At 39.0% G+C, this 70,388-nt stretch overlaps 7 protein-coding genes across 11 annotated transcripts; 5 read left to right on the top strand and 2 right to left on the bottom strand.

The window, feature by feature from the left end:
• Nucleotides 1-136: 136 nt before the first annotated feature.
• LOC137738234 (Protein phosphatase 2C family protein) lies at nt 137-4,770 on the bottom strand. Its single transcript, XM_068477866.2, has 6 exons — nt 4,340-4,770; nt 4,067-4,228; nt 3,634-3,804; nt 3,369-3,548; nt 2,489-3,038; nt 137-1,173 (listed from the first exon to the last, which is right to left on the bottom strand). The coding sequence occupies exons 1-6, from the start codon at nt 4,634-4,636 to the stop codon at nt 263-265; spliced, it is 2,271 nt and encodes a 756-aa protein (XP_068333967.2). The 5' UTR covers nt 4,637-4,770; the 3' UTR covers nt 137-262.
• Nucleotides 4,771-9,795: 5,025 nt separating this feature from the next.
• LOC137736278 (putative general negative regulator of transcription C16C9.04c) lies at nt 9,796-10,431 on the top strand. Its single transcript, XM_068475575.2, has one exon. The coding sequence runs from the start codon at nt 9,796-9,798 to the stop codon at nt 10,429-10,431; it is 636 nt and encodes a 211-aa protein (XP_068331676.2).
• A 926-nt stretch (nt 10,432-11,357) lies between these two features.
• CSK (chloroplast sensor kinase) lies at nt 11,358-15,015 on the top strand. Of its 2 annotated transcripts, XM_068476999.2 has the most exons (9): nt 11,358-12,003; nt 12,152-12,313; nt 12,406-12,735; nt 12,858-12,923; nt 13,021-13,089; nt 13,185-13,277; nt 13,597-13,805; nt 13,984-14,257; nt 14,406-15,015. In XM_068476999.2, exons 1-9 carry the CDS (start codon nt 11,566-11,568, stop codon nt 14,658-14,660), a joined length of 1,896 nt encoding a protein of 631 aa, XP_068333100.2. In that variant the 5' UTR covers nt 11,358-11,565; the 3' UTR covers nt 14,661-15,015. The 2 variants fall into 2 exon arrangements, with proteins under 2 accessions (XP_068333100.2, XP_088539183.1); XM_088683057.1 differs by lacking the exon at nt 12,152-12,313 and having other exon boundaries at nt 11,432-12,003.
• A 3,571-nt stretch (nt 15,016-18,586) lies between these two features.
• LOC137736786 (uncharacterized) lies at nt 18,587-23,551 on the top strand. Of its 3 annotated transcripts, none has more exons than XM_068476051.2 (15): nt 18,606-18,985; nt 19,960-20,044; nt 20,158-20,269; nt 20,361-20,513; nt 20,766-20,870; nt 21,311-21,394; nt 21,501-21,616; nt 21,699-21,800; nt 21,891-22,004; nt 22,104-22,160; nt 22,256-22,322; nt 22,407-22,460; nt 22,579-22,653; nt 22,754-22,789; nt 23,105-23,551. In XM_068476051.2, the coding sequence occupies exons 2-15, from the start codon at nt 19,998-20,000 to the stop codon at nt 23,216-23,218; spliced, it is 1,236 nt and encodes a 411-aa protein (XP_068332152.2). In that variant the 5' UTR covers nt 18,606-18,985; nt 19,960-19,997; the 3' UTR covers nt 23,219-23,551. The 3 variants fall into 3 exon arrangements, with proteins under 3 accessions (XP_068332154.2, XP_068332152.2, XP_088539072.1); XM_088682946.1 differs by lacking the exon at nt 18,606-18,985 and adding an exon at nt 19,642-19,749; XM_068476053.2 differs by lacking the exon at nt 19,960-20,044 and having other exon boundaries at nt 18,587-18,985.
• Nucleotides 23,552-26,775: 3,224 nt separating this feature from the next.
• Nucleotides 26,776-35,657, top strand: LOC137736499 (putative E3 ubiquitin-protein ligase XERICO). Of its 2 annotated transcripts, XR_015954749.1 has the most exons (3): nt 26,776-27,317; nt 34,573-34,639; nt 35,450-35,657. XR_015954749.1 is itself a non-coding variant. In XM_088682480.1 (2 exons), the coding sequence occupies exon 1, from the start codon at nt 26,904-26,906 to the stop codon at nt 27,288-27,290; it is 387 nt and encodes a 128-aa protein (XP_088538606.1). In that variant the 5' UTR covers nt 26,776-26,903; the 3' UTR covers nt 27,291-27,317; nt 35,450-35,657. The 2 variants fall into 2 exon arrangements, 1 of the variants encoding a protein (XP_088538606.1); XM_088682480.1 differs by lacking the exon at nt 34,573-34,639.
• Nucleotides 35,658-40,926: 5,269 nt separating this feature from the next.
• LOC148692004 (uncharacterized) lies at nt 40,927-41,922 on the top strand. The gene has a single exon (XM_088683466.1). It carries the CDS (start codon nt 40,927-40,929, stop codon nt 41,920-41,922), a length of 996 nt encoding a protein of 331 aa, XP_088539592.1.
• A 5,956-nt stretch (nt 41,923-47,878) lies between these two features.
• On the bottom strand, nt 47,879-50,879 carry LOC137737020 (uncharacterized). Its single transcript, XM_068476363.2, has 2 exons — nt 50,309-50,879; nt 47,879-49,584 (listed from the first exon to the last, which is right to left on the bottom strand). The coding sequence occupies exons 1-2, from the start codon at nt 50,387-50,389 to the stop codon at nt 48,487-48,489; spliced, it is 1,179 nt and encodes a 392-aa protein (XP_068332464.2). The 5' UTR covers nt 50,390-50,879; the 3' UTR covers nt 47,879-48,486.
• Nucleotides 50,880-70,388: the final 19,509 nt, after the last annotated feature.

Genomic DNA, 70,388 nt, shown 5'->3' with positions numbered 1-70,388 from the left:
AAATTCGACTATTACACAACCTATCATAGACAATTCTACTAAATATCCAATAAAAAAACAAATATACGATCCAAATATCTAGATAAATTATAAACTCAAAGTAGGCAGTAAGATAAGTAGGATTTGGAGGATTATAGGACATGTTAATGTGATTCAATCTGTCCTTGTCTAATCATGTTCCTAATCAACGTTGGACCCTAATCACCTCCATTTATCCCTAATCACTTTGCTTTAACTTAATCCAATCATGCCGCTAATCACCTCATTCCACCTTCCAAGCATAAACGAACAAGGAAAACAGAGAGGATGTGCCACCTGCGTTATCCTGCTCTACTGCCACAGCAGAACACACCTCTTCAGTCAAAGATTGGCCAACGGTCGAAAGCGACGGTTGCTCCGCCGATACCGGCGTAAATATGAACATTCCGTGCCTCGGACCAGAGCAAAACAGCCAGTCATGAACATCCCAAAAAACTTCAACTCTGTTTCTGTTCACATCAACACAATCATTCCCTCTGAACTTCCAATGAAGCCGCTTCACACGAACGGCCTGGATCCCATCAATCTTTATCTCCAACTCCGGATCAGACCCATCTGAGCCGTTGCTGCACTCGATCAAAATCTCATGGAAATTCTCCTTCTCGTGAAACTTGATTCGTGTCGAAAACTTCCTCTTCCCGAACAAATGCTCCCTCCTCGAAACCAAGATTGGTTCAATGAGCGACGGCCGGCAGCCAGTTTTTCTGAATGCGTCTTTCTTCAGATCACCAACGAGCAAAATCACCTCGTCTTCGCAGACAATGGCGACGTAGTAGTCCGATTGTGGCTCCGTTTCGCCGTTGAATTTCGCGGCTTTGAGGTCCCAGACGACATCCACGGCGTTGCCGTCCACAGTGAATTGCTTGGAGCCTTGCTTGCGCCAGAAGTACCACGGCTTGAGCTCGATTTTGCATCGATACTCTTCGTCTCTGTTTTGGCCTTGCACTGAAACAGAGAGGCCGTGGAGTAACAGATTCTTGCGCCAGGTGATGGTGATCAGCCGGCATTGGCCGGCTATCTTCGTTCTGTACACTGACATGAACATGCTCTGCCCCGACCTGATCACGCCGGATGGGGTGGGATGAGTGCCGGCTGAGAAGCAGGGCGGAATTCCAATTGAATCGTGCATGGTTACTCAACGAAATGTAAGAAAACCAATTGATTTAACGAACGAAATAGGAATACGTTCGATTAGCTAAGATCCTGCACGAAAGATTTGAAAGAGAGGTTTTCTTGCAGCATGGCATCCAAATGATTAAATTCCCAAACTGGCAGACTTAGAGGGAGAGAGAAGCGACGACGAGAGTAAAACAGTTTATATTATGATAGTACAAGCGATAGTTTGCACTAAACTTAAATTTAAGAGAGTAACGCGTTTACGTTTAATGTAAACTGTGCGAGCCTTTTTCCAATCTGTTATTGGGTTTCCGTTTTTAACAACACCTACTTTATTTCGTCTTGGAAGTGGTTTGGGTTTGGAGAATAAGTTTGACCCCAATAAAATCTATCGTTTTCTTGCATGGAAAAAAGCAAACGAGCTCCTTTTCCATCACATAAGAAGTTCATGTGACAGTGTACCAGAAATTAAACAACTCAAAAAGGTTAATGTTAGGGAGGGTAAAGGGAATTAATTTGGATTAAATATTAAATAATTTGGATTTACGATGTGGGTAAATCATGATTCCACGTGGTTTACGTGTTTTAAGCAGATTTCTACTGTGTTAACAGGTATTTTTAACTCCTGGACTGAACAGTACGAAGTAAGTTGTGTGTGGGGAAGTGAGTAGAAAACAGGAATCCTGGGTGGCAGGTGCAGAAAGATAGGAGGAATCTGCTCTGCTCCAACTCAGAGTCTTCACTAGTCTCGAAGACGCTTTGGTGACAGTGAAATGGTTACTGAACGAGCCCTAAGGGATTATGGTGGAAGACCTGCAGGTGGAATGGAAACAATAGCACTTCCACATTGCAACTAAGATGATGAAACAAATTAAATGAATCGACCTTTACCTTTCTCAAGAGTCAGAGTGATTGCTGAAGTTGCAGAACAGTTGAGCGGCGTTGTCTTTCTGAACAAGAATTAAAACTTCATTCATAGACATACCAACATAAAGAAATTCATGAGCAGGCTACTGAAGCTTCATTTATCACAAATTATAGTCAGTAGGGCAATTACAATCGCACATTCGCGCGCACAAGATATAGATACATCAGAGGTGATCACAACGTGAGGAAGAAGCACTAACGAAAGAATGGTGGTCCACGAGCACTATCATTGAGCTTTTGAAAAGAGAGAAAGCGACTTCCTGTTACTTGCAGTTAAAGAATCTATCATATCGCTATGGTACCTGCACAGCTTTCTCTATAGCTTTCTGGAAGGTTACCCTTTACTACAGGAGGGGGGCCTACAGCAAGAGTACAAATGCGAATCAATTGAGCTGGGCGAATCCACTGTTGCATCTGAAGTGATTGAGATCAACTATCATTACAGTGATGTCATCCAAACTACCCCTACTCGTGGCAAGTCTCACAAGCTCCTTACAAGCAGCCACCAGTCCACCCGAAGAGGTAGGTTGAATCTTCGTGCTTACTCGCTCTACCACTGATATTCTTCTCGACTTTGATGGAGGCCTTTCATTTTCATTCGGAAATTCATTCTCGCTATCTTTCCAGATATCTGGAGATTGAGTCTCTTTTTTGGTTGATTCCATCTTCATGTTTAATCGCTTTACCAAGGATATTCTTCTCGACTTTGATGGAGGGCTTTCATTTTCACTTGCAAAGTCATTCTCACTATCTTGCCAGCTATTGACCGCCTTCTTAAAGCCTGGGGATTGCATCCCTTTTACTTGCTTAACCAGCGAAACCCTTCGCAACTTTGATGAAGGGCTCACACTGACACAGCCATGGCCATCATCATTCAGAAGATCTCCTGAGGGTGCCGATTTCTTCTGAATTGAACATAATCGTTTCACAGTATCGATGGCTTCTTGGTTGTCAACCTAGGTGAAACAGTTCAACATCAGAGTTAGAAAGAACTGACTTTCATTATTCTCGGCAGGGATGTGGACTCAGATATCCATTCATGCACCAAGAAAGACTTTAACAATTAGCAGAAAAAGCAAATGGGAGATATAGTTTAAACAAAAACAAAGGTTCTGCAAAAATGTGTGCTGTCACAGTGCCTAACAATCGTAGAGATTTATCCATGCAAAAGGCAAGTCAATACAAGCAATGAGATGTCAGCAAAAGCATTAATGACTGCATTTCCAGTTTTTACAACACTTCCGAATAATAAGATAGATATTTCACGCATCAAAGGTTCTGTTTACCTCTCCCCATAGTCCATCCGAAGCCAATACAAGAAATTCCATATCTGGAGTCAGCTGCAGTATCTTTGTTTCAGGCTCGGCCACCACCCAGTTTTTCAGATGAGCATCTCCAATGCTTCTAGAAACAGAAAGAACCCCATGAACTCTCCATGCTCCTCGGTGGAACTCTACATAACCTCCCTAATCACAATACCAACAATTATCATCAAAATATTTCCAATATATGTCAGTACTATGTATTTGTGACAATGATTATGTTAAATACCTCATGCTCTATTCTTTTGCGTTCGTCCTCCTGTTCTGCCTTATGATCCTTTGTAAGAGCTTCCGCCACTCCACCTCTACAAAGAACAGCCCGGCAATCTCCCAAGTTTGAAATAACAACCTCCTGCCCTTCGATTAAGGCTGTGACACAGCAGGTTCCGCTGCCTAAACCCTGCATTCACCCGAAATCATCAATAAACCTTTACTAATACAGACCATGTTCTTAGTCATAACTAACAAGATTACCCTCCACAATTCAGTTGAGCTGAACAACATTTTCATGTATCGAGGCTAATAATCAATGAAGTTTTCTAAGCAAATTGGATGGAATTCATCATTTTTTTCGCTTCCAAATGTCACGTTTACACCTCACACCTCTAACATGTAATCAGTCAAGAGAATTAAGGATACAGAGAAACCAGAATTGCAATTACCTGTTCCAAGAACTCCTGGTCTGTCTTCAGATACCCAGCTTTAACTGCCTCTTCAGTTTCCGTATGCATTTCCATCATTTCGACAATATTATTGTGCAAATTCTCAGCAACAAAGTCTGCGGCCCTCTTCCCACCATGCCCATCATACACCCCAAAAAACGCCTACAAATTGAAGAAAAAAAAAATTAAATTAGAAAAGCCAACAAAGAAAGTACTAAAAAAAAAAAAAGGATTCCAGCAAACCCCATAAATGATTAGAGCAAATTTGCTTACTTTCTTTGATTTCTGTCCCTGTAAGCAAGAAACAATCTTGTGGGTATCTTCCATAAACTTCTTCTTGCCTTTGGAGGCGGAGACCCCAACTCCAATCCCGTTAAAGCAGACGGCGCCGTTCTGCGGGGTGAAATCCCGGAGCTTCTCGGTTTTAATTTCTTGCAGGACGTTCGGGATCGCAATCATCGGGGGTCTCTTCCGCTTCAGAGAAGAAGATGAAGCGGCAACCGCATCAAGCACGGCGGCGGTAGAGCATAACGAATCGGAATGCGAAACGGGGAGTTCTGAGCTCGCCATTGCTGCAGAAAACGTAGAGAGAGAGAGAGAGAGAGGCGCCAACGGCTAGAAAGAAAGAAAATGTGAGAGAAATTGATGGGGGAGGAGTGAAGTAGTAAAGCAGAGGATTGGAAGGGGCAGAGAGAAGTTAGGGTTCTCGTGGGGTCAAAACTAGGAGCCGTTAGGAATGCGGTCAAAACTTTGAAATAAACTTGGTTCCAGAAACTTTCCCGGATAAATTTAACTGAAAAAATAACAGAAATTTCAAGATTTCAGTCTAACGACTATATACAGTTGTAACAACAATTTTGACTTTTTCGAGCCAAAAAGTTGGATTTGACCCAGTTGGGTTAGGACTTAGGATTGATCAATTCGTCTGTGTTAATCGAAAGAATTGAATCGATTGATCTAGTAATTGTTAAAATAAGTTTAGCATGAAACTCTTCAGACTTGTTTTGTTTTTGCTGCTATTTTGTAGTTTACTCTTTCGGTTGTATTTTCCGTTTTTCCCATAAAAAAATACTATTTTGTAGTTTATTCTTTCGCTTGTATTTTGTTTTATGCTCTTCTTATTTGAACAATGTAACGTCAATTGGGACGGAGTCCTTGATCCAAATAAAGAAAGATTAGGATTCAACAGCGGGAATGGTATTTTGTAAATTCAATTCTATATGGTATGTTTTTGTATTATAACCATAAAATTCTTGCTCTATAATTAGCTAAATTATTCGGTCAAGTATCTTCAAGTTACGTTAGGCCCTTTTGAATTAGTGAAAAGTGTTCTAAAAAACGCCTAGGCGGTCGCCTAGGCATTCGGCGGTGGTCTTCCGATGCGATTTGGGGAAAATCGTTACAAAAATCGGTGGGTATCTAGGCGGCTGCGTAGGCGCTCGCTAGGCACTCAAGGCGGTGCTAGGCGATGCTCAAGGCGGTTTGAAATTCTTGCTAGCGTTAATCTACAACTTTTGCCATCTCGAACTCTCATCGAATCTGCAACTCTAACTCTCACATCTGCATCGAAACTCCCATCTACGTCCGCATCTGAATATAGCCATTGCTTTGCTAAAGGTTTTTGGAAAAATAATGAGAGAGAGAGATATAGCCATGGAGGTTGCTTCGCGAGAGGCTTTTGGAAAAAAAGAGAGAGAGAGCCATGGAGGTTGCTTTGTGAGAGGTTTCTAGAGAGAGAGAGATTTCTGGGATTTTGTGATATGGTTCACGAGAAATTTTTCCAAGTGACGGGAACACCATGACACATGGTGTTCCCTCACACATTAGGATTTGACATCTTGGATATCCTTCAATTTTATATTTCAATAAATATAAAAAACTAAATCCTAATGTGTGAAAGAACATCATGTGTCATGGGTGTTCCCGTCACTTAGAAAAATTTCTCATGGTTCACGGGTTGATAAGAAATAAAGTGGGAAGAGAGATCAGATTCCTGGGATTTTGTGATATGGTTCACGGGTAGATAAGAAATAAAGTGGAAGAGAGTTGTGGGAAGAGAGATGTGGCTGTTTGCCACATCTATGTCAATTTTTTTTTCTTTTTTTATTATTTTTTGTCTGCCATTAGGGAATAAAAAAATTATTTTTATATAAAATAAACAATGTTGTTTATTAAATGAGAAGCAAAGCCTAATAATAATTAAAATATGTGGGCTGAGTAAATGTTATAAAACTAACATAAAAAACCCTAAAATTTTACAAATATACTCATACTTTATAATATATATAATAAATATACATAAATCCGCCTAGGCTCCTCTGCCTAGCCGTATAGGCGCTAGGCGCCTATCCGCCGCCCGACTAGCGCCTAGCTTTTTTTAGAACCTTAGTGAAAATGGATTGGATTAGAGGTTTTAATAGCAGCAGAAAATTAAACCTAACAATATTTATAGAGGTTGGGTAACGTGCCTACGTCCTCTTTGGCGGACTAGGATCCTCGCCGGATCCATTATATTCGGATTCTCCGGATCACCCAATCTCAGCCGTCCGTAATAGAATCGTGTGGTTGAAAACGAACTATCTCTTTAACTCATCTTCCCCACTCTCCTCTGCAATTACCAAAGCACATTGACATCACCCCATCCAAGCTCATTCCTTAGCCGCTGCGAGAAAATCCTGCAAGCGTCCATCCTCAAATCAACAACTGCAGCCAACACGACGAAAGCCCTTGCATCCTCCGTGCAGTTCTCGTGTTGCACGCTCACCTCCACCGCATTTGCAGCGGCGCGTTTATGTTTGTTTGCAGCAGTGATGGTGATTGTTGCAGAGGAGAGGGGAACGAGAATATGGGTGATTCAGAGGATTTGGCCAGAATCCTAATCCCTCTTCGGCGATCCCATGAGAAATTTCACTACAAGAAAGTACAAATTTTGTTCAAGAAAACAACCCCTCCTTTCTTAGTCTAAGGTCATAAACTATTTCTCACCCCTTAAATTAACTCTTTTGGTGGCTCACTTGTATTCTCATATGCTTTCTCACATAGTAATGATTTGCAAACTAAGTGATGTGTTACCAATAAGAAATAAAAACATTAATCAACACGTAAGTAATAATCCAATTGTTAACTTCCATGTCATTTGACTTACAAAATTTGGTCTTCCTAGCATTACCCTTTTGCATAAGCCGTAAAATCAGCTTTTTTTTTGTTTTTTTTAGCAAACAAAATATTATCTACGCTAAGATGGTGATGGAGTGAGCTAAGTCTCATAAGAACTAACAATATTGTGGTTCAAATTCGCCTTTGGTGAGAATCGAATCTAAGACTTCTTACTTACAGGTGAAAAAGAATATCACTAGATCGTACAACTAAATGACACCCGTAAAATCAACTTTAGATTACAATAGAAATTCAAAAAGAAAAACAAGTATGTCGCAGTCCGCTTGAGCGTCAGTAGTCCGCATGAGCGCCTTTCGTGTCTAATACCGAATGCCTCCTGACTGTTTTTGTTCTCAAACCCTTTTGAATCTTCGATCCCGATTCCATCCCAACATGATCAGTGTAAGTGTTATCACCAAATTCTAAGCCAGTGTCATGGAAATAATTACGAAAAATCTATTAAAACATGAAACAGAAGCAATTACCAAAAAGGTTTACTAACATAATTGCAGATAAGACTACAGGACTACAATCCATCGCCATGTTCAAGGTGGGAAGACCAATGGTCAAGAAAATTCTGGTATTCGTTGGCAAGCTCAGCTGGATTAGGGGTCCTAGCAAGTCTTGAGAAAATTCCTAAAACACCATCCTCCCTAGCCAGTGAAACAAATAAGGAAGAAATGAGTGCAATAACCACTGTTTTGTTGATAAAATGATTTGGGCTAATCTGAAGGATGTGCATGCATGCATGATAGTATATCCAGGCCGGCCTTGAGATTTCAGGAACCTTGTGCGAAAGTAAGTCGAAACCTTGAGAAATACTAAAATTGTAATTGGTTTTCAATTGCAGATCTATAAATTGTAATAGGACGAGGAATTTTATAAACACCACTAGTGGAGCCGTGTATTAGTGTTTTCCATTGATTTTAAGAGGTACAAGTTCAAACCTTTGTGTCATTTTTTTGTGAAAATTGATGCATTTAACTTATAGAAAATTGAAAAAAAAAAGAAAAGAAAAAGAAAAGAAATCGGATATAAAATAGCCCAAAGACCACCAGCGCTAAGAAATCATGTTTGTTAACTACCTACACATTTAGGTATATATAGATAGGAAGCTTTTAAGAGCAGCTTCACCGTTGTGGATAGTCGAGTGGATCGTGGAGGTTTTCAATCCAATTGCCTCTCCTCCGTACTCCAGCCTATATAGGCGATTGGGTTGGGGGGGGGGGGGAACGAGTGAGAGGGCGGGCTCGAATCGCAGGCCCAAGTGCCTTAGGGCAAGCTGACGTCAGCTACATTATAAAATTAAAATAAAAAAATGTAAACAATTAATAAAAAATCCAAAAAAATTAAAAAAAAAAAAGATTTAATTTTTCTATAAATATCTTATCATTATCTTCCACCTTACACCACAATTTTATGTTTTCTCAAATACTTTGGGTTGTAATTTCTTATTTAATGAAATGTGGTACAGCGAGACCGATTAAAAATCATATTTGAAATAAAATTATTTTTTATTATTTTATAAAATTAAAAATACTAATATTTTATTGCATATTGCCATGGCTATTCAGTTTAGGGGTGGAGATGTAAAAGGCAATTACTGTTCATTAAATGCAATTACTATTCACTGGAGGGGATTCAATAGGCAGTTGCATTGGGAGACCTTTCCTACACTGGAGCTACTGCTCTAAGGAAAGAGATTTCCATTTTTTTATTTTTTTATTTTTATAAAAATGGGAATTAGTTATGGGGTTCATACCACATCGAACTTTAACGATCCAGACCGTCTATTTTTCAAGTTACATCTCATAGATCATTCTTGCAAAATATTAGCCAAATTAGAAATATTTAAGACGTCTAATTGGGTTTAAAAAATTGAATACTTTGTTATATAAAAAACAATAAAATTTTATCTTGATAATTAAATAGACAAATGGTTTCGGATTTAATTGAATTTTTATAAGGATGATCTATGAATCAAGACTTATAAAATAGGCGTTCAGATTGTTGAAGTTTGACATGGAGTGGGCCCACACATAATCCTCATTTTTAAAAAAAAAAATAAGAATCCCTTTGCATAAAAAACCTGTATATAGATATATACATGCAAAAATGAAAAAGCGGGCCCTCGCAATTTGGGGCCTTGTAGTGGTGATTCGGAGTATATTATATATACATAAGCTCTATCTCCTTTGAAGACTAAAATTTTTGGCATGTTCCCGATCTATTTTTTCTTGCATCCTCAATAAATAAACATGAATAATGATATAAATCTGGTAAATTATGTTGTCCCAAAAATACGTACAATATCTAGGTATATAAATACTTTTCCCACCGACAACAAATATTTTTCCCACGTAAAATAGGGAAATTTTGGGTACCCTCCAAGCAACCTAATTCTATATATAAGGGGTGTGGTTCAATAAGACGGAAATATACCTACACCAATCTCTCTCTCTCGCTCTCTATCTCTTTGTTTTGGAACACAATCGACCTAGGATTATCACAATCTCATCCTCTTCCTGTCGATCCCCAACTGGTAAATTCGTAATTATATACAATTATATGTCATGAGTGATCCGCAGGAAGAAAAGCCTTGTTGTCCGCTCTGCGCGGAGGAGATGGATTTGACAGATAAGCAATTGCACCCGTGCGAGTGCGGTTACGAGATATGCCTTTGGTGTTGGCACCAAATAATGGACATGGCCGAGAAGGACGAGAGGGAAGGGCGATGCCCTGCGTGCCGTGCACCTTACGACAAGGAGAATATCGTAGGGTCGACGGGCCAAAGGTATGAGAGACTGGCGGCTGAACTGAAAAAGATGAAGATTGACATGGAAGCGCGTCGCCGGAAGCAGCAGCTCAGTGGCGTGCGGGTGGTTCAACGGAACCTTGTTCACATAGTAGGGTTGCCGCTTAATCTGGCGGACGAACACCTTTTGCGGCGGAGAAAATATTTCGGGCAGTATGGGAAGGTTGTGAATGTTTTCATCCGGCAATTTACAGACAATACGTGTAGTAATGTATATATTACTTACTCGAAAGAGGTGGAAGCGATTCGTTGTGTTCAAAGAGTCGATGGCCGGACGTTCCTCTGGTCGGATGGTAGAGCTTTGAGGGTATGCTCTGGTAACGAGAAGGTATCGTCACGCATGCCTAGAAAGTGTGCCTTGCAACAATCCTCGTTGTATGTTTCTGCACGATGAGGCCAAGTCTCGGATTCTCAAGACAGGAATAGTTTAGGGTTTAATTCTTCCCTAAAGTTGTAATTATCAATTTGTCATGATTCCTAAATTTTATATTCAGACGTATACGATACTTTACGTTGGAAAAATTATAAGTAAATTATAATATTCTTCTAAGAAGCTCTTAGACAATTAAGCTGAGATGCGTGCATCTCATTCTCTTTAAGAAGATTCAAACCCACTGCGGTTATAAAGTCTACAAATCGGTTGACTTGTCCTCTCGAAGATACATGCACCAACACTTTGTACTTGCATCACAAAAATCTAAGGTCTTGTTCGATTATGTTTTACAAATGAAACTGTTTTGTGAACCCGAAAAAGAAAAACATGACTTTACATTTTGAATATGAGATGGTAGCCAATATTTAAAAATTAACAAAATTCGATGGTTGCCAATATCATGGTGGTGAGTGTGGCGGTAAGAGGTTAGATTCTATCTTTTGAAAAAAGAGATTCAAACTTAAGTGCTCATGAGTGAACACCAAATCAATTTTGTTAAGCCCAAATGTGCTATTTTAATCTATATAGCTTTAAACAATGTTCGATTCTTGAACAATAATGTTTCAAGAAAATCTTGTTCATGATTAATTTTGCTTAACTATAATTTCATTCATCGTCATTGTTGATTAACCAATTCAGGACTTATTTGCGATTGATATTATATTTAAACAATCTATCATGTCAATTAATCAAATCAAAACACAAGAAAATAAGTAGAAAGATTTTATCAATTAGACAATTAAATCTCGTTTTGTCTCCGAAATAAATTCAAAAAAGAATTGTTGCTGTTATTTCGATTCGAAAATAAAAAAATAAAAAAAATAATTGTTATTCACACTATAGCAACATAAATTAAATAAATAACCAATGAAAAAGGCAAAATTTTTGGCGCCCAAACGACGTCGGACAACTGAAATGGCATTCAGTAATTTTAGAGGTTTGTACTACTGTCGGTTAGTCCTTCTAAGCTCAGCCTGCAACAGAAAATCAGTCAGCGTTTTATCGGCAGATTGACTTGTACCTCCGTCCACTCACTCTGACTCGCTCGATTCAACTCACCACCACAACCTCCTCCTCCCCCTCCTCCGTCTCCAAATGCTTCTTCTCTCTGCAACCACCCACCAGCACCCGTCAATTTCCACTTCTACCCTCCTCTTTCCCCCTATTTCCCACAAACTCCCCGCCTCCCTCAAACCCAACGCCACCTCCACTCCCCGACCCCATGACCTCCTCACCATCAACGCCTTCTCCCCCTCCTCCCTCCAAAACCCTAACCCTAGCTCCCCCCAGACCATCCGCCACGTCACTCACTCCGCTTCCGATGGCGACCCCGACTCCAATTCCATGGTCCCCTCCGCCTCCGCCGTCGCCGCCGCCATCCGCAGAGCCTCCACTTCCCCCGTCGACTTCATGCAGAGGATCGAGAAGGACCAGAAGAGCGGCATCGTGCTTCCCAGCCCCGACTTTCAAAGACTCTGCATTCAGCAGTTGGACCTCTTTCGCCGAATCGTCGACCCCGGTGCTCTCCTCTCGGTCAGTTTAGGCAAAATAATATCTTACTATCTATTAATCACATTGCTAATTTTGTTTCTGTATGATTAATTATGGATTACATTTGTGTACGTTCATGTATGTATAGTATATGTATTGGATTCATACGTATATATGTGTGTATGCATAGGTGTATGTAAGACCAGCTGGTAGTTATGTGATGGACCGATTAGAGCTTCGTAGGGTAACTTGCCATCCAGGAGTGAAGGCATCAGACATTGTGATATTAGTCGGAAGTTTTAGTGTTGCTGCCGGTTTTCGTGCCGCGGAAGCCGTGCTCTCCAATCACAAAGTAGATACTGAATTTGAAGTATTAGTGTTTAGTCTTAGTTGTGGATTGATATATTGTGACTGAATACATTCAGTTGGGAATTGAATTTGTAGGTGGAAGTTGTAGCTGAGTGTAAAGCTGTGGTTTTTCCGATGGTGAAGCACCCTTTTGTGGTAGGCTTCTTGGTTGCTGAACTTCCCGGGATGGAAATGCCTCCGCCACCCGGGAGTGTTCAGGGTGAGGGTCGTGATTTGGTTTGCCGCCCGACTTCTGAGGAAGCCTATGCTTTGCCTCCAAGCTCCAATGTCAAATCTTGGGGTACTCCTTGCAGTCTGGATGATCACGCTGAACCATCATTAAGAGTTTACAAGTTTAGTGCTGAGCAGATATCAAATGCTATCAACATTTCTCGGTCTATAGCTTTGGCGTATGTTATGGATCAGGTACTAACAGTAAAATAATAATAGTAATTTTTACTTATGGTGTGTGGCAGCCATGACTATATTTGTGTCTTTTAAAGTCCATTCGTCTTAATTGCTGATAAAAAAAATGCGTACTTCCGCAGAAGGCAATGCTACTCCAGCAGTCATCATGGCAGAATAATGTCAGGATGGGTAGTCTGGTTGAACAAGTAAGACAACTGTTATTGCATTTGTGATTTGGCTTTGCATTTTCTTAATATGGAAGTGTTTATTTTTTAATTTTGCTCACGCTATGTATTCTTCCAGATTCGTGGTCCTCTTTCTAGCCTTCGAACCTTAAGTAAAATGTTATCCATGCATATGAAGAGGAGTGAGGTTTGTCTTTGTATATGACCTTTTTTTTATAATTTTTGTCTTAAATATATTCATTTTATGTCCTGTATTTACACTGGCATGGTGTACTTATGTAGATTTCTTATGACATTGTTGAAAATATACGGGTGCAAGGCGATCATATGAAAGATACCCTTCAGCAACTCCAGGATGCTGTTTACTTGACCAAGGCACTTAGTCTCTCTCCCTCTCTCTCTCTGACACGTTTTAATCATATACATTCCGTTGTCATTGAGGCTTCTTATACTGTGTTCAAGGAGTCAATCTGTTTATCAGCAGTTTCCTAGTCATTTTTGGCAATCTGTTCCCATTGTTGTATGTACTTTCAAATTTTTCTGAGATATGCATGCTCAAGATATTTTTCAGTCATACCTGTGTGTGTAGTTGGAACTTACAAATTTTCTCTGAGACTTAAAAAAATTTGAAGTTCTGTCTATATTATTATCGCTATGGGTCAGACACACTGACCTTTCCATCTGATTTTTCTAGGCTAATATCATGCGCTCTGGTGAACATGATTCAACATATTCCTATCCTGACTCAGCGAGGTCTCGGTTACTGAATAACCTTCCAAGGGATAGTTCCAGCATTAAGATGCAAGTTCCAAGCGAACAACATTCTCTAACTGCCGCAACCAAAGATACGGAGATGCCCATGCCACCCCTAGCCCTTGCTCCTTTACAGCAAAATGGGATTAGGTAGGCTATAAATTCTGAGATCATCACTTCAGATTCCAAAGAATATGGAAAAGAAAAACAAAATTGAGTATATCACTATTGTTTTCACTAGTGCATAGAGCTGGATACTTGAAATTAATGCCCCTCTTATAACATAGAACGTATCATTTTGCTAATGCTTGTCGATTATGTCAGGAAGACCTTGCAATGTTTCTGATATACTCGTAGATTTGGTTGAAGCTGTAAGACCTCTGGCTAAAAACCAGCAGCGCGTGGTAGAACTGAATGAACTTGAAAACTCTTTGCAAGTTGCTGTAGAAGAACCTGCTTTGCGACAGGCTCTGAGCAATTTAATCGAGAGTGCATTACTGCGTACGCACAGTGGGGGAAAGGTAGAAATTGTGTCTACTGGAGCACCAGCAGGTGGTGCTCTTGTAGTAATTGATGACGATGGGCCTGATATGCACTATATGGTAATAGTTGCAGACTTTGAACTCTGCTAACTTGATCTTCTATTAACAATTAGAGATTTAACTTTTCTTTTATTAGTCGATTGTAACTCACCATCACTGCATACGGTTCGTCATGGATTAACTTTAGTGTTGGATTATTTGTCTTCAGACACAAATGCATTCTCTCACTCCTTTTGGAGCCGATCTCTTCTCAGAAAATATGGTTGAAGACAACATGACCTGGAACTTTGTGGCCGGGCTGACAGTTGCTCGTGAGATCCTCGAAAGTTATGGCTGTGTTGTCCGTGTCATATCACCCCGAATCACAGATGCTGAACTTGGAGCAGGTGGAACTCGAGTAGAACTGTGGCTGCCTTCTCTCATGGAAATATCCGATATTGATGGCCCTGCTCAGGGGGCGTAGAAAGAATTGAAGCTTTCATCGGTAAGATTGTTCAAAGACCAGAGAATTAATCCTGCCTCTATCTGATGATTTGCGAGAATGAGGTGGTAGAATTCGGAAATTGTTTCCTTGATGATGCGTCTAAACCTAATACTTGCAATTTGGTGGAAGTTCTGTATAGTTTTTCCCCCGTTCCACGCCATGCATACTCTTGTACATAAATAAGGACAAATAGGGCGCTATCGGAATCCGCATGCGTATATGCATCATGTGTAGTTTCCTGTTTGAAGATTCATCACTCGTATGTAAAAGTTGTCTGTAAAGCTTACAAACTTAAAAGAGTATAAAACACCTAGCAAACTTGATTTCTTGAGTACGTTAGATTTCATGTGGCCCTCCCTTGTTTTTGGGCCCTGCTTTGTTTTGTGCCTTTTGGGCTTTTACAAAAATTATACTGTCCAAAACTAGGGGATTAAAACAATAACAACAAAATCTTTTTTCACTACGTCTGGTCGGCTATATGATTGAATATTCTAAGATTTCATAAATTATTAATGACAAAAGATGTAACCAAACAAGAGTTGAAAAACCGACAAGACCCGACCCCCCGTTGGTGCATGCTGCGCAACATATTAGTGCGTCAAAGCCATACTCATAGCTTGAGTTTGGGAGATTTGGTTTGTTGCTTTTTTTATGTCGGAATTATAATAATTCAAGTTTGTCACTCTTGACTACCGGATAAGAGAGATAGAGCGGAGCTGCATGAAACCGTAATACCAAAGTTTTTTCTCGTGCAACTTTTGACCCAAATATACTTAAGGCTGGTGATGAAAATGTTTTTTAAATCAGTCATTTTTTAAAAATCAAGTGGATTTTTAAAAATCAAGTGGATTTTAAGGCTGGTGATGAAAATGTTTTTGACCCAAACATCACTTGAAGTGCTTTCTGCAAAAAACAAATCTAGTTCTTCTTCTAAAAAGCACTTCAAAAACATCTTCGGTTATTTTAAAAGCATTTTCACACAAGCTCTTAACCATAGCCTTACCCTCGTGTTTCCTAAATAACTATCTTGTGATTGGCTTTACACCATTTTTAGTGTACTAATTTCACTCCTAAAACAACCTCAAATAACATTTGTGAAAGGGTATAGGCAACGATGTCACGATCGTATAGTTGGCCACTCAAATCCCCCCTTTTCTTATCTCAATTTTAATGAATAAGACCTCTCATAACATCGTTTTTGACGCATTAATATTTGTCCACTTGCAAAGCAAGAGCATAGCGGAAGCATGGCACTGTATTTTTCGCATTAACTTTGTTTATATCCACACAGTTAATAGTACCAAACCGGAACATCCTTTGGCACTATCGATTGCCCAAAGTTTGATGACTGGTCTACACGTTTATACGACATGTCGGCCCAACAATCTGGCCAATCGATTTGGGAACATGTAGTTGTGTGTCCCACCTACTTAGTATTATGGCACCACGTGGAAGCACCACGATGGTTCGAGATTATGCGGCCCTTCCGGACCGGCCAACCGCCCACTGCCCACTGCCCCGCTCAACGTTAATATGCGGGGACGTACAGCTCTTATTATTGATTCCGGATCCTTGTTAGATTGTTTTTTGTGGAGATTTCGAAGATTAGTGAAATTATTTTAAATATTTTTATTTAAAATTAAATATAAATATTATATGATAAAAATTGAACGTACGATGTACGATGAATAAATACGATTTACAAATCTCTAGAATTCTCACCAAAATGATTATGAGAGAATTCCGTTGGCCTATTATTGGCCGGGTCAAACTTCAGTTTAGGGTCAACCCAAAGGATGGTCAGTGATTGCTTCCTATGCTTCGTCGAATCTTCTCTACCGTCCGATGAAAGTCAGTGCCAGAATAGTCAATGATTTAGCCAGCCTCATAAAAATCGCCTTTGACAAGTGTATCTTCGAAAGAATGTATTAATTGTTGTCTTATGAATCGGTTTATAAATAATTAAAAGAAAAATAATTTCTCATTATGAATTGGGGGAAAAGAAAAGGTGGAAACGAAATGCTTATTTTTTATCTTTTGTGGAACGCCACTATAAGTTCGTAATGTCTAAAAGAAAGTCAATTATACAAACTTTCTTTCGTTTGTTTAAAATATATATATATATATATATATAAATATTTTTTCTTCAACAAAAAGCTTGTAGTTAAGTTAATTACGAACGTCATTCAATATTACAATTTGATGGTATTCTTCTTCACTGACAAGTGAGAGATCTTAAATTCGAATCTCGTAGATAACAAATTAAATACCAAATTAGGTTACCCATTTTATGACTTAACCGAGTTCCCCTCCCCTTGGTGTAAAAATATATCATTATAATAATAAAAAATTAATTACAAACATTCACAACTGCAATCAGATAATTTGTTGTTGCATACTTCTTATGGTATTAAATGCTTAATATTCAGCATGGACATCATTAATTTTGGTATGGCCTCAAAATAAGCATCTTTAAGTTAGATATTGTTTTTAGGCTTTTATCCAAAATGGTTACTGTGATTGACATAACTCCTCACTTTGGTTATTAAGATTGTGCACTGTTAATCATTTTGGTGATTATACCAGAAATCTCCATTAAATTGAGGGTATTTTTGTCAAATCAACTCATCTCCTTGAACTAGTGGTTTTTTTAATTTAATAGAGATTTTTTCACAAAAGAATTTAAATGATTGACGGTGGACAATCTCATGACCACTTTTATTGATTTGAAATCTTATGGACCAAAGTAAAGAGTTATGATAATCAGGAACCATTTTGGTTAAAACCTTGTTTTTATTATTTTCTTTAATTACTTTGTAACAGAAAAAATGTTGTACAATTTTCTTTAGGAATTGTTATTGGTACTCTAAAAATCTCATTCTACACTCTAAACTTTTTTGATATTTGGAAAGACAAATACACTTGTGAGGAGTGTAGAATGAGATTTTTGGAGTGCCAATAACACTTCCTAAAGAAAATTGTACAACATTTTTTCTGTTACAATTTTGTACAAAAATTTACCTTGTAATAGTTTTTTTTTAAAATAATTTGTATAGAAAAATTTCTATCAAATTATGCAAAAAAAAAAAAGTGTTTTTCCTTTTAAAATCGTAGTAATATATTTTATTTGGCCGGCTTCAATGATACAAGCGCAATTGGTAATTGACTTTGACATCCTTCCCACACATTTCTCCATAAATCCAAAATATGAAACAAGGAACCAATAAAACCAGCATTAAGCCAAAAACAAGAAGAAAAGGTTTATGTGGTTTGAAAAACACATTGCTCGAATGGGAATCGGTAATAATCAACAGCTTATGTGGTTTGAAGAACCTCCTGACTTGCTTAGGGATATTTTGTTCGAAGATATTGAGTAAATTGCTTATGTATTGTCATTTGAGGATAGGTTTTTTTGTTTGTGCGGGACACTCTTTTCCTTTCGACCGGATTAAAAGTACTGGCAAGATTTTATCAAGATTCATTATGCACATTATCCTTAATTTTTATATATTTTGATTTATTTTCAATGAATATCGTACGTTCAATTAAAAAAAGAAAAGAAGAAAAGTCGAAAAGCAAAAGCACTAAAATGCTGTTACATTTTTCTTATGGAAATCCAATATAATAATAGAAAGAATGTAAGTGGCTTACCTATTAAGGACTCAGCAGTCTGATCATGGTCAAAATTCTAATTAAAGTCGCATTTGGAATATAAATTGGTTACTAATCCTACTAATTAGTATTTTAATTAAATTGTTTTACTGAGATCTCACGCAAATAATAACTTGTTTGAAAATACTATAAATAAATGCAAGTTAATTTTAGAAAAATATTTTATTTCATTATATAAAAATCAACAAAAAAAAATTACACTTTATATGATTTTAAAATTTACAAATATTTCATTTAAACATACTTTCAATTATTTCGAAAACACTTACAAACAAACTGAAAATAAAAACAAAATATATAAAACCCCTTTATTGTCACTTCTCCTTGTGTTTCCCTCCCGAGTCTAGACAAAGTCGTCCTCCACCATCACCTCCACCGCCCCCTCAATTCAAATCAATTCCGACCGAATCGTTACGGCCGAAGTACCTGCAGCCAACCGCCGAAAAAACACGTGAGCCTCAAAACCTCGGAAATATCAGGAATTATAGTATTCTTTTCTCTCACGCTATTTGAACCCCAAGATCACACCTGAGCTCGGCAAAAGCTTGGATTCGCAGAAGGCGCTTTTCCGCGTGATTCCCAGCTCCTGAACGGCTTTTCCCTCCAGCAGATCTTGCTCAGGGCTATATGAGGTCGGTTATTTTCTCTCTCGATTCACTCGTTTCGTTTTCTGTTTGGTTACCGAGAAAATTAGGTAGAGTTCTGCTCAGCTCAACTCGATTAAGTTATTATCTAGCTTCGAATATCGTTTTTCATTTTTGTTTTAATTTTTATTTGGTTTCACTATTTACGAAGTTGCTAGATCCTTGTACTACTCGCCTGCGATTTTGTTCGTGGATTTTAATGTTTTGATTTTTGAAGTTAATAGAGATGTTTGATCGGGAAATGTTCAATGACATGAGCTAACTTAGTAATTGGATTTATGTTTTTGTTTTCCTGGTCGTTTTGTTCGTTGTCTTTGAAATTAAGCAAGAACAGCTGTTATTATGTCGTAATTTAAGGTAGTGGGGAAGAAGTGGTCTTTGTTACTTAGTGTTTAATTCAAAGGGAGCACGTGGAGCATTTCAATGAATGGGTGTTTGATTTTGTGACTTTGTGTTAGCTGCTCATTGTCAAATGGAAGCACATGATCGCTTCGTTTCTCCGTATGTAGACGGGGATCGAGGAACGGGCACATGACTTCTTGCTTGTTGCTTCTTTATATTGTGTTTGAAGAATCCTGCTTGGTAGGTTAGGGGTATAGGTATGCGGTTTCTGCCTTTAAATGGTCAATGTATTCTCTGAATTCGATTTGAAATGCGGTGGAAAGTGAGATGTTGTTATTGAGAGAGATAAAGCGTTTCCATCTTACAGCAGCTTTGGGTTGTGAGTCAAGTGCTACCCATCTATTAATATGGTTTGTTCATCTATTTATAAAAATGGTCGGGTCATTTTCGTAGTTGTATATTCTTGTATTACTGAGTCATAGAGTCTTGCTTGAATTCCTGAAGTAGTGTGCTCAAACTTATTTTCCTGTGTATACGATAAACTAGGTTTTGCGTTCCTCCATGAGGGTTGTCGTTTCTTTTAAAGGAATTCACAACTGAAAACCTGTTAAATAATGCAGATCAGCTATCGCTTTGCAGTTCATTTTTCCGTGATTGTATGTATAGTCAGAAGCTTGTAAATAACATGAGAATCCTTTCGCGCAGGTTAAATTTTGTTACAGTCTATTTCCATTGGAAGAAGTCAACTTTTGTTGCTCTTTAAGTTTATTATGGAGATCTGATCATCACTAATTACGTTTGCATGTTGTTGGCTGCAGTTCGGGTGGTAAAAAACCAAATGAGAACATGAGGCTTATTGTGACAACTTTTGTAGGTGTAGCTTTTGGATTCTTGATAGGTGTGTCCTTTCCAACATTGTCACTAACAAAGGTACACAATTTTTTTGGGTATCTGTTACACTCCTTTCGGTTGCTTACCTAGATGGCGAAACATATTTACTGTGTGTGCAATTTTGTGACAGCTGAATCTCTCATCCAGCCTTCTTCCAACTGTTGATCTTTCATACACTGAGGACAAGAAATCAGACATCTCCAGCCAATCACAAAGTTCTTGGCCTTCTGAAAGGAGTAAAAATAGCTCAAGTCAAGATCAGAGTTCGAATGGCAAATCGAGGGTATACTTTCTCTCCCTGACATTAGCAGTAGTACAAGTTCGGAAATGACTGGTTTTACATCAGTATGAAAGTTTTTATGTAATGAGGGGTGTATTGAATCTTGGCTACTTGTAATACAAATGTCCAAACTGGTCTATAGTTGCAAAAAATCTGAGTGTCCTTTCCGATATAGTTGACAGCTTCTTGTTCTACCATGTAAATCCTCATTATATAGGCATTACTTATCTAGATTAACACTTACATTCCCTGCAGATTTGGGTGCCATCAAATCCTAGAGGTGCAGAAATGCTACCACCAGGAATTGTTGCAGCCGAGTCAGACTTCTACTTGCGCAGATTATGGGGCAAGCCTAGTGAGGTGTGTATTATATTGTTTCTTATACAAGCAAAATAGTTTTAGACTCTCCGCAATGCCTAGAATGGTACAGTGGAAACTGAAGATAATGCAGAATAGTTACAGTTTCTCGGATGTCTTGAATTAATGCGTATGGGATGATGAAATATTGGTATATGGCTGTTGCAAATAAAGCTGGAAGTGGAATCTTCTGTGTTACGCATTTGATTTGTCTAGGAATTCATATCAAAGAAAATAGTCGCTTTAGTATATGTATTCGTTGCCTATGACAAGAATTTGTTTTTTTTTTTTTTTTTTTTTTTTTTTTAGTTTATTGAATTCTCTCTAGTCCAAGTGAGGATGCAAAGTTAAATCCTTTGTTTTCTGCGGCACACAATACCTCTGATTTTGATGTTTCGTTGTTAGTCACAGTGCAAGTCTTTTGATTAAGCTGACAATTGCAGGACTTGACCATCAAACCAAGGTACCTAGTGACATTCACTGTGGGTTTGAATCAGAAAAAGAATATTGATGCAGCAGTGAAAAAGGTTTCCATCTCTCTCTCTCTCTCTCTCTCTCTCTCTCTCTCTCTCTCTCTCTTTCGCTCTCCCTCTCTCTGGTGGATGTGTGTGACTAAATATATTTCTCTCACAGTTTTCAGAGAACTTTACAATTCTCCTTTTTCATTACGATGGCCAAACAACTGAGTGGGATGACTTAGAGTGGTCTAAGCGTGCTATACATATTAGTGCTCGTAAGCAGACTAAATGGTATGAACAATTGTCAACTCCTACTTTTACTTCAATAATGAATAGTTTCTCTGGTTTTTTACTTTTAAGTATTTTGTCAAAGGTGGTATGCCAAGCGGTTTTTGCATCCTGACATTGTGGCGCCATACGACTACATATTTATCTGGGATGAAGACCTGGGAGTAGAGCATTTTAATGCAGAAGTGTGAGTTTCATTATGAAGTAATTCTTTTAGGTTGAGCTTGTTAGTCTACTAAATTAATCTCTTATGCCTTCCTTTTCAATCCAACTTCAGATACCTAAGACTAGTGAAGAAGCATGGTTTGGAGATTTCACAGCCTGGTTTGGAACCCAACAAAGGTTTAACATGGCAGATGACAAAGAGGAGGGGCGATCGTGAAGTTCATAAGTAAAATCATGGAACCTATACTGAAATATATTTATTTGTTTCGGGTTTAGTTTATGAACTATGAAGTAATCCTGTAATCCTTGTCTCGAATTGTTCCAGACAAACAGAGGAAAAACCGGGCTGGTGCACTGACCCACTTCTGCCTCCATGTGCAGCGTAAGACATTAAGAAATTGTAGAGGACATTTTAGTGCTGTTGTTTGTCTCCCCTTCTATCTGACATTTGTGTTTAATAAATTTTTCTTGATTCAGCTTTATTGAAATCATGGCTCCAGTATTTTCTCGAAGTGCCTGGCGCTGTGTGTGGCATATGATTCAGGTATTAAGGATCGCCTTTATAGCACTTGATTAAATTTGCCGTCTTGTTACTTAATTCTGTGATTGCTACACTTGGTGTTTGCAGAATGACTTGGTCCACGGCTGGGGTCTTGATTTTGCCCTGAGAAAATGTGTAGAGGTTGGTGACCCACTTCCTAACCTCCCTAACGTTTCTGTTTTGTTCTTTATTTCGTAATCTGCAGATGGCCGGATTTGTATGGAACTCCTAATTAAACACATTTTTTCTTTGCAAACAGCCTGCGCACGAGAAGATTGGCGTTGTAGATTCTCAGTGGATCGTTCATCAAACTGTTCCTTCATTGGGGAGCCAGGTAATTATCACTTTTTAGCAGCTGTCATCATCTCGTTTCCTTAATAAACATATTTTAGATATTGGTACGAAAAGCTTAGTTTTTTTTCGGCTTTCTGTAGGGTGAATCGCAAAATGGAAAGGCGCCATGGCAAGGGGTATGCAAGAACACTTATTCCAATGAGTCATTGTTTCGAATTTTTATCTTATAAACAGCAACTACTCACACAAAAGTATCTTAAAAACAACAAAAACGCGCAATTTTTTTAAAGGAAAACTAATGAAAAGGATTTAAAAACTTTGAGTTTTAACGACAAGGACAAAATAAATGATAAAGTGAATAGTACCAGGATTGACTTTTTAGGGTAAAAATGTGGTTTTTCGTTAAAATGAACAGTACCGTGAGCTTTTCGTTAAAACTCCCTTTTTTTAATGAAGTTTGCTGATATCGCTATTGTCTGTACTGATTCCAGGTAAGGGAAAGGTGTAGAAAGGAATGGACGATGTTTCAGATGCGGGTAGCAAACGCAGAAAATGCGTATTTTAAGGCTATTGGTGTAGATCCTTCAAATTCGACAGCCCATTAGGGCAAACAGCAGCGATGACAGAGGTACTGTACTCAAATCTACGAGTCAGGACCACCATCTTGATTAGAGTTCTGTAAAATCCGTTATAATTTGTGATATTCATTAATTGACCAAATCTCAGAGTTCGGGCCTTGAGTAAAAACGCCAGCGTCGATTAAATCATCCCTTAGAATTTCAGTGTTTTAGTGACAACTCGTTTGAATCGGTGTAACATATTCTTATTAGGATTCATATCATTACTCCTGTATCAGATATTGTGCTTGTTAAACATATACCAGAGACTAATAAATCGAAATTTTGAAGAGGCGATCGATTTTGCCATTGCCGGAAGCATATGAATCTTGTTTCACCTGGTTTTATGTTACTTAAAACGATGTGAACAACTCTGTTCGTATCATCGTATCACGGTCGTGTGAAAGTGCAGGAAAAATTCTTAGGAGATTATGAGTCAGTCACATGTTTCAGATGGAAGATTACTTGAATTTTTGATAAGGAATCATTGAATAACTGCACTGGATAGAGCTTACCTCCGGCACCTGGCTTTCTCTGGTGCATGTTACCTTAGCTGCGGTTAATGCCCGTCCCAGTTTTATTATCCCGACTCTATATCACGCGAGGAGAGCGATGCAGAAGGAGATAGGGAACACAGATGGAAATGTTTTTCCCGACTTGGTCACTTTCAAAAACTTGGGATTTCATATTCACATCATTAGGCCTGTTTGGTGGGCTGGATGGATTGGATCTTAGGAATATGATTGGATTGGTAGGAACATGTAAGACAAATTTGTAACCCATACAATTATAGATTAGATGTGTTGAAATGTCTCATATTGACCATATCAATGAGAAAAGAAGAGTTTAAATATCATAACCTCACTCCAACTAATACCGAGGTATTTTGTGATAAAACTCCACACCTAACAGATTGTATAGGTGGTAATTACCAAGTTGAGAACAATATCAGGGTTGTTGGAAGTGGGCCGTATGACCCATCTCTCTGATAATTCTACAAGATAACCCACTTTATTATGGATTCATAACTCATCATGTCCAGTCATGTCCATCTCACATTTTGACACAACAAATAACGGATTGAACTAAAGTCTATTTTCTTTGGTCACAACTTATCCCAACCAGCCCACCAAACATTGTTTGGTGGTCTGGATAAGATTGGGCCTTAGGGATAGGAATGGATTGGCAAAGACTTGTAAGACATGATTTGTAATCTATATATAAGGATAAGTTTGATAATCTACATTATTGTGGATTCATAACCTATCATGTCCACTGCTCATCTCACATTTTGACACAACAAATAATGGATTAAACTCAAATCCATTTTAATTAATCAGTCGTCCAGCCTATCAAATGGGCTTAATATTTAAGCCGGCGATGGATCCCGCCATTGCCGGGAAAACATGAATCATACTGTTGTGTTTGTTAGTTTAACCTAGAGCTGGATTGTTGTAGATTTGTCGACCACCTCATTTCACGTGACTTTGTGTTTCATGAGGAGCCAAGATCTGCGACGAAATTTGCTGGTATCGTGGTCATCAAAAGTGCAGGAAATTCTTAGTATCTCGCAAAAGGAGATAAAAAGTCGCACGTACCGATTTCCTCTGATTAATATCACGTATCAATTTGTATCAATGGTCGTACAAAGTGCACGAATATATTCCTAGTATAACAGGCTACATGTTTAAGATGAAATCCCTTTAAATAGGAGAAAAATTATCTAAAATTAATCAAGTGACGAGTGAGATAAAAAGAGATGACTCTAGTTCTTTATTTCTTCTTCAAAGTGGGATTTCAACCCTAAACCCTAAATTGGAGGAAACTTTGCCTACGATGGGTTTATGTAACCTCTCTTTCCATCTTAGTTGAGAGTATTGGATAATTTAAAGACCTTGCAAGTGCTTATGAGGAGTGATGCTATTCTTTGTATTGTCATAAGTTTATAGTAAAATTTTAACTTGTTTATGGTATTAGAAGAGGTTAATTCAACATTCCAGAAGTGTATTGTGTCTCTGTCTCTCCGATTAGAAATATGAAAACGGTTACATGAATCTGGTTTCTCCAAGTTAGGCACATTTCTCTAAATAGTAGGCATCTAGCAAGCATCGAAGTGAGGAACATCTCTGGATCGCCAACAATCTTTGAAAACATGTTGCAATAACGTCAAATATCCTGATATTTTTTATATTCTGGTGGTTTTCAATTCATCTTTTTGCCGAGAATCCTGCAGCTGATGAATGTGATGTCTCACTGCAACTGCACAAACAATTAGAAACATACAGTGCCAACTGCCTGTGTGGAAGCAAGCAGCCATACCTGTGGCGGTATTAATCGAACCAAGTTTTGTTTTCTGGTTTTGGGAAGATGATTTTTGAGTCACAAAAAGGTGGACCACTTGCTTGTTCCTAGAGAGAGAAAGCTAGATATCAATCACTCAGTCATCAGAATCACACCATTACTATTTATTACGTTACATGTGCATCAAACTTATCATAAATACCGACACAACCCTCGCTTTTCAGAGTGATTATCACCTCATCGAGCTCTGTTATACGTAGTAGGATTATCTCATCTCCCAAATTTTCTTTCTTTCTGTCACTTTCTCTCAAACTTTCATCTTTGTCTTTTATTTTTTTAATTTTAAAAATTTTAATATATAAAGAAATCAATAAAAGATATAGATGTGACTTAGCTGTTCAAATAGAAAGGAACTGACGGGATGGATAATTAGAAGAGAGAGAATCCTATAGGAGAGTTGTCGGACAAGGCGCAACGAGATCTTCCTAATTCCATATCATTATATAAATATTTTTCTTTAATAGTAAAATTAGAAAAAATTTCAATCTAATCTACTAACAATCTCTAAAATAGTAAAAACTTGAGGACATTATATTAGATTTAGGAAAATCCTTTTCCTTTTATTTTGTTAGAAAACAATGAATTAGACTTGAAAATAAACTATACGAAAAATAAAGTATTTAAAACTAACAAAAAAATTAGCGTAAAAACGAGTGAAGTTATATTGTAGGATTCATGCAAGCGATATTTTTTTAATATGATAATTTTGTTGTTGTACATACGTAACATAAAAGATATGAGAAAACATGCGGCTTGAATCAGTTTGACTGAATGCACATGCCTAGTTTGCATTGCCTATGAGCTGGCTTTGCGTGCTACCGCCATATTATTTCAGCTCCTCCTCCGGGAATCAAGAAACTTCCAGTTCTCACACACACACACAAGAACTGAAAGGTCTCCAAATCTGCCACGGCGCACAAGACACCACCACCTTATTGGCTCTCACAGAACCTCCCGCCGACTCGTTGCTACGTCAAATTTACCCTTTTTGTGCCAGTGAAAATGTCAGTTCTCTCTTCCCCTTGCTGTTTTCACCCTTGTATATCAACCAAGTCACTGTCTCTCCCAAAACCCTACACGTGTCGCCACGTTTGCATCCGTGGCCACCGAACCGTGGTTAAAACTGAACACACCCCCATCTAACCACGGTTAACAATGTTAAGTGCCCATGTGTATTTATCAACAGCAAAGCCCAACCTAAAACGTAAGCCCATGGTTAAAACCATTCCCAGCTTTTAGTTTTTGGCTTTTGGCTTCTGGCTTCTGTGTTCTCTCTTCCTCTCTTAAGAAAATAGCAGAAGCACTGTCTCAAATGGGGCTCTCGAATTTCCCAAGTGCAGCAGAGGGCGTGCTGCCATTGCTAGTAATGAACACAGTTTTTTCCGTGGCTCTGCTAAAAAACATGGCAAGATCTGTGCTTCAAGTGATGCGTGCCAATATCAATTCCCACACTTTCGACGAGAACTCAGATGGGTGTCCTGAGGAAATTTCTAGAGAGAGAAGAATCTCCATAACACAGTTCAAATCTTTCTGCAGAAACGGGGGAAAAACACAGTGCTGTGTCTGTCTCTGTGGGTTCGAAGCAGAGCAAGAAGTGAGTGAGTTGTCCTGCAAGCACTTCTTCCACAAAGGTTGTCTGGAAAAGTGGTTCGACCACAACCACCGTACAACTTGCCCTCTTTGCCGCTCCATTGACTGAAAAGATGAGGGTTTTTTGGTTTTTGAGGTTTGTGTGTTATGGAGTTTTGGGTTCATCAGCTGTACTTTTTTTTTTTTTGCTTATATTATCTTGTTATTTTTAGCACAAATTAGAGAAAGTGTTCGCCTTTTGGTTTATTTGTGTGTGCGTCGAAGTAACAAGAGGATTAAAAGATAAAAAATAAAGGAAGGAATTGGAGCATCCATTTTTTTAGGGTTTTGGTTTAGGGATACTTTGGATGTGGTTCCTAATCCTTAATATTCCTTAATTAAAACTTTAATAATAATTAAAGTTTGATCAAGATCCCTTGACTTTGTACACCTCATTATATTACTATTAATATTTATATTTTTATAGTTTTGACATTAATTGTTTGATATTTTATTAGATTTATAATCCTATAAATTTTAAATCCCTCATTATAATAGTATTAGAAACGGTTACAATAAAAAAATTCAAACATTTTGATTGAATAAATGGATAAAAACTATGTAAAAATAAGAAATAATAAATGGCAACACAATGTATCCATAGTGTTAAAAAAATTGGTACATTTCACATATAACAAAGTGGTACATTAATAAAGAAGAATGGGTACATTATAAATAAATTAGGGTACATATAAAAGATTAAAAATTATGAGTACAAATGAATTTTTAAAAATATAGGCGCTAAAAGAAATTAATACATGGATATAAAATAAAACTAAAAAGAAAATACTACAAATTAAAAAAAAAAAAATTGCAAATTAAAAGTGGGTACAAACTAAAAATATAAATATATGATACAAAGTTTAGGCATAAAACATAAATATATCATATGTAATTTTTCTATCATTGATTAAATATACAATGTCACGTGAAGGTATATACATGGGTACAAACATAAATAAAACTTTAAAAAATATGGGCACAATAAGAAACTAATATATGGGTGCAAATTAAAAATGAAAAGAAAATTGGTACAAATTAAAAAAATATTTGCAAATTAAAATTGTGACATCCCACATCGCCCAGGGGGTGATCCTTAAATGTATATTCACATCCTTACCTAGCACGAGGCCTTTTGGGAGCTCACTGGCTTCGGGTTCCGTAGGAACTCCGAAGTTAAGCGAGAAGGGGGCTAGAGCAATCCCATGATGGGTGACCCACTGGGAAGTTGCTCGTGAGTTCCCAAAAACAAAACCGTGAGGGAATGGTAAGCCCAAAGCGGACAATATCGTGCTACGGTAGTGGAGTTGGGCCCGGGAAGTGGTCCCGCCCGGGTCGGGATGTGACAATTTGGTATCAGAGCTTAGGTTTGGCAGTCCTGTGTCCTTGTGAGTATTCTAATAACTTTGGTGTCTTCTGTCAGAACTATGCCGCCACGTCGGGAACCCCGTCGCTCTTCCGAGCCTATTTTCCCCGATATTACTCAGTTGGGGGAAGCTTTTGCTACAGCCCTTCAGGCAGTGATGCGCCCTCCCCAGAGGACTCCTCTGGAGACTATGTACAACTTGAAGCTGGATAAGTTTAAGGGCAGTGAGGGACCCGAGAGTGCAGAGCGCTGGCTAGAACACATAGAGAAGACTTTCCGGGTGCTACATAATCAGGGGAACTTGCCTATGGAGAGGTGGGTCGAGACGACCGCTTGGTTTCTAGATACGGAGTCGGCAGCTTGGTGGGAGCAGGAGCTCCGTAGGTTGACTCCGGATCAGAGGATTGATTGGAACGTGTTTACGGGGTTGTTTAGGAGAAGATATGTACCCCCTGAGTACATTGACCGCAAGAAACAGGAGTTTTCCGAACTGAAACAGCGGAAGATGTCAGCGAATGAGTACTACCGTAAGTTTACGGACTTGTCCCGTTATCACCCTGATGTCGCTGGTAATCCGGCGGAGATGCTCCGTCTTTTCCGTCTGGGCACCAGGAAGAAGTGGCGTTCTATGGCGTCTACGGTCCACAGCGAGACTTATCGGGACTTCTATGAGATACTGTTGAGGATCGAGGATTCTGAGAATATGTCGAGCGATACGGATGAAGAGAAGGACGGCAACCAGAAGAAAGATGACAAAGGCAAAGGTCAGGCATCGCTCGGGCCCCGACAGACTCAGAACTTCAAGAGAGGTGGAGCTAGTTCTAGTTCTTCGAGTGGTGGCTTCAGTGCCACTGGGCAGGGTCGTGGAGGTAGATTTTCTGGTGGCGCTAGAGGCCAGAGGCAGGGCGATGGTGGGCGAGGCAGAGCCCCTATTTGCCGCAGGTGTAACAACCGACATTTCGGTGAGTGTAGACGTGGTAGCAACGGTTGTTTCACATGTGGACAGGTGGGACATAGAGCGGCAAATTGTCCCCAGGGTCAGCAGCAGCAGAAACCACAGCAGACCTTTATGCCACCGCCTGCACCACTCCAGCAGATCCAGGGTCCTAGTAGTTACGGCCAGACGGGTCGAGGTGGTGCTTACCACTATCAGGGTGATGCTGTCCCTTATGCTCCGGGGCAGTATCAGTACCCTCAGGATCCCTATTCCCAGGGTGGCTATCCCCAGTATTCGGGCGGCTATATGCCGTATCCTCCAGCCCCAGCGGGTGGTTCACAATGGTATCAGGGAGGACAGTATCAGCAGGGGGAGATTGCCACTAGCAGTGCAGGATCTTCGAGACAGTCAGGCCAGCCCAGTCAGGGGCGTGGTGCTCAGGGACGCGGTGTTCAGGCGAGCCGAGGCCGCGGTGGGCGTCAGCAGGGACAGGGGCGTCTTCACAATATTTCTCTGCAGGACGCCCAGAACAACCCAGACTTGATTATGGGTACGTTGAACATTCTTGGTTGTTTTGCTAGAGTCTTAATTGATTGTGGAGCTACACATTCCGTAATTTCTCATACATTTGCTCAAGCGACGCAACCTCGCCCCACACCCCTAGGGTATGATTTAGAGTTTGTTATGCCTAGGGGAGAGAGTTGCGTTGTAGATTGTGTGTACCCGGGGTGTCCAGTGATCGTAGAGGGTGTTGCTTTGTCAGCCGATCTTATCCCGTTAGATATTGTGGACTTTGATGTGATTCTGGGCACGGACTGGTTGCACTTCTATCGTGCCAACATTGACTGTTACGGGAAAGTAGTTACGTTTCACCGACCTGGACTACCTGTGGTTACTTTCGTGGGTGAGCAGAGTGGGGTGAGATATGGCGTTATTTCGGCGCTACGAGCGAAAAAGTTGTTAACTAAGGGTTGTCAGGGGTATCTGGCTCATGTGGTGCTGGATGAGGTTGTTACTAGCAGAATAGAGGATGTGAAAGTGGTCAGACACTTCCCTGATGTATTTCCCGAGGATTTACCTGGGTTACCCCCAGATCGAGACGTAGAGTTCACCATTGAGTTGATTCCAGGTACAAATCCTATTTCTTTAACTCCTTATCGTATGGCTCCTGCGGAGTTAAGGGAATTGAAAGTTCAGCTGCAAGAGTTAGTAGATAAGGGATTTATCCAGCCTAGTACTTCGCCTTGGGGTGCTCCAGTGTTGTTTGTGAGAAAGAAGGATGGAACTTTGAGACTGTGCATCGACTACAGGCAACTCAATCGGGTGACGATTAAAAACCGTTATCCATTGCCTCGTATCGATGATTTGTTTGATCAGCTGAGAGGTGCTTGTGTGTTCTCTAAAATAGACTTGAGGTCTGGTTACTATCAGCTGAAGATCAGTAGGGATGATGTCCCTAAGACGGCGTTCAGGACTCGTTACGGTCATTACGAGTTTCTGGTTATGCCATTTGGATTGACGAATGCACCAGCCGCCTTTATGGATTTGATGAACCGAGTATTCCAGCCTTACTTGGATAGATTTGTCATTGTCTTCATCGACGATATTCTGGTGTATTCTAAGTCGAAATCGGAGCATGTTCGACATCTTACTTTGGTGTTGAAAAGGTTGAGGGAACACCAGTTATATGCTAAGTTTAGCAAGTGCCAGTTCTGGTTAGACCAAGTTGCGTTCTTGGGGCACGTCATTTCTGCTCAGGGTATTTTGGTTGACCCTCAGAAGGTTGCAGCGGTAGAGAGTTGGGAGCAACCGCGAACCGTCACCGAAGTGAGAAGTTTCCTTGGTTTGGCAGGGTATTATCGGAGATTCGTTAAGGATTTTTCGGTGATTGCCTTACCACTGACGAGGTTAACGAGGAAGGATGTTAAATTTGAGTGGGATGATAAGTGTGAGCAGAGTTTCCAACGGTTGAAGCATTGTCTCACTCATGCACCTGTTTTGGCACTCCCAGACGATAGTGGTGATTTCGAGGTTTATAGCGATGCTTCCTTGAATGGTCTGGGATGTGTATTGATGCAGCATGGTAGGGTGATTGCTTATGCTTCGCGGCAGTTGAAACCCCATGAGATGAATTACCCTACACATGATTTGGAGTTGGCTGCTATCATTTTTGCGTTGAAGTTGTGGAGGCACTATCTTTACGGAGAAAAGTGCAGGATCTTTACGGATCACAAGAGTCTCCAGTATCTCTTTACTCAGAAGGAACTCAATCTTCGTCAGCGGAGGTGGTTGGAGTTGCTCAGCGATTACGATTGCACGATTGATTATCATCCTGGTCGTGCGAACGTAGTGGCTGATGCACTTAGCAGGAAGTCACAGGGCCGTATTAATGCGTTGTACGCTAGTCGTGCTCCTCTTTTGGTGGACTTGCGTACTACGGGGGTAAGGCTAGAAGCCGAAGATCGAGATGTGGCATTACTTGCTAATTTCCAAGTTAGGCCGATACTTGTTGATCGGGTGCTTGAAGCCCAAGTAACTGACCAGGAGACTCAAGAACTTATTCAAGCTCGAGAGCAAGGAAGGAGGCGGGACCTCAGAGTTCGGGATTCGGATGGCATGTTGATGCTAGAAGGTAGAATGTTTGTGCCTAAGAGTGTGGAGTTGAAGAAAGAAATTCTCGATGAAGCACATATCTCGGCTTATGCCATGCACCCAGGAGCTACTAAAATGTATCATACCGTTCGACCGTTTTATTATTGGCCGGGTATGAAGAGGGAGATAGCCGAGTATGTGAGCAGGTGTGCTGTTTGTCAACAAGTTAAAGCAGAAAGGAAGAAGCCGTTTGGGTTGTTGCAGCCGCTTCCCGTCCCAGAGTGGAAATGGGAAAATATCACCATGGATTTTGTGTACAAGCTCCCACGTACACATAATGGCTTTGACGGCATTTGGGTGATCGTCGATCGACTCACTAAGTCGGCTCATTTTATTCCTGTGAGAGAGAAGTATTCTCTGAGCCGTTTAGCGGAGTTATTCATTTCGAAGGTTGTAAAGTACCACGGTGTCCCAGTGAGTATTGTTTCGGATCGAGATCCACGATTTACGTCGAAGTTTTGGGTAGCTTTCCAGGAAGCTTTGGGCACGAGGTTACTTTACAGCACGGCATATCATCCACAGACCGACGGGCAGTCAGAGAGAACTATTCAGACCTTGGAGGATATGCTGCGAGCTTCGGTGTTGCAGTTTGGTGACGCTTGGCACCAAAGATTGGATTTGATGGAATTTGCTTACAACAACAGTTTTCATTCGAGCATTGGCATGGCGCCATTTGAGGCCTTGTATGGCAGAGCTTGTCGCACACCGTTATGTTGGTCAGAGGTTGGAGAAAGAGTTTTAGTGGGTCCAGAGATTGTCGAGGAGACTACTCAGAACGTTCAGGTGATTAAGTCTAACCTGAAAGCAGCTCAGGACAGGCAGAAGAGTCTAGCGGATCGGCATGCTACGGACAGAACATATGAGGTCGGAGATTGGGTATTTCTGAAGCTTTCACCGTGGAGAGGTGTTGTGCGGTTCGGAAAGAAAGGGAAGTTGAGTCCCAGGTACATCGGACCATACGTGGTCACCGAACGAGTTGGTGAGGTAGCTTACAGGTTGGAGTTGCCTCCGGAGTTGGCTAGAGTGCATAATGTTTTTCACGTGTCTATGCTCCGACACTATGTTGCTGATCCATCTCACGTGATACCTCCTCAACCGCTTGAGATTAACCCAGATCTGACGTATGATGAGGAACCGGTGACGATCATTGATTGGAAAGAGAAGGTTTTGAGGAACAAGACAGTGAATTTAGTGAAGGTTTTGTGGAGGAACCATTCAGTTGAGGAAGCTACGTGGGAGACAGAAGATCGGATGAGGGATTTGTACCCTCGATTGTTCTTTGACTGCTAGGGGGTTGATGCGTTGTTGTTTTGAATTTCGGGACGAAATTCTATTAAGGTGGGAAGGTTGTGACATCCCGTCCCGGGATTATTAAACGCACGTGTGAAATTACAATTTTGCCCCTAGTTCGATTTTGTCACGTTGTGGGTTGTTTTGTGTGTTGGGGTATGTGTTTGGAACCTTACACACTCCCACACACACACACACTGACACTGCTCTCTCTCCCTCTGTCTTCTCCCTGTCTCCCTCTCCCCCGAGCTCCCTTTTGCCACTGTACATGTACGGACACACACCAAGAACCATTATCCCGTAGCAGATCGAGGAAACCAAGGGTGGATTTGTGATCGTGAGGTCGAGGGGAGCACGAATATACCCTTTTCAGGTAAGAACATCGATGTTTTCACGTCGATTTCTTAAACTCCGTTTTGGGTACTGTTCATGCAAAGCTTGTACATTAAGTTTTTGGGTTTTCTGAGCTCGTGGTTGTGTTTGTGAGGTTCCCAGGAGCGTCGGAGTAGCTCGTTGGACGACTTTGGACGTCGGGAGGGCCTGGTTCGAGGTTGGCCGAGCTTGGAGTTTTTGGACAGGTATAATCTCGTGGTTTTAGCCCTTAAAACTTGTTGGGACATGTTCTACTAGCTTAGGGCTTTAATTTGGTGCAAGAAACGTGGAAAAAGGTGGAGAAACGAGAGAGTTATAGCGATTTGCAGGTTTTCCGGCGACGGTGCCGGCGACGGCGACGGCGCCGGCGTCGGGGGCTGGCCGGAGAAGAAGCAGGAATATTCCGTTAAGTTTAACGGAATATTCCTGACGGCAGGGGTTAAGTCTAACGGAATATTCCGTTAGTTGACGGAATATTCCTGACGGCGTCAACTGACGCCGTCAGTGTGCTGTGCACGTGGCCGCGCGTGGGGGCGCGTAGGTCCGTGCCTGTGCTGGCGCGTGGGGGCGCGTGCGGGGTCCAAAATTTTTTCTAAAAATATGGTTGTGACCCTGAGGTTGTGTAGAGCACGTTGGTATATTCATTTGTCCATTTTGAGCAATGTATGAGAAGTTATTACGAGAAACGGGTTATGTGCTTTAAAGTTAACGTTTTTATAGTTGTTTCGCATTTAGGTGACACGTACCCAGAGGACGAGCGTGCACACGCGAGACAGGGGGGCTACGACCCTTCTACATACCAGTGAGTGGGCTTTTGTTTTCCGTATATACCTATATACATTTATATTCCCAGAAATTGATTTAAAAGGGTTATTTGCCTTATGCCATGTATGTTATTATTAACGTTTATGCATCATCACATTCATTAGTAGTAGCATGCATATACATATTTATATGTGGGTGCTGTGGAGGCATAGGTAAGTGCCAGGTAAGCGTTATTTAACGATTGCATTAAATAGTGGATAGAGATGCTTAGAGAGCTCATAACCTGTACCCCCGTGTTAGTGCTCCCGCCCTGAGCAGGGCACAGGCCTTCACGTGATGTTCACCTCCCGCACCTTAGGCTCAGCTTGGATCCAAGCTAGGTGCACAGGCCTGTCGTACAGACCACATTAGGTGGTTCCGACTTGTAGGTGACCCGCGATTATTCGCCCAGGCTTCACGTGATCGTAGCACTTATTTACACCCAGTCCTATCGTACAGACCACTTTAGGTGGTTCCGACTCGTGGGCAGGTTTAGATATTGAGATTGAGATTTGAGCTCTAGATGTAGCCGTACAGGTCACGTAGGTGACTCCGGCTGCCTGATTACATGATATTGATTATGATTATACCTGGGCACTTGCATATCACTTTGAGATTTTGGCATGGCATATCTTGAGCATGATTGGTATACCCTTGAGCATGTTTTGCATGTTTACACATACGTACATATGTTTATTTTCTGGGAAGTATACAGGTTTTACGGCGAGGGGTTAGAAAGTATTTTATGAAATGGTTTTCAAAGAGCTTTGTTTTTGCCCACTCACGTTTTTGTTTTGCGCCCCTCCAGGTTCTAGTTGCTTAGCCGTTGCGGTGGTTTCCCTTGAGAGCTTTTCGGCGTTCTGACAGACACTCCCCATTGTAGGGTCGCCTTCGGGCGTACTACTGTTGTTGTTTTATTTGGACTGCTATAGACCTGCTCTGAATTTGTATCGCACTAACTAGCACTCATTCTAGTACTTGCTTGCTAGTTTTTAATTATTCGTACTTTCATATTACTACTTTAGCTTCCGCACGTGCACATGGCTACGTCACCTTTGTGTGACGGCCAGCACGCTCCGATCTCGGTCGGGGTGTGTCAGTTTGGTATCAGAGCCTAACCCTGGCAGTGGTGTGTCGACGAGGACGTCGGGCCCCTAAGGGGGGTGGATTGTGACATCCCACATCGCCCAGGGGGTGATCCTTAAATGTATATTCACATCCTTACCTAGCACGAGGCCTTTTGGGAGCTCACTGGCTTCGGGTTCCGTAGGAACTCCGAAGTTAAGCGAGAAGGGGGCTAGAGCAATCCCATGATGGGTGACCCACTGGGAAGTTGCTCGTGAGTTCCCAAAAACAAAACCGTGAGGGAATGGTAAGCCCAAAGCGGACAATATCGTGCTACGGTAGTGGAGTTGGGCCCGGGAAGTGGTCCCGCCCGGGTCGGGATGTGACAAAAAATAGGTACAAACTAAAAATAAAAATATATGATAAAAAATTTAGCCATAAATATAAATATACTAATTGTAACATTTTTAACACTAAAAGAATATATTTAAAAATAAAAATATTTTATTATTTAAATAATTAATGATGTTATTAATACCCAAGGACCCTTGATCAAAAATTCAAAATGAATAGGATTTTAATCAATGAAGTAACAAAAATAAGGATGTGAACCTAATTTTCCCTTTGGTTTATCTATTGACGTGTGTGTTCTTTTCTGCAACTAAATCTTCATCTGGAGGGGGCAGAAAAAGGTATGGGACTTGGGGATTGGTAATTGGATAAAATGTAGGGCTTCTTTTATCGTATTCTTAATACGGTGCGGTGCACTCAAAGATTGCAACATATTAAAAGTGGCTCGGTACATTATATGTGGTTGTACAAGTTATACATTTAAAAAAAAAAAAAAAAACATTTTTCACATACATTATAACATTTGTTATATTAAATCGTGTTTTTAATAAACTACAAAACTTATCGATAACGTGGGTCTAAAGTATTTACTACCACATAAAAAAAAAAAAAAGTGGGTGTAAGTGGGTGTTAACATGTCTTCAAGAATTCGGCATGTCTAATTTAGAGCATTTTCAAGAGAAATTTCAAAATTTCTGTTAAACTCGTAAGTGAAGAGTCTCAAAACAAACTATTTCAACCAATCAATTTAACTTTTAATATTCAACAACACCACTTACTTTTAATATTCAACAACACCATTTACGTAATAATTCAATTATCAATTTTCATATCAATTAGTTTACCAAATTTAGTCTCCTGACATCACTCTTTTCAAAACAACCTTCTCTCTTTTCCTTTTTTTTCTTGCTCAATGGTCCACTATTGAGTTTTATTATTTTTTCAATATTTACCAAGTAAATAGTTGATATTTAAATTTAAAGAATGACTATTCATTTTGTTATAATAAAGATTTTTCTACAATATTTTTTAGAGTCGATTTTTTTTTTTTTAATTTGACTATTTAAAGTATAAGTTTGGTTGTTCGACAATATCCTCTTGAGGTGGTCTCTGAGCCATTTGAAAAAGAGACATGTTTTTCCTTTTTCTCTTGAGAAAAGTAAGTTCTTTTATAAAAAATAATATTTGATGCCTTTCCTTTTTGCTTTTTTCGGTTTAGTAACTTCTATTTTTATTTATTTAGTTTTTTCTTGAGAACTTTTAGTTCAGAGTAATTATCTTCTAAACTTCTTTTGGATTTTTTCTACTATAAATCTATTTATACTGTACTAACTAAACCATAGAATGACACATGCTTACTTATCGAGTATAGAAATCAAAACTATTTTGATTCTTGAGTTTTTTATGCTTATTAAAAAAATTATTTGACATTTTGTGTTGGTTAATGCATATGTAATTCAAATATTTAAAAATTATTAGGAATCAGATCAATTAGAAGAAAATTGATCTGATTTTCTTTACTTCTTTATTTTAAAGATTTATGTGATTTTCTCATTGAAATACGTACAAGAACTCAGAAATCAGATTAATTAAGAGAAGATTGATCCAATTCTTTTTCTTACTTTCCTTATTTCTATGTTTTATGATTCCTCATTTCTCTTATTTCTCTTAAATAAATATAACTCTGAATTTTAAGTGGCTCAAATGTCACATCCGAACCCGCCGTTACCAAGATATTGTCCGCTTTGGCATTCCCTGGCCCGAAGGCAGGGCTACCGCACGGTTTTGTTCCTGTGGACCGGTACTCAGCCGAAGCCAGCGCCTGCCACCCCTCCGGGTCTGTCCACAAAACGCGTCTTGGTAACCAACAAGGTTGCGAATGGATATATAAGGCCAGGACTCGACCCTCGTGTGGCCGATGTGGGATAGGTTTACCAAGCCTATCCACCCCCCTTAAGGAGCCCGACGTCCCCGTCGGCACACCACCAGCACGAGTCCGGCTCTGATACCAAATTGTCACATCCGAACCCGCCGTTACCAAGATATTGTCCGCTTTGGCATTCCCTGGCCCGAAGGCAGGGCTACCGCACGGTTTTGTTCCTGTGGACCGGTACTCAGCCGAAGCCAGCGCCTGCCACCCCTCCGGGTCTGTCCACAAAACGCGTCCTGACCTTATATATCCATTCTCAACCTTGTTGGTTACCAAGACGCGTTTTGTGGACAGACCCGGAGGGGTGGCAGGCGCTGGCTTCGGTTGAGTACCGGTCCATAGGAACAAAACCGTGCGGTAGCCCTGCCTTCGGGCCAGGGAATGCCAAAGCGGACAATATCTTGGTAACGGCGGGTTCGGATGTGACAATTTGGTATCAGAGCCGGACTCGTGCTGGTGGTGTGCCGACGGGGACGTCGGGCTCCTTAAGGGGGGTGGATAGGCTTGGTAAACCTATCCCACATCGGCCACACGAGGGTCGAGTCCTGGCCTTATATATCCATTCGCAACCTTGTTGGTTACCAATACGCGTTTTGTGGACAGACCCGGAGGGGTGGCAGGCGCTGGCTTCGGCTGAGTACCGGTCCACAGGAACAAAACCGTGCGGTACCCCTGCCTTCGGGCCAGGGAATGCCAAAGCGGACAATATCTTGGTAACGGCGGGTTCGGATGTGACATCAAATATGTTAAATACATTTGTTGATTCTCTTGAATTTTTCAACCGAACGCATATCTTGTCATTAAATTAACAATGTCACGCGTACTCACTAGAATTTTGCCATTCAACTCAGAATGAGTAATGTTATTCATACCAAGTTTTTGTATCACATTTTCATACCATCTTAGGTGACATTTGATGTGGACATTCACATCATTTGAATTAATCAGATTTTTAAATTTAGTTCATTATTTAATAAACTAACAATTAAGAAAAACTAGTTAATTAAATAATAATTGTGATATACGAGGAGTCTTTCTCCTTCATTTTCTTGGGTTTTGCAAATTTTTTAAATGATGTGGCTGTCCACATTAGATGTCACCTAAGATGATATAGAAATATAGTATAAAAACATAGTATGAATAACATTACTATTTAAGAATTGAAACTCGAGTAGATAAAAATCAGCAACCTTGGGGTGGTATCACATCACATACCAAAAAGGCAACGTTTATTAGGTATGGAGGAAGAACACTTTCGAATTAGATTCTGATCTGAACTGCATCTACTAATTAATTTGAATGGTTGGCCTTGGTTTCTAAATTATGGACCAAGTTCAAACTTTATATATATTTTCATAGATATTTGTTCTGTGACTTATGTCGCATAAACTTGGAACTTGCACCAGAAAAAGAAAAGCATCTTCGAACCTCAAAAAATGCACAATATACAAAAGGAATAAATATGCTAGGGTTGGAACTAGGGATGGATCAGAAAGTTAGGTCTGCACTATGATGATTCGCTTTTGCTCTGCCAAATTCTTATTTTTACAAAATATTATGTTGTTGGATCGATAATTTAGATTCGGAATTTGACATAACATAAACTTATTCATATTGCAGTTAGTTAAAATAAATAAAAAATTAGAAATGGATGGAAAGAGGAAGAGGAACAAGACCATAACACAGATCAGTACAAACTTAAAGCTGTAATTTCATCTATAAGAAATCATCAGCAGTACATACCAAATATGAGGTACAAATTTCAAAAGCAATCTGATCGCTTTTACATTATTTATTTGGTAACTTATAAAGGACTATATATAATAATTAACCTTGGATATAAACAAGGGGGTTTGAGCCTAATCATTTATCATGCTTTGCTGGTTCACGAGGAATTTCTTGTGCTCAAACTTAATGAACTCCTCAGCTTCCTCGTCGACATCCTCCATCTGGTCACGAGCCACATAATGTGTCACGGGTGCCCTCCTCGTTGTCCTTGGTGCTTCAGCAACACGATCCACATACTCATCGCTGAACTTCACATGGTGTTTTGGTATATGTTGGGTATGAGTGGTGAACCTATTAGGCATAGGATCTGATAACAGTATACCAAGCTTAACAGTTTGTGATCATGTGGTTGTAATTGTAATAGGTGTAATCATCTTGTAATCCTTGTAATAGCTTAAAGAGTAAGCAACCTTGCTAGATATATACCTTTGATAACTGCCATTGTAATTAGTTAAGAAAAAAATTGTTAATGAAAAACACCTTTCTTCTTCTGCAAGAATACAATTTTTCATCTTTGCTGTTACATTTACATGGTATCATTCGCCGGAAGAGCTTGGTGCTTGACGGTTTATTGATCTTGGTTCCTCTACTTTTGCTCTGCTTTTCAATTTAGGGTTTCTAATTACCCTATTCTTCTCTTTTTTCTCAGTGCTCCTAATCTTGCACACAAGGTGTTTGTTCTTACACCTGAAAGAATCTTTCTCCAGAATCTTGATTGGTATTCGATTATGGTTACTGCAGTGCAATTGCAGATTCTTCAATCACCTATTACTTCTTTAATTTCATCAATTTCGTCCTATGTCTCTATGAAACTTGATGAATCTAACTACCCCAAGTGGCATTTTCAGATGGAGCTTCTTCTGGAAGGACATGGTATTATGGGTTTTATGGATGGTACAAACCCTTGTCCTCCGAGATTTGATACTCAGCATTCGAGTGATTCTATTGTGTCTTCCAGTGATTCTACTCCGAGAATTGACAGTGATGCTTTCAAGATTTGGAAGATGCATGATCGCGCTCTCATGCAACTCATTACTGCCACATTATCTCTTTCTGCAATTTCTTGTGCTATAGGTAGCACCAATGCTTAAGATTTATGGGTTCGTCTTAAGGAACAATTCTTAATTGTCACTTAAGCCACAATTTTTCAAATGAAATTTGAGTTGCAGAACATCAAGAAAGGTACATCTTCCATTTCTTTGTATCTTCAACGAATTAAAGAAGGTCGTGATTACTTGGCTGCTGCTGGAGTTTTATTTGATGATGATGACATTGTGATCTTGACTCTTAATGGTTTGTCCTCTGAATATAATACACTGAGAACTATTATTAGGGGTAGGGAGAATGTTATCTCTATGAAGGATCTTCTCTCACAGTTGCTTGCTAAAGAAGCAATGATTGCTAATGTTCATGTCCCACATTTTCTCTCTGCAATGGTAGCTAGCAATCTCTCCAGTTCATCTAAGTCTTCTCACTTTGAAGATAATCAGCATTATGAGAGTTCCTTTAAAAATGGTAATTTCTCAAATGGAGGTTCATATGGTTCTCAAGGAGGTTTTTATCAGTCTAATGGATTTGGTTATAAGTCAAATTACAACAAAAACAAGGGTAAAGGCAAGCATTACTATAGTTCTCAATCTCAATTTGGTAATGCAAAGTCTGGTAACTTCAATAACAATGCTCCTAGTATTCTTGGTACATCTCCACCAAGATCACAAGGGTTTTTCCAGTCTCCATGTCAAATATGTGGTAAAAATGGACATCTAGCAGTTACCTACGGATTCAGAAATATAGAGAATCCTGTTACAGAAGGCTGTAACATCTGTGGGAAGAGGAATCATGGTGCCCCAGTCAAAAATGCAAACATTCAATCTCAGCAAGTGTCAGCCATGCATGTTGCTGCTCCATCAACTATTCCAAGTGCTCATCCTCAACAGATGTGGCTTACTGATTCTAGGGCAACATCTCATATAACTGCTCATCTTAATAACTTGTCACCAGCCTCTCCATTTCCTTATAATGAAACAATTCAAACAGCTACTAGTGGTGCATGTTTATCAATCTTTCACATTGGTTCCTCCATGCTCCATACACCTCTTAAACCACTGCGACTTAATTCAGTTCTATATGTCCTTAGATTAAGTTAGAATCTTTTATTTGTGCATAGACAATGCTTGGATAATAATTGATGGTTAATATATGATGCTTTCTGTTTTTGGATCCAGGACAAAGCCAGATGGAGAATACTATTCAAGGGACTTTGCAGTAATGGATTATATCATATTCCTCTCCCAACCTCACATCATTCTTCACCATCCAAAGTACAAACTGCTTTTCTTGGACAACAAGTATCTTCTAGTCTATGACATAGTAGATTAGGCCACCCATCCAATTCTATAGTTTCTATAATGTTAAGAAAGTGCAATGTCTCTATTATACTTAATGATAAGTCTGTGATGTGTCATACATGTATAGAGGGAAAATTTTGTAAATTGCCATTTGTTCCTTCTGTCTCTAAGTTTCTGCATCCTTTGGATATTGTTCACAATGATATAGGGGTCTTTCTCCATGTAATTCTGTAGAGGGTTTTAAATGCTATGTGACATTCATTGATGAATGTATTAGATGTTGTTGGATCTTTTTGTTCAACTTTCATTGCCTTTTACAACTTTGTGTTGAATCATTTTGCCATTTCTGTTAAAACATTACAAAGTGATGGAGGAGGTGAATATATTAGCAAGCCATTTCAACAGTTTCTTTTGAATAAGGGTATTAAACACCAACTATCATGTCCATATACCCTTGAAAAAAATGGCTTAGCTGAAAGGAAGTATAGACACATTGTTGAAATAACTATAACCCTCTTACAAACTGCCTCATTGCCTCCAAAGTTTTGGTCCTTTGCTTGTCAAGTTCTGTCTACCTCATCAACAAAATGCCAACACCAACACTAAATAACAAATCACCATTTGAATTGTTATTTAAACACATTCCAAACATCAGTTATCTTAGGATCTTTGGTTGTTCTTGTTTCCCACTGTTAAAACCCTATAATAGCACCAAGTTACAACCTAAAACCACAAAATATGTCTTTTTAGGCTACACTTCTAGATACAAAGGCTACATATGCTATGAGGTGAATTAACAAAAGGTTTATATATCTAGGCATGTCATCTTTGATGAGAGTGAATTTCCCTATGCCATGTTGTCTTCCAAACACTTACCTCAGTCTTCTTCTGGTTCTTTAAATATATCTTCTTGTGCTCTCATGCCATCCGTTACATATGACAATCATGTTGTTCCCATATCATCTGCATCTACTATGCATGTCCTTGTGTCACTTACTATACCACCATCCCCACATAGACCTATAAACCCAGTTCCTGAATCCATTACTGACCATCAACACAATATGTTTCTTCTACTTTCCCTGTGTCTACAGACTTATCCTTTAGATCTAACTCCCATGACAACACTGAGATATCTTCTGAGTTTCAACCTGAGAGTTTACAAGTTATTCTCCCTATACCACTTATGAATACACATGTTATGCATACAAGATCTAACAGTGGTATCTTCAAGCCCAAAGTATTTCTCTCAGCAGTTGCAGATGAGAAATCAGTTAATTTAACTCAGGTGGAACCATTAACATACAAGTCAGCTTTTAAACCCTTAGTGTGGTGTGCATCTATGGAAGAAGAACTCTCAGCTTTGCATTCTCAGGGCACTTGGTCTTTGGCTCATCTTCTTGCAAATAAGAACTTGGTAGGGTGCAAGTGGGTCTTCCAAATCACTTATAGTGCCATTGGTTTATTTCTCCCACAATCCAAGTATGTTACAGATTTGCACCTCAAGACTGATATGGTTATCTCCAAACCATGTCACACACCCTGTCTACCTTATAATAGGTTACTTAAGGATGATGGTAAACTTTTTCATAATCCAGCATTGTATAGAAATGTGGTGGGTGCTTTGCAATATCTTACTTTTACAAGACCTGATATTGCTTTCTCAGTATATCAGGTATGTCAGTTTATGCACTATCACATGGAATCCCATTTTATAGCTGTGAAGAGAATTCTCAGATATTTGAAAGGTACAGTGGACTATAATATTCAATTCAGCAAAAGGAGATTTAGATTTACATGCATTCAGTGATGCTGACTGGGTTGGGGATCCAAATAACAGAAGATCTAGTACAGGTTTGGTGCCCTACTTGGGTTCTAATCCTATCTCTTGGTCCTCCAATAAACAAAACACAATATCCAAATCTTCAACGGAAGCTGAATGTTGAGCTCTCTCCTCCACAGCTGCAGAGATTAACTACAACTTCTGCAATTTCTCAGAGTTGATGTGCCATGTCCAACTACTCTATTCTGTGACAACCTCTGTGGCATAGCATTAGCTTACAATCTAGTTATGCATCAACGGACAAAGCACATGGAAGTTGATATTCACTTTGTCCGAGAGAGAGTTGCCAAGAAGTTACTTCAAGTTCATTTTGTTTCTTTTAATGAACAATTTGTTGATATACTTACCAAAGGTTTGTCTACTCCTTTTTTTCAGACAAACTGTTCCAATCTCAGGTTAAGCAAACCTCATCCTGCGATTGAGGGGGATGATAACAGTATACCAAGCTTAACAGTTTGCGATCCTGTGGTTGTAATTGTGACATGTGTAATCATCTTGTAATCCTTGTAATAGGTTAAGGAGTAAGCAACCTTGCTAGATATACATACATTTGATAACTGCCATTGTAATTAGTCAAGAAAAAAACTGTTAATGAAAAACACTTTTCTTTGTCTAAACTTTCTCTCTTTCTTTCTCTTCGAATACTCTTTCTTCTTCTGCAAGAATACAATTCTTCATCTCTGCTATTACATTTACAGGATCCACCGTGGATATGAAGAACTCGAAGTCGTTTGAAGTACTGCACTGATACGACATTTTCTTGTATGTAGTTTTCGGTTGCTTTGTTTAGGTTGATGATGGTGAAGGAGCTGTATTTATATATGGTACTGGCAGAGGAACGTGTAGGGTTTGAATTTTTGACCGGCATTGTAGCTAGAGAAGAAAGGTAGGGTTTTATGGAGGATAAGATTGAATCTAATACCTCTTTCTGGCCAATTTGGTTTATAGAATCCCATAAAGCAAGAGCACCGAAGGGTTCTCTTGGGATTTTAGGGTAGAAAAGTTGGGGAGAAAGGAATTTTTAAGGGACTTGCAACTTTGTAAATGGATTATCTGCTGGGGATTTGAGTGTTCAAAATTCACAAGTTCTCTTGTATCATCTTGACACGCCACTTGGTATAACCAATCCGTCCATTTATAAGTTCTCCTATATCAACTTTGTTAGTGAAATATTAGTATTATTGTGGATCCGCCGTCCATTCAAACTATAATACGTATGTTGATTGTAGTACATAGCGTGTTTCAGGTGTCATACAATATTTGTTTCCTATAGTGATATATATGCTTCTTTAAAAGCTAAACACCTGATTGGTTCTAGAGTTTAGAATCTCTGAACAAAGTAATTGGCCTAATGTTTTAGTAAAAGAGATGTTTGAAAAGAATTTGAATTATGGTCGATATTATTAATGCATGAATTTAGAGGATAAATTATCACATCACATACCTAATTGAAATCATCACATAACTAATTTGAAATGAGTGGTGTTACGCCCACCCCATTGTCCTATTTTCCCACCCCATTTTATTTTTCACCCACCAAAAGTGTTAAAAGAAGAAAGCACTCTTTTCTCACCCACCATCATTCCTAAAATACCTTAATGTGATTTCAGCCCTCGACACCCCTACTCCGCTGGAGTGCCGCACCAACTCCCAACACCCAACCTAGGTCCCCCAACCATCGGAACACCACCATGACAGCAAAACTACCTCACCACCCATCTTCTTGTTCTATGCATAGTCTAGATATTTTATTTTTCCTATGAATTTCAAGTATTGCAGATTGCAATGGAATTCAATGGGTGACTTATGTATTTAAAGTTTTAGAAAGAAGGGAAATGAGAGAGAAGGGAGGTGAGGTTTGGGTTGGGCTTAGAACCAAAGAAGGGGTTGGGAAGACAAAGAGTTTAAAGCCATCGATGTTATGAAGCAGTGATGGGTGATTTATGATCGGTTGGTCCGTATTTGATTAGATCTCTGGAATTAGGGTTTTGGAGAAAGAAAAAATGGAAGTAGAAATACTTGTTTACAAGAGATGGAATTTCGTCTCAAAAAGGCACAATAATTAAATTGAAAAATAAAAGATTTTTTTCTTTTTTTCTTTTACAGAGATGGTGAACGTGGGGCAATCCGGCAATGTGCAGTGGGCATAAGGAAATTGGCAATCTGCAGTACATTTTTATTTTGGTCCTTACATGTCATTTTACAAGAGAGTAAAATTGACATTAAAATTTATACTAAAATATGGGTCGAAAAATAAGACAATTGAGTGGGTTTATCAAAATATGGTTAGATATTTTCTTTGTTGCCCACACAAATCATCTTTGCAAAAACTCTCAACCACCTTTTGTATTCTTCAGAAAATCCGTTACTCATGATATTTTTCTTTTTTGTGAACTTCTACGATAATCATGACAAGATCTAATTGTGTGAAATTTTACCGTACCATAAGCATCTTAAAATTAAAGATATATATTTTGGATAAAATGTGAATCGCTTTGGTTATGTTCTTGGCCTCGCAAGTATCTTTTACCGAGCTTTATTTTTTCCAGCTTAGATATTGAAGAAACATGATGAGGTTGATCAAGATGTGTTAAGACCGACTTGAAATGGCTTATATAATTTCCTTTCTTCCATATTTCCACATGTAAAATATCTTGCAAAAACTCAGAACTGCTTTTTTTCACAAAAATTTTGAGCAATAACTCATGGGTTTTTATCGCTTTTGCGACGTTCTAAAAAAATCACTGAAAACCTTAATTTCATGTAATTTTCGAAAAATCATAAGCTTCATAAATTTCACGAAAGACATTTCGGATTTTCTTTCAGCAGATAATTAAAGCTTTTTATTTATAGTTTTGGACTTTCGTGTTAGTAACTGAGCACATTGTTACCCTAAAACATCAGTGCAGAGAAGTTTGCAATGACTTGACACTTATCTTTTTAAGCTCCTTTTGATATCCACTCAGCTTTCCAGACCCCATTGCGCTTGCATCTCACATTGTCATCAAATCCATGGCAGTACTGAAGGCCATGATCCTCATCACAGTCACCCCATATCCTGCGCTCGTATCTGGTTTCCTGCACTCTCATCGTTGCCGGAAGACGATGCACCTCCTGGAAACTAGCTTCATATTCAGCATTCTCCAATTCCATTAATGCAGTGTTGAAGTTCATAGCACCACCAGCACCAAGTGAAAACTCGGGAAGTAACTTTTGGCCAGACCATCTGTATTGGTTTGTGTTTTCAGCACGCCAGCTGCCGCCATGCAGCTGCAGAACCTGCCTCCCGTCAAACATGGAATTTCGCTTTATGAACTCTGAGTCGAGGAGTAATGAAGGCACAATTGGCACACCTGAAATATGGTTGCTGTGATAGTGATAGTCATCTTTTGAGTCCCAAGCTGCCTCCTTGTGCATGGAGTAGCTGCTCTCTTGAACCTCTTGGCGCATGCCGTAGCTCTGCTGCTGCTGCGGAAACCCAAAGGCACGACGCATTTTTCTTCCGATCGCTGCGTATATCTGTATGATTTAAAACTGGGTTCTCTCCCTCTTGTTTGGGTGCTATTTATAAGGTTTGTTTTGAATGTAAATAAAAGTTGTAATTTGTTAAGAATGCATATCAAATCCGTATATTTAGTTTGATAATGTATGGATAGCATTGAACATATTCCAGTCAATTGGATGATAAAATAACTACACCAGAAAAGGGATAGATTCTCATTGTAGCTAAGGATCCTTATTTCATTTTCAAGAAAAGAACAGGGCGAATGCATCATGATTTTTTGAACATTTGATTAACTAGATATCCACCTGACTCGAACGAAAGAGATTTACGTACAGTGGCGCCCGGTAAGCCTTCCCGACTTGAGCACAAACCATAAAAAGCGAAACTCGACAAAGAAAACAAATAACTTGCAGGGCAATGCATATCATTGACATAACTAATGGAGAACAAAAATATTAGTTCCACTGAATATCTTGAACCAAAAGGAGCAGGACAGGTAAACAGAACATGCAAAATTGCACATACTGCACCATCTAGCGATGCATTTTGATCAATAAAAAGATCTACAAGCAATTCAGATGTCACAAATAAAGTCAGTTCATCGCATAAACGAAGAATTTGTCTCATAAACAAAACTTCCCAGCAAGGGGAATGCAGGGCTGTTGTACTATCTTTACGGGGTATCTGGGGAATCACACGATACACCAGCACGTTGTGAAACTGTTCCCAGAACAGCAGGCTCCCTCTCAGTAGATACTAGATAGACATGCTCCACTTATACTAAACCCAACTCCGGGAAAAGTTATGTACAAAACCATTACCCTAAGAACTCATGAGTTTGTCCAGCCCCCAGACATTTCCAAAGAATGATGTAAATTTAGCTGAGCATGAGGCACAGCTATGTCAGCGACACACCAGTCATCATTGTTCAGTCGAACCCTTCGTGAGTAGTCACAGAAGCTGCATGGCCAACTATCTTTACAGAAACCGACATCAAACCTTGCTGAAACAAAGGTCACTCACTCTCTCTTCTGCAATTCCCAGGCAAGAGAAATTTATACTTCTCTGCATTCTCCAACAGAAAGGAAGGAAGATGGACACCAGAGAAGGAATGAGGAATAGGTCCCATTTTCCCGATGATTTCCTTGAACGTGTACTCTTCGGGAAGCATATCAAATAAATCAGACCCCTTGCAGATCACTTTCTGAACTCTTGTTGGGTTTAGATACTTTGAAAACCTGACTCTATCATAATGGCTGTATGCTTTCATCTTGAAGATGAACTCACTGATATAGCGGAAACAAAAGCTACAATGCCACCCTGCATCTGCTAAGATGTCATCCGTCTGCCGATAGTGCGCATATTTCGTCACCCCTTCCCGATACCTGTGTACTGAAGCTCTCCAACTGTTATTGTCCACCAGAAACTCAAAGGAATAGAGATAGTTCTTCAACTGAAGATGTAAGATTTGAGGAACTTCGTCACACCACCTCAAAAGATTGATGGTGTGTCTGCTTGGGATCTCATCAACGTCAGACATTATCAACAAGTCGTCCTCAGTAATACCAGCTATTTTGAGAAGCTGGTCCAGTGCTACTCGTTGATATGCCTCCTCAACAAATGGATTTTCACCTCTCTTGAATCTTCCTCCAAAAGTCCCATAAGTTAACCGGGGCTCCACAAACTTGAACTGCTCGCGATAACGGGAAAAGAACAGAGGCTTTGGAAATCCAGTAAATGTTGAATTTGACTCAAGGAGAACAAACTGTGTTATGTAGGGATACAATTCTTTCCATCTTATGGTAAGGATGTCCATCTCATTACTGAACAACACAGCATCAAAGACACGCCTAGGATACTCACGGATCCCCCAACCATGAAGCTTGCAGAGGTTCTCCATGGACACATTCTCGTGATAGTAGTGTGGAATATCATGGAAAGGTTTGGGTGGCGATTCCCATAGCGGCCGCAAGAAGTATGAGATCTTCTGTCCATGCACGTAAATGCCAAAGATACACAACGGAATAAGTGTAAACAGAATGAGGAGAACTTTGAAGTCAAATCCACGTAGAATGCAGCGAACTCTTGCCATGCTCAACATTCTGCCTGATTCCTGCACAATCGTAAAGGAAATATTTGTCAGACGCAAGACAAACGTGAAATCCACCGATCAAGAAATTCCAAGAAATTGCAGTAATTCAGGCATAGATTCAATGCACAATCAATTCACAACATATACACAATGGCAGATGATAATACTCCAAATAATTCGTAGTTTACAAGCGATGATCTTTTCGATAAAAATATGACAGCTATAATATCTTTTTAATTAGCAAAATCAATTGTCAATTCCAAACCAAAGGCTGAAAATAATCCGATACCTAAAATTTAAGAAAATTCCAGTACAAAGGTGTAATGGATCGAAAAACAAAGACGTCTTGTTATGCAAAATTTCAAATTAACAAAACATGGATTAGGAAAATCCATCCGATCTGATTACCCATACTTCATGAAAAAACACACAGATTACCTTTGGTTGCTAAGAATACTCAGGGAAACAAGTCAAAAACTTTTATTCATAAAATGGGTTAAATACTAAAATTCCCCCAAAAAATTGCATAGGAAATAACGTACAAAAAGTTCATAGCTTTTTAACTCAAATTTCCGGATATACCAAATTTTCACAATTTCCCAACAATCCCGTTGCTGCTACATTACCAGAGCAACCAAATACGCAAACCCAGAAAACAAAAACAATCAAATCACCAAACAATATACACAGAAGAACAAAAAGCACCAAACTTCAATTCGAAAAAAAAGAAACGAAATTTAAGTACCTGGCCGCAAACATTGTCGCAGATATCATCAGTCTTCTTGGAGCAGTACTGGCCTCCTCCCTCGCCCATCATCCACCACATTCTGTATCTTCCTCCTCTCAGTACCTTCACGACCCACCGGAGTTCCGACCACGGCAGATCGATCGGGCTTGTAAAATTACCAGAATGTCCCACCAGAAAGCCGATGGCAAAATCGGAACTTTATCCCAGATTTGTTTGCTTCCCCCGATCTCCTGTGGTTAAGCAGGCGAGCTGAAGCTTGTGTGTCACTCGGGAAGAGAATCAACAGATCAGAGATGCCTAAGAATTTCCAAAAGTATGAGCCTTTTTTGTTGGGTTTGTGATTAAAAAAGTGAAAGAGAAGTGGAAGAAGGGAAGGGGAAAGGAGGGCGTTGTGTGTTTGTGGGCTGTGGACTCTCTGGTATTGGGTGGCAGTTGTCCTCACAACGCAACACTCAAACACCTACACCGAATTGAGCCGTTTCACTGTCGTCTACCCCACACCTCCCCTCCTCCTCTTAAGTCTTAACTTATATTTTCTTTCAAATTCACATCTAAATACACTAAATTTATCAATAATAATATTTAGACTTAGTTTTTAGGGTTGATTGCAAATTTGGATTCATTGTCGACAAGGGATATGGTCTTTCTTTTTTTCTTTTTTTTTTTTTTTTTAATGAAATGATAGCATTAGTAAGTTAAATGTTAGATTAGCCACCAACAAGATTTGAATCCACATCGTTATGCAATGACACAAAAAAAAAAAAAAAAAAAAAATTTGTTATAAATGGTTCAAATTATTCGTGTTTTGATCCAGGTACGATCTCCGGTTGATATTTTCTAATGACAGAAATTGATGAGACCTCTAAGCCTCGTAATGTATTGGGTGTTTGGTCCCATTGTTTAAAAAGAAAACTTGTCTTGTGTCTTAGTGTAGAGACTTTTGCTACTTGGCGACTTAGCAGGTGCGAAAATCACTTTTACAAACACAATTAAATTGCACTCCAAATTTAGTTTGTTTTCTTGTTGGATTTTGATTAGACACGAAGAAATTCATGTATCGTAGTTAGTCTCGGAATTTTAATATTTGAGTAGTATTGTGAAAAAACAATTGAAATTTTGTATCCCTTATTGAAAAGTACTCCAAACGTTAAATGTAGTTTGTAATTCTTTAATTCCTCAAATATTAATAATTCTTATTCAAGTAGTAATGTGAAATATTTGAAAAATTGTATATCGTATCAAAATTTTAATAATTCAAGTAGTAGGGTTTTGGACATAACAATAGTTCTGCCATAATATTTATGCTCTAAGACGTACGACCTATGTGATATATATTTAATACCCTCTTATAATTAGAATGATCAACTTTTAGCTGGTACACTATTATCGTTAATTTTTTTTTATTATAATTTTTTTGTCAAATATTATCGTGACGTTGAGTGCCTTATTCTCAGTTGTTAAGAGTCGAGAGATATTGTTGGTCTCAAATAGGTATGTTTTAATATGTTATCCAATTAATTATTTTCTTCTCTAAGGAAGAAAAGAAAAAAAAACTAATTTTTACTTTTTATCTTGATTTTACAACAATACCCATGTACTCGTCTCCGTAATCCGGGAAGTGACAGGAGAAGGTGAGGGCGTTGATGTCATTGTGCGGAGGAGGCGTGGGAGCACATGGGAAGGAAACGGTATTGCCCGGGTTCACGTTAGCCGCGATTTTTTAGTATGTCTAAAACACAAGATGAAATTAAAACATTATATGTTTTTATACAATTGAAAGAATGTATTTTGTTTCAATGTTTTTCTAATTGTATAATGACATGAGTGTTTTAACACGTGTTTCTGATACATTGAAAAACTTAGCGTGGGTGGTGAAAAGTCGGTTTGTTTCAATGGGTGGGGGGGCCACGCGGTGCTGTAAGTCTGACTGGCTCTCTCCATGACAATAACGCCATGACGATGTGTCGCCCCTTTTTGATTTTGCTGACAATTGGTGCGTTGTTACTTCCAGCCAGCCGGGTCTCGTTAGGGAAACGTGGCTCGCTGTCGTTGGGGAATAATATCTTGTTTAGAAGAAATTTTTAGTTGTGACAGGACCACGAATGGTAGGTACATCACATGTGTTTTTATATAAGTGGTAATAATTTTTTTTTTTTAAATTATTAACTTTTTAACACACATATCACATAATTTATATAACGACACGTAATGTATTATCTTGTGTGACAATCACACTAAAAAATCTCTTCTCGTTTAGTGCCGTATATTTCTAGGTCGGAGACCTTTTTTGGGCCCTTCTGGGCCTTGGATCTAACAGATTAGTGAAATCCAACTCCATATTACACTGTGAGGGAAACTCGATACTTATTATACTGCAAGATATTTTATATCTGAATATTTTCAACCGTTAAATCTGTAATAATATATAATGGACGAAATTTAACGGTTGAAAATTCTGAAGTGTTTATGGAGCTCGTGGGTCCCACCGCGAGGGTTACCTTTCGTTGCACTGATTAGGTTTCCAATGGAGGGGTTAGATTGGATGAGATGGTGGTAGGTGACTAGAATATTAGAGGCCATTTGATGCCAGAGCAGCACATCGGTTATATAATCATTGTACATTCATTGTTTTACACTACAAAATTAAAATATCTTGATCAACTATGCATTATTTATTAATAATTTAATTACTCTTAACTAATTAAGTCGTCTTTATTATTATTATGTTTCCCAATAATCCTTAACTGCTCTATCTTTTCTTTCAGTTTTTTAGGGTTTATGGTTATGAATATGCGTGAAAGGTGGTGACTATAGAGAAAATTTTCATTGTGATTGGAATACGGATAGTATATCAAGTACTTTTATATAAGTGGTAAAAAATTATATTTTTTAAGTTATTAATTTTTTAATTCACATATCTTACAATTTGTATAGTAATATGTAGATACCATCCGTGTTCCAATCACATTCAAAAATATCTCGTGACTTTGGTGGAAGGGGTTACCAAAGTCCTTGCCAAATTATTCCTCACTCCCTCTTTCTAATATTGTTCTTTCAATGGTTTAGGTCATTATTTTATAATTTCTTTTATAATAATTTAAAATTAAAATGCATCTTCGTTCTCTGTTTCTACTTTGTAATCTCAAAAACATGTTGCAATTTTGTTACTCAAAAATGTCGGATACAAAAACGTCACATTGAATATATTCATGAAGCCATTTAATTTAAACATCTCATTCTCCAAAATCCAAATTATCAAGCAAGTTACTTTCTTTGGCAAACAACATTTCTACGTACTTTGATCTTTACTTTCAAAATCCTTATTAAATAGTTTTCATACTAAGGACAACTAAGATGGGTGGACAATTCAACCAATCATTGTTTGGTCTAAATCCTTTTGTTTTTTGGGGCAATTTTTTGGTCTAAATCCATAAACAAGTAGTGTTTGTTGCGAGTTGGAACGATTCCAGGACGACGGGTCAACTGGGAACTAGGATATGAATCAAAATCCATCCAAAAAACCCTAATCTATGAGTCAATGTGCCACTACTAAACATTATATCGACCCAAATTCCGAATTAAAAATAAATAAAATAGCTGAGTCTTCTCTCTCTTTGTTGGACTTTAGTCTCTTTCATTTGGAAGCAGATTGTCTGTCTTTCTGTTTGGATGCCCTTTTCTTTCCCTCTTATTTGTGTGGTCCCGGTTAAGCCACGTCAATATTTTATATTCCTATTACTTTTTGTCTTATTATCTCTATAAAAAAATCAATATAAATGTTAACGTGATTTAACCGTGACTGCACAAAATAAAAAGGGATTGAAAACACATCCAAATAGGAAGCAGACAATCTGCTTGCCTTTCATTCCTGCGTTTTTTCACCGTGACTCATAATCTGCCATATGTGGAGCATGCAGCAGCTGACACGTCAAAACCCCAGTTATTACGAATGTTAATCATTGTTAATTAGTGAAAATAACGTTTAATCTTAAAAAATGAACGTTAATTATTTAGAAATTAGCAACGGTTCGTAATAATTGGTTTGCTGAGTTGTGCATCGACTTGATTTAAACGTTAATCTAGACCATAGAGTACGGAATCTAGGGTTTGGAGCAACGACCCAAGACTCACGTCAACTAGAATAGGATTATACTTTTTTGACCTAACCAAAAAAGAAAAACCTTAATTTGCATCTTCGCTTGAGTAATACTTCGAACTTTCATTATTCTCAGGAAACATAGTCCTCATTCATTTTTAACGTGACATTATTTTACTGTATAAATTGAAACTTTTTATTTTGTGTAATGATCATCATCTAAGGGCTATTTCAAAAAAAGTTTATTCAATTTGAAGATCGTTATATGTCGAACAAATCAATAATCAAACGTCTCAGTTTGAGTAAATTTCTCTAGCTAATGATTTTTTCTTGCACAACGATATATATTTACACTAAAGGGAATGGTTGCAAACTCATCATTCATAAAATTTGAACATGGTAAGACTTTTCACTTATCAATGATGATCATTTAGATGATAATAAAAGAATTAAATGATTTCAAAGATGACATATATTTTGGTAAAATGATGTACCTAAGGAGGTTTTGTCCGTTTGGCTTTTGCACGTCTTACAATCCCAAGAGGGCTTTTGGGTGTGGGCGAGAAAGAACGCTGGAGTTTGGTCAGCGTGGGGTTTTATTTTCCTGTTTTGGACGAACGACGGTTAGCTAAGCTTTGGTTGACGAGAAACACAAAGGAACCCCTAATGGAGGTTTTATTCATTACCATTAAAATATTGCCAATTGTGTTAATTTCTTTAATAATAAATTGGTGTAAAGTCTGCATATCATCTAATATTTTAACGGACAAGATGTTTGATTTCTATCTATTCGGATTCAAAACCCCTCCTTGTAATTTGAGGAAAAATACAGGACAACCAAACAGCTGCTTTGCTTGGCTTTCCAGTAACATGTCGTGTGCTTATATTCTTTTATAATTTGATATATATTCGTTTTTTCTCTTTATTTTAATTTTCTATACTGGCATAGAAATACTTTTCATTCAAATAAAAGGAACAATATGAGATAAAATAATAAAAAGGCTGGACATACAAAAATCTGGAAATGCATTTCTACCTGCTGGATAAGGAGAACAAAGCAATTTAGATGCCCAACAGCATCAAGCTTACTTGATGTGTGCAGCTAAAAGGCACCGAATAATTGATAATTCAATGTGGTTTAAACAAGGATAATTCAAAGTATTGGGCTTGTTTGGAATGTTTTTAGAATGACTGAAAGCGTTTTTTATAAAAGTGTTTTTTGAATCAATCCTTAGTAAAAATGCAAGTGAATTTTGAAAAAGCACTTCACATAACTGGTACTCTTGCAGGAAGCACTTCAAGTATAAAAACACTTTCACTAAAAGTAGCTATTTTAAAAGTAGTTGAATAATTATTCTGAATCTTTCACGTTTTTTTAATAAATATATCATTATAGTCCCCAAAAAAAAAAAAATGATAATTCAATGTTAACCCTTCCATTGGAAATGTCAAGTAGCTTTTAGGTCATACCATTAAAGCATCTTCAAGAATCAAGAATTGAGAATTGACTCTATAATTTACAAGGAACAAATTAACGTATCTGTCACGTTCTATGCAAATAACATCAAATGAAACATAATTAATACAATTTGTGTCTATGAAGCTAGAACCATACTTTTGACTTAGAAAAATTTTCATATCTTTGCTATACGTTTAATACCATACTTCTAACTCAGAAAATTTTCCATATCTTTGTTGTTTTCACGTCAATCGTTAATTACGTACGATTCATTTTCTTACCATGCATGCATGTTTACTTTATGAACCTCCTCTACTGTTTATATAAAAAAATTTGGCCATCTAGATGGTTGCCACTTGCCACTTATTAGATTTGGAGGCGAAAGAGGATGATAAGGGTGAAGCGTTAAACAAAATTGTCACACTCCTCTTTAAACTCCATTTTTTTTTTTTTTGTTAACGCATGGTCCTTCTTGACCTTGATAGGCCTAAAGGAACACCAGCCCAAAAGAAGGTTAAGGCTTGATGAACTTGGAAAGATGAAGTCGAGCTCTTTAAGAGCCCATGGCTCCAGATGTCCTATCAGCAAGTAAGCCGAGTGCTTCCTAATAAAGTACTTTCCGACCAATAAGGGGTAAGTTGGTGCACTAACAGCTTTGTGGCACGAGGTCCCAGGAACAGAAGGTGGGCCTACTATAGCATCAACTCCAAACCACATGATGGCTAATCGAGTGGACGAATGCCTACAAAGGGACGTAAATACTAACAAATAGGGTGCTCGGATACGGGTTTCCACCAACCCTAGGGCTAAGCAAGGCGCTGGGTAGCGTCGTCCCAAAAAAGGATGCAAGTGGACTTGCATAAATGTCACCTCCTTGCCGCATGTCAGCCAAAGGCCGGAGGGACAACTAGAATGTCAAATTTGTGCATTCGACACATAAATGCAAAGGAAGTGATAGATTTGAGCTCAGAGGCTAATGGCTTAGAAAATGCCCTATATAAGGAGGACGAATATTCCTTAGAGAGGGTCGGACGAGTTAGGTGAGAAATTATTTGTATTAAGCCGAGCGCTATACATAGCCGGGTAGTATATCTATCCAAGAGACACAATGGATGTAATCTAGTTTTGAGAGGTGAACCACTTAAATCATGTTGTTCATTTTTTTAATTTGCAAATCTCAAGCCCACTAAGGCCCGACACATTACTATTCTAGTTTTTATTGACCTTGCCAATTTTGAGTGTAAATTGCTTTTAGACTGAATATATCAAAGGAGAATCAATGAGTAGAAGAGGACAATAATCCCAAGGGTAAAAGTTTTGTCACCACCCGAATGTGCATGTTGTCGGCTTAATAAACTTTATGGCTCGTTTAGCACTATTTTTAAAACAACAAAAAGATAATCAAAATCGCTTATGAGCATAAATGTCTCTTGAAAAAACATTGTGACGCATGCATTTGGATTAATTGCTCTGTTTTGCACATTTAAAAGTCAAACGAAAAGGATTCCCATTAACGTTTGTTAAATCATATAATATGTACCATAATTATATAGTATCATTCTGCATTTAAAAAACACAAAGGCCGATGCCACCTTTGAACTCCATACCGAAGAAGTTAGGCCTTCACGTTGTTTGGGTCGTATGGCCTCGCGGCCTCTGCTAAGCTCCTCTTTTCCCTTGGCACCATTGTCTCTTCTCTTTCTCCTCTAGCATGCTAAGATACCCAGTAGGAGCCGGTAATTGTTATTAAAACTTGGGCCTAACAGGAATATACAACTAAATAGCAATCATAACCCAAGAGTAGCCAAGAGAAACCCTAAAGCCCAATACTCTGATAAACTAACCAATATAAAAGAAAGAGACCCCAAAACAAAAACTTTTGGGTTTCATATGAACGCCAAAATTTGGATACAACAGGAGGTGTATCTGAAACGAGAGGGATAGAAAGATAGGATATATTCTAATTACAAGGTACAATCTCTTCAAAAGACGACTTAAAAAGTATTTGCTTACTAGTATCCTCTTGCTCCTTAGACAGTAAGCAGTTTTGGCCACCAGGTCCACTGTGAATAATGAGACCAGATAATAACTTGCTCAAAAGGCTGGAACCCTATAAATGTTTTTCTTTCTTTGATTTCCCACTTTCCTTTAATTAATTTACTCAAAGTTGACCAAGAGTTGCTATATGATGTTCATTGCTAATCAATGGGGCCTCAACGATTACCACTATCTTTTTCTCTGTGTAGGATTATATATGCTCCTCTATTGAAATTTGAAAAATATTATGTTTCAAAACAATTTTGTTAGGCTATAATCATGAGGAGTTTTTTCAAATTCAAAGAGAATGAGCTCAAAGGTTTTTATTAATTACTAACTATATATTTACACCCAACAGAAGAAGAGGAACTTTCAAACAATATATTTACTCTCTATAGGAATAACCCCATCAGTCCCGATGTCCGTTGTATTAGAAGTTTGGATATTAAATCCAAACAAAATCATCTCCTTCCTGGAAACTGGTAAATTGGCTGCATTAATACGGATGAGGATCCTCTTCGGATCCTCTTTATAAGGATCTTCTTCGGATCCTCACATTCTATCTGTTTATCATATATCGTGCGACCATCTTTCGTTAAAAAGTGTTTGTGTTTAATTGCAAATAAAAAAATTAAAATGATTTTTGGCCGCATGATGTACAATGAATAGATAAAATGTTTGAATTCTTAGGATCATCACAAAGAGAATCTAGATGGGATCCAAATCCCATTAATACCTCCCAATATGCTACAACATCTCTGTGTCCATTGGATTAGAACTCAGTTGGACCCAACTCTCGTTGTAGTTATTACTTTCAGGGTTTATGTAGTAAAATTTCTGTTTGTAGTATTTGAATGAAATCGTGCCAGGAATTAGCTGCCTGGGAATTTGTGTAACTGGCTCAATACTTTGATTATTTGTATATACATAGTTTTGTAGTTTCCTTATGTTTCCTAATTCTAGTTGCTTTCCGCGTTTGATATATAATTGTTTCATTATATTTACTGTGAGTGCCTCCATCTCGGAGAAGAATAAACATCTAAATATTTAGCCCATTCATTTACCGACTGTTTATTTTTTTTCTTTTTTGGTTTTCTCATCATCAACTTATTACGAAGAGTGTCGCTCGGCGGAAGAGATTCCCCTAGGTACGGTGGCGTATTGGCTGGCTATAGGTATGCTCTTGATTATTTTTGTTTTACAGTTTTGTGAAGAAGACTATCAATTTTATTGGACTCGTCGATCCGCTGTGTTTCGAGGGAAAATTATTGCCATTTGTTTACTTAATTTGTGGGTCTAATATATATATATATATATATATATATATATATATATATATATATATATATATATTATGTTGTTATTGTTTTTGTTTATTGGTTGGTATTTAACAACGGAACCACAAACAAACAGTAGAAGAAGTCAATGAACGAAGGGCTGCTGGCTCTGGGACTAAACTCACACCTGAAGAAGAAGAAGCAAAACCGTGATATGGTCCTTGTGAATGTTGTGGAAAGGAGAAAGACCACGCGACTAAAAACTGCCCTCTGGGGATTGTGAGGATTTAATAGATAGAATGCAGTGGAGACAAATGCATTTGTAATTTCTAAGTTATGTCAGTCTTTTAGAACAAGAAGCCTTATTATTAAACAAGTGTCGTTGTGTTTGGTGGTTTTCAGTGATGATGTATGATCAAGATTCAATGGCGACCGGTTTGGTGTTTTTTCATGAAAAGTTTGTGTGAATTAGCATATGATTTTTGCTTATATTTGGAAACAATACTAGTTGTTGGAAACAATACTGGTTGGTGAATGTTCGTTGGCGTAGCAATCATCTACAATTTTTCAGTAATTTGAGTTTTGAACTTTTGATTGCGATCCCTTTGTCTTCATCGAGGAGGCATTTTGCGGGCATTGAGGGGCCGTTGAATGAGATGAAGACGGATTTGTTTATTAGACTAGTATGACTATTGGACGTGTTTTTGTATGATGTAAAATATATATGAAGCTTAACGTAGCAGAAATTTTAGCGTATAAATATCCGTATGTGACATCTTTACATATGAATCCCACTGGGCGTCTTAAGCAAGAATTTCACCTAATTTAGACCTATGGTAAGGCCTTTGGCGGGTGGAGGACTTACCTGTTAACTACATTGAAATATTTGAGAATTGAAGAGAAAATCAAGAAGGAAGATGAAGAAGGATGAACACATAGATTTTAGAGAGAGAAATATGATTTGTATTAACTGAAAAATGAAGAATACACTATTCTGTTTTTATAAGAGAAAACCTAACAACTCTAACCAAATACTAACAAACTTACTAATTGTATTGCTAACTGTATTTCTAATTGTATTGCCGACTTGTACCCTTAATATTACCCACCCACACCTTTTGGGATCCCACCGTGACATGCTTGACCACTGTGTGTGAAGTTTTTGGCATGGCGTCACATGATGAATTTGGAACACACAGCGTGATTGGGACAACGAAAACAGAGTCCCTATTTTACACAATTAGTCTAACCACCCTCATGACTAGTGGGGGTTAGTGAAAAAACCTTATAAATCAAAGCTTTACAAAGAAAAGAAGAGCCATCAGCTTGCTAGTAGTGTAAGTCACTGCATCTAAAGTGAGCAACGGCGACATTGTTTCCATATAATCGACAAAGACATATTCGATTTCTGAATTTTACTGCTTTAAAATTAAGATAGAACTGTCATTTAATACTATGATCTAGTGTTATTTCTCTTCACTTGTAAGTGAGAGGTCTTATGTTCGATTCTCGCTGAAGGCGAATTTGAACCACATTATTGCAAGCTTATTAGTGTAGATAACATCATTTGTCCAAAAAAAAAAAAAAAATCAGATGGAACTTCTGAGTGTTGATTGAGTTACGTCTTCACCTATTCAATTTATTCTGGAATGGAACTTCTTTAACTGTTATACCCTGCAGCTTCATAGCCCTTTAATTTCCATTCAGAAAACAAGCTTCTTCACGTGGAATACCTTAACTTTATAGGTCAAACCATCGCATTTTGTTAGGCTAGTTAGATAACACTTCCTAAATGCTTTCCAACTTTTAATTGTAATGTTAATCTTGAGATTAAGGTTATGAAACAATACAGCATTGGATGAATGCGGCCCTGCCATTGTGACATTCATCTGTATATAGATGTCCGGGCAGATAGAAAATTGCACACAGCTGTATTCAGTACAATACTTGCAGGAGCCCTAGCTAAAACCTAACACTGTTTCATATAATGCACTATTAGGTGCATATGCTTCACTTGGGATGAGCAAAGAGGCGTATCAGTTTTTAATGAGATTAAGAAAAGTAGTTTCCGGCCTGATGTTTTGTCTTATGCATCTCTGCTCAATGCTTTTGGAAGATCACGGCAACCTCAAATGGCGAGGGACGTTTTTGACATGATGGAGAAAAACAACTTGAAGCCAAATCTTGTGAGCTATAACGCGCTGATTAATGCTTATGGAATGGTTTAGGGTAAATTACAAAAAACTACCTCAACTATTGGTGTTACGACACTTTCATACCTTATCTTTTAAAATTGACAATGTCATAACTCATCTTACGAATTTGTGCCAATGTCAAACCTCTGTCAGTTTTTTTGTTAATTTCTCTGTTAAGTGCTGACATGGTTAGAGACAGGACCCTTTTTTAATTAAAAAAATAATTAAATATTAAAAAATTAAAAACAAAAAACGAAAATAAAAACCCATCAACCCGTGTCTCTCCCTGCAACTTGCATCCCTAAAATCCCAAAACCCAGAAACCCATCCCTCCCCCAACCGTCATTTTCGATCCCACCGATAACAACCCTACATCTGTCATTGACTCCAGCGATGAAAACCACGATCCCCAATCGCCTTCGTCGCTCTTCCATGTCTGCTTTAACCAAGACCAAGCCTACTTTGTCGTGGGGATGGACCACGGGTTCCGGATCTACAACTGCTACTCGTTCTACAAGCTATTCCGCTGCGACTTCAACAACAAGGGTGGAATTAGCATCGTTGAGACGATCGCGAACCTTAAGGGGCTGTGCGCGGTGTCGTAGGTGGCGGAATCGCTGGTGCTGGTGTGCCCTAGCCTGCATAAAGGGCATGTTAGGGTGGAGCATTACAGGTCGGGTGGGAAAGATTTCTAGGTTTTGGGATTTTAGGGATGCAGGTTGTAGGGAGAGAGAAGAGAGAGGCGAGAGATAGAGGGTTGGGTAGGAGAGAAGGGGATCTTGGGAGGGGGGACAAGGGTTGATGGGTTTTTTTTGGTTTTTTGTTTTTATTTTTTATTTTTAATATTTAATTATTTTTTAAAATATTTAATTATTTTTTTAATAAAAAATGAGTTCCGTCTCTAGCCACGTCAGCACTTAACAGAGAAATTAACAGAAAAACTGACAGAAGTCTGACATTAAAATAAATTCGCAAGATGAGGTATGACATTGTCAATTTTAAAAGATGAGGTAGGAAAGTGTTGTGACACCAATAGTTGAGTTAGTTTTTTGTAATTTACCTAATAGTTTATTAGACGAAGCTGTACAAGTCTTGCGTGAGATGGAATTCATCCATACATTGTATCAATATGCACACTTGTAGCAGCTAATTGACTGATACAACATTACCTTACATAAGATGGAACTGTACATTTCAAAAATTTCCCAAACATTAATGTTTGATGAATAACTTTTCTTAGCACCATGTGTCCATATTCAGTAGTTCCATGTTCTATGCTTGCAAGTTTCGCTTCATTTATGTTCCCAGTTATTAAATTTGCTTCAGTGGAATTATATATAGTTTCTATGCTTTTGCCTTAAGTTCTTTTTTTGTATTAGTTTTTGTTTTGGGCGACTTCTTTTATGTCAGTTAAGAAACTGAAAATTGAACTTGGAATGAAGATTACAAGACTGGAGAACAACAATGGAATGGCCTAGGCCTGAGTGCCTTGCCCACCCCCCCCCCCCCCAAATTGTAATGAGTTGCACAACGGATCATTTTTCGGTGTTGTTTAGTTGTGTTTCACTCGCCTTACCGTGGTGGCGCTATTGTTTTGGCTAATTTGGTCTTCGCCTTTGTGCGTTGCATGTTGTTAGTCTCGTCTATCAACGATGACTTGATGTGATCTTGCTCTAATGCGATGACTTTTTGTGGCCTCGCAATTCAACAGTGACCATTGTGACTACATGCATCTCTGTTGTGGCTATCATTTATTGTGACAGATTTGTACAGGTAGTTTTTGTGCGCTTGGCGATTGAATGTTTGCGCTTGTGGTTGTCTATTAGGGGTTTATTATTTTTATGTTTGTGCAAATTCATTTTAGATCAATTTATTGGTCACTGGAATTTTGTATCCAATGACATCCTTATAATGTTTGTGTTGATTAATGAAATACTACGCTATCGTTTCAAATCCAAAAAAAAAAGAAAAAGAAAGAGGCTATCAAATACTAGAGAAATTCTAGGTACCTTGATCATGGTCTCAATTTTTCCAATTCTTTCGAGAATATGCAGAGGTTGATTCACAACACCAGTTGAAACTCTAGGTAGTGAGGGGCTCAATCAGTTTCGAATCGAGGCACACAAGCTGAGCCGCATCAAGACGTACAAGCTAAGCCGCCAGGACAAACTGAGCCGCATAAGCCAAGACGCCAGATCTGAAAGCACAAGTCTGTGCATCCACCGAACCCATCGAGGAAGGTGACACCACCATGGAAATGAGTTGACAAAGGGGGATCCAACCCACCTGCAACACAAATCTAAACCCCACACCAAGAGAACGAGCACCAAATCAAAGAAATCTTGAAAGGGCATGGCCCGGGTCAGAGTATAGGGCATAGATCCATGGAAATCTGCACCCAAAATGGTGGGAGAGAAGCAAGGGAGAGATTTGGGTGAGAAGCAAGGAAGGGGAGGGGAGGTAGGTAAAGGCCAGGAAAGGGACGTAGGTAAAGTTTGGGAATGAGTGGTCGGCGTGAGGTGGTGGGAAGAATCAAGAGTGGCGAGGGGTGGAGGATGGCTGGGATGGGGAAGAGGGGGGAGGAGGAAGTGGGGAAGAGCTAGGAAAACAAAGGAAGAGGCTGCCACCGGCCCCCAGCCATAGCCAGAGGCTGGCGGCAGTGGGGTAGATGGCTAGGGTTTGTCTGTGAGAGAGAGAGCTTTTGGGTGAAAGTTTGAACAGATGGAGACTAGTATTTGATAGCTAAATGTTACAAAGCACACAACATTTATGCAAGCAGCGGTTTGCTTTCATTTTGAACTCTCTCCCTCCCCCCTCCCACCATGCAGTTATTCTACAAGATAGTGGCATCCAGTGGTGATATCAATTTTGATACATTCAATTTTGTTGAAGAATCTCGTCTGTCGGAAATTGGAGAAAATATTTTGAGGTAATCTACAAGTCAAACTACCATTTCTGCATCTGTTTTATGTTCGTGAAATCATTCACATCACTTACTAAATTATTAGATAACTGAAAACGGGTTATGAACTTCTGCACAACTTTTGAAAAGAAAATCTGGGTACCAGGATTCTACAAGCAAGCCCTGCGATACACTTTCCGCCTCTTCGCTGATAAGTAGAACCAAGGTAGAGGACCACAGGCTGCTGGAGTCAACAATGGCTGGTACATACGCAGTTCCCGATTACCGTTTGTAACATATTTGATAGGCCAAAATGCAATGTAGGAGACGATGTCCAAGTTTTATGCAGCTTGTCCGAGATGAGAATGGTGGGATTGATAGTGATTGTTGAAAATGCTGATAAGGTTAGAATTTGTACAGCCTGTAAATGAATTCTTATTGGATATAAATTGAAGTGAAGGTGGCATAATTTGTTATCTCAAAGACTCAAGGTGTTATAGCATGATTAATGGTAGAGTATAAAATGGTCAAAAAGATGAAATTTATAAGGTATGTGTGTAATATGTCCTAGTAGTGGGTCATGTGAATTTTGTCATCCATTCATATTACAACAGGTTCCATCAAGAAAATAAAAAAAATTGAATCAACAGGTTCCATGTGAGAAACCCTAAAGCCCAATATTCTGATAAACTCACCAATAAAAAAGAAACGGGGACCTCAAAACTTTTGGTTTCACTTGAACGCCAAAATCTTGGATATAACTGGAGGTTTATTTAAAACGAGAAAGATATCCTAATTAATTACATGATACAATCCATCCACAAGACTACGTACTTAAAAGTATTTGCTCCTTAGTATTCTCTTGCTCCTCACATTAAATTAAAGCAAAGTTAAAATGAATAAACATGGACAACACGTGATTAAAAAGAAAATGATCTATGCACATACGAGCACTTATGAAATGGCAAGTATGTCGAGGCAACCGCTGGCAAAATCCCATGTTGAGGCAACCGCCGCCGTCTATATAAAATCTTAACAATTTCATCTTCAACTTTTGGCCATATGGGAGTGTGGAAGAGCAGTACTCTACACTTATTACATACACCTGCCCGTACGCATGGTGGTCCAACAGAATTCATGAAGCACATTCCTTTGGGTGACCTAATCACTACAGCTTATGCAGCTTGGCCACAAGGTCCACTGTGAATTATGAGACCAGTTATAACTTGCTCAAAAGGCTAAACCCTATAAATGTTTTTCTTTCTTTGATTTCCCACTTTCCTTTAATTAATTTACTCAAGGTTGACCAAGACTTGCTATTTGGTGTTCATTGCTAATCAATGGGGCCTCAATGATTACCACTATCTTTTTCTTTGTGTGGGTTTATATAAGCTCCTCCATTGAAATTCTAAAATATTATGTTTTAAGACAATTTCGTTAGGTTATGCTTGGGTGAGGAATTTTCAAATCTAAAGAGATTGAGGTTAAGTTTTATTTTTTTAATTACAAACAATATATTTGTACCAGACGGTACAAGAGGAATATTCAAATTCCTAAAAAATTGATGTCAATTTAGTAAAGAATGGATTACAAAGTATTAGATATGAGATATTAGAAATTCATCATAAGAGCATTAATTATAATGGCATGTGTCAGTAACTTGTAAATCCCTCCATCACACTCATATTGTGCATTTCTAATTTCTCATGTCTCACTTTTTTATAATTCGTCTCTAACTAATTTAACATTAATCCCTTAAAACTAAGTAAAATTCTATCACTCAAATATCGCCCTAGAGTTTCTACCAACCTCAAGACCACCATTTGAACTTTTTGATGACATTTATCAATATGTAGGAGACGTTACCCATGAACGATGCAACAATTCAAGGAGTATGATTCTATCCTCTCCTATTATCATCATCTTCCCTCCATTCCTCTCATATATTGCTTTTTGTCTTATTGGTTTTATAAAAAAAATCAATATAAAATGTTAATGTGGCTAAAATGTAACCATTCAAATAAAAAAGGAGGGAATAAGCTGTAAGGATTAACTGTCTCATAATTCATGCATGAATGTGCTTCATGAATAGTCATTCTTGAGACAAAAAATAGGAGTACTCGCTACAGTTATTTGAAGATGAGGCTTGGGATGGAATTCATGCATGCGGTGGAGCCACGGGGAATTGCAGGTGGTATGTGTATTTTTTAGAGGAGTTACGAGCATGTAGTCCTTGTTAAGTGTGCGGATTTTTTCATTGAAGTCGGTATTAATGATGTAAAGAAAACTGAGTAGTGGAGATTGTTTGCGATTTATGCAAGTACGGATGATAATACAAGAAAGGAGCAGTGGAAGGTGTTGTCGCGTAGGATTGAGGTGGTGGGAGACAGGTGCTTGCTTATTGGGGATTTTAACGGAGAAGGAAAGGGGCAACTATAGGTCCGTGGCAAGTAGAAGGGATTTTTGTGAGTTTATTGTGGGTAATGGGTTGTTGGATTTGGGTTTTATTGGCTATCCATTTACGTGGAGGAATAGAAGAGACGAGGGGCCCATACAACAAAGGTTGGATCGTGCTTTGGCAACGAGTGGTTGGGTTAACATGTATCCTAAGGCGAAAGTCATGCACGAAGTTTTGGAAGGGTCGGACCATGCTATGCTTATTCTGGGTACGGATGTTGCACTTTCTAGTCGGAGGAGACGCTTTATTTATGATGCTTGATGGAATAAGGTGGGAGAGTGTCATGGTGTTGTTGAGACATGTTGGAGGTGTGGGGTGGTGGGGTCCTATGCTTTCCGTGTAGTGGAAAAATTAAGGTGGGTACGGCATGGGTTGCAGGAATGGAGAAGATTGAATGGGCGTAATTCTAAAGCTTCTATTGATGCTTAAAGAATGAGCTAAGGCTAGCTTATAAATCCTCGGCTTTTGCAAGTGCAGATATTCGACGGAAGAAAAGTGAGTTAAAACGCATGATTAAGGAGAAAGAGGTGTATTGGAAGCAAAAATCATGTGTCCTGTGGATCCTGGAGGGGGATAAAAATACAAAGTTCTTTCATGCCCAAATGGTGAAACAGCATCGATGTAATAAAATTATGGGATTGGAAAATACTTAAGGGTTTGGTGTACTGAACCGAGTCAAGTGGATGCAATTGCAGTGACCTATTTTCAAAATCTCTTTCTTACTTGTAATCCGGTAAGGATTTCGGAGATAACAGAGTGCATGGAGGTTAGGATATCGGTTGAGGATACAAAGAAGTTAATGCAGCCAGTGACGGAGGAAGAGGTGCGGAACATTATGTTTCAAATCCCTGTTGATAAATCTCCGGGTCCGGATGGGTTTACTGGAAGTTTTTATCATGAATATTGGGATGTGGGGGTAAGGACGTCGTGAAGATGGTTCAGGCATTTTGGTTCTCTGGGAAGCTTCTGTGGAAGTTAAACCATACTCATCTTGTCCTTATTCCGAATAAACCATACTCATCTTGTCCTTATTCCGAAGGTGGCAAGCCCTCTGTCTATGGCTCAATTGCGTCTGATGTCGCTATGTAATATGGCTTATAAGGTGATTGCTAAGCTTTTGACTAACCGTATGAAGATGGCTATGCCATATATCATTAGCCCAAATCAATCGGCATTTGTGGCTGGGAGACAGATTTAGGACAATATATTGGTGGTGCATGAGATTTTGCATTCTCTTAATCACCGAGGGGATGGGGAAGAGATGTCGATGGCAATGAAATTGGATATGGCAAAGGTTTATGACCAAGTTGAATGGGGTTTTCTTTTGGCAATGATGGAAGCCTTAGGCTTTCCCATGGAATTTCGTCATAGGATTGCGGAGTGTATAACTACGGTCACGTATAGTGTTTTGATTAATGGGGCATCTACGGGGTTTATCCAACCATAGAGAGGCCTGCGGCAAGGTGATCTTATGTCGCCCTTCCTGTTTCTTATTTGTGCCGAGGGATTCTCGGCGTTGCTACGACGGAGGGAGGAATGGGGGTCCCTTAATGGGGTGCGGGTGGCAACTGGTGGGGTCGCAGTATCCCATTTGTTCTTTGCCGATGACACTGTTATTTTTTGCAGGGTAGAAGAGGATGACGTCATGTCATTCATGGATGTGTTGAAGTGTTATGGGGAAGCGTCTGGGCAAGTTATTAATACAGAGAAGAGTTCCTTGTATTTTGGGGCCAATTGTACGAAGCAAAGAAGGAAGAGAATTGCGTCGTGTACCAATATTATGGGTTGACAGGAATTTGGTAAGTATTTAGGGATAACTGCGGATTTTGGATCATCTAAAAAGGAGGTATTTGAAGGGGTTCGTGAGGCTCTGGAGGGACGAATCAATGGATAGGCGGAACAATTTCTACCCCCCGCAGGTAGAGAGGTGCTTATTAAATCGGTGGCTATGGCGTTACCGAATTATGCGATGTCTTGCTTTAAGCTTCCGGTTGGTCTGTGTAAGGAGCTGGAAGCGGCGATAACAAAGTTTTGGTGGATAGGGAATAAAGAGAGGGGTGGCATGCATTGGGTTTCTTGGCAAAAATTGAAACGAAGGAAGAGGACCGGAGGGCTTGGGTTTAGAGGTTTACTGTCTTTTAATTTGGCTTATTTAGCTAAGATTGGCTGGCAACTTCTTCTAAACCCGGAGTCGCTATTCAAATTCTTAAAGCTAAGTACTTCCCAGATAAGCCGTTCTTTGGGTTTTTTTTTGGGGGGGAGTTGGGGTTTGGGGGGGGGGGGGGGGGGGGGGGGGTTGGGGGGTGGGTGGGTGGTAGGGTGGGGTGGGGTGTGGAAGGAGGATCTTATAAAGAGGGACTTTGAGGAGGTAATGTAATACTTGGTCTACCTGTAAGCTTAATGAGGTTCCCAGATAGACTTATGTGACACTATTCAACTAATGGTGCCTATACAGTTCGAACGGGTTATGGTGTTACCGTGGAGATAGGGGAAAATGAGGAGTTTGGAAGAAAAGGGATGAGAGGAGGGAGTAGGGAGGATGTGGGGGACCGGAGTTGGAGGGATATATGGAGATTAGAGGTTCCAAATAAATTGAAATTCTTTATATGGCGGTGCTGTAACCATTCTTTGGCGGTGCGATGTAATCTTCTTAAACGCTGAATGCAAGTGGCTAGTAAGTGTGCTATATGTGGAGAAGCGGAGGAGACGGAGCATCACTTGTTTTTCCAATGTGAGTTTAGTCGTGTGCTATGGTATTGTTGTTCCTTGCAGCTGGATGTGGCATCTTTGGAAGGCAAGGATTTCTGCGAGTATTGGCAGATGCTCTGTGCCCGGTTTCGTGGTAATGACCGAAAGGAGGAATTGATGAAGGAGTGTGTGTTTATCATGTGGCGCATATGGAAGAGCAGGAATGAAATGGTGTTTAAGGGAATCTTGGCTAATCCCATGGAGATGGTGAATTTGGTAAGGGGTCATATCTTGGAGTTTAGAGCTGGGCAATGAAATAAGCGGAGTGAGGATGGTGGTGCCACGAAGGGGAATGTAGACAGCTTTGCAGGGCTACGGGTTCGATAGAAGAGGCCTCATTTTGGGGTGATGAAGATCAATTGTGATGGTGCATGGTGTGGAACGACATGCAAGGGTGGTTATGGATGGGTTTTGCGGGATTTCGCTGGCTTGTTGCAAGCTGCTGGTGGGGAAGGGGGGCTATTCTTTAACTCGGCAGCAATGGCAGAAGCTGCTGCTATCCGTGCAGCTTTGCGGGTCTGTTGCGAGCTGGGTTATGCGGATGTGGAACTTGAATCTGATTCTCAAGTTCTTATTCGAATGCTTACGGGAGAGTAAATGATCGATGCTACTTTGGAATGCGTTATTCATGATACACGTCTTCTGGTATCTCAATTTGGAAGGGTGAGGTTTGGTTTTGTTAAGCGGTATGGAAATGCTGATGCGCATGTCGTGGCCTCATATGTGGTCTCATATGAAGGTGCTTTTCGTTGGAATGTAATTAACTCGATGTTTTTATTTAATATTCTTGTTCAAATTGTAAACGTTTATGTTAGAATCTAATAAAGTTTACCTTTCATAAAAAAAATAAAAAATAAAAAAGAAGGGAAGGAGAGGAGATAATCCTCCTCAATAATTCAAGGCTT

The sequence above is a fragment of the Pyrus communis genome, chromosome 13 (assembly GCF_041283825.1).
Source record: "Pyrus communis isolate YQ-2024b chromosome 13, ASM4128382v1, whole genome shotgun sequence".
NCBI classification, from domain to species: Eukaryota; Viridiplantae; Streptophyta; class Magnoliopsida; order Rosales; family Rosaceae; genus Pyrus; species Pyrus communis.
Note: the sequence above shows the minus strand (reverse complement) of the source record. Positions and strands in the feature narration are given on the sequence as shown.

What these genes read in the sequence shown, in the direction of transcription:
- LOC148692004 (XM_088683466.1), top strand. Translation starts at nt 40,927, where the DNA reads ATGAAATTTGAGTTGCAGAACATCAAGAAAGGTACATCTTCCATTTCT.
- LOC137736786 (XM_068476051.2), top strand. Translation starts at nt 19,998, where the DNA reads ATGTATAGTCAGAAGCTTGTAAATAACATGAGAATCCTTTCGCGCAG. An exon ending in GGCGATCGTGAAGTTCATAA is followed by an intron (nt 22,005 to 22,103) that starts GTAAAATCATGG and finishes GAATTGTTCCAG; the next exon opens with ACAAACAGAGGAAAAACCGG. An exon ending in CTTCTGCCTCCATGTGCAGC is followed by an intron (nt 22,161 to 22,255) that starts GTAAGACATTAA and finishes TTCTTGATTCAG; the next exon opens with CTTTATTGAAATCATGGCTC.
- LOC137737020 (XM_068476363.2), bottom strand. Translation starts at nt 50,389, where the DNA reads ATGTGGTGGATGATGGGCGAGGGAGGAGGCCAGTACTGCTCCAAGAAG. An exon ending in GCGACAATGTTTGCGGCCAG is followed by an intron (nt 49,585 to 50,308) that starts GTACTTAAATTT and finishes ACGATTGTGCAG; the next exon opens with GAATCAGGCAGAATGTTGAG.
- LOC137736278 (XM_068475575.2), top strand. Translation starts at nt 9,796, where the DNA reads ATGAGTGATCCGCAGGAAGAAAAGCCTTGTTGTCCGCTCTGCGCGGAG.
- LOC137738234 (XM_068477866.2), bottom strand. Translation starts at nt 4,636, where the DNA reads ATGGCGAGCTCAGAACTCCCCGTTTCGCATTCCGATTCGTTATGCTCT. An exon ending in ACCAGGAGTTCTTGGAACAG is followed by an intron (nt 3,805 to 4,066) that starts GTAATTGCAATT and finishes GGGTGAATGCAG; the next exon opens with GGTTTAGGCAGCGGAACCTG. An exon ending in GCAAAAGAATAGAGCATGAG is followed by an intron (nt 3,549 to 3,633) that starts GTATTTAACATA and finishes TATTGTGATTAG; the next exon opens with GGAGGTTATGTAGAGTTCCA.
- LOC137736499 (XM_088682480.1), top strand. Translation starts at nt 26,904, where the DNA reads ATGGGGCTCTCGAATTTCCCAAGTGCAGCAGAGGGCGTGCTGCCATTG.
- CSK (XM_068476999.2), top strand. Translation starts at nt 11,566, where the DNA reads ATGCTTCTTCTCTCTGCAACCACCCACCAGCACCCGTCAATTTCCACT. An exon ending in TGGCGTATGTTATGGATCAG is followed by an intron (nt 12,736 to 12,857) that starts GTACTAACAGTA and finishes GTACTTCCGCAG; the next exon opens with AAGGCAATGCTACTCCAGCA. An exon ending in TTACAGCAAAATGGGATTAG is followed by an intron (nt 13,806 to 13,983) that starts GTAGGCTATAAA and finishes TATGTCAGGAAG; the next exon opens with ACCTTGCAATGTTTCTGATA.